Source organism: Notolepis coatsorum (genome assembly GCF_963971535.1).
Source record: "Notolepis coatsorum genome assembly, chromosome: 6".
Lineage (NCBI taxonomy): Eukaryota > Metazoa > Chordata > Actinopteri > Aulopiformes > Paralepididae > Notolepis > Notolepis coatsorum.
This window is the reverse complement of record NC_140170.1, coordinates 164349938-164422026: the sequence shown is the minus strand read 5'-3', so window position 1 is coordinate 164422026 and position 72089 is coordinate 164349938. Positions and strand designations below refer to the sequence as shown.

The following is a 72089-nucleotide window of genomic DNA, read 5'->3' as shown; positions in this document are numbered from 1 at the left end:
GTGGCAAAAGGTAGGGGTGGATATGTTTTACCTAAAGGGCACCACCTACCTGTTAGCAGTAGACTACTATTCAAGGTACATTGAAATAGAGAAAACCCCCATTACCACAACTAAAGGAGTGATCAAGGCGTTAAAGGCCATGTACTCCAGACACGGGGTCCCAGAGGTCCTGCGGAGTGAGAATGGTCCACAGTTTGCGTCAGCGGAGTTTGCTGCCTTTGCCACAGATTATGACTTTGCTCATGTGACAAGTAGCCCGTACTTTGCCCAGAGCAATGGAGAGGCAGAGAGAGCTGTCAAGACGGCTAAGTCACTGTTGAGTAAGAATGAAGACCCACACAGGGCACTGTTAGCGTACAGAGTCACACCATTGCACCATGGACCATCACCTGCTGAGCTCCTGATGGGCAGGAAGCTCCGCTCCCCACTGCCACAGGCGCCTGCCCACCTGAAACCACAATGGCCCAAAACGAAGGCCTTTCAGGAAAAGGACTACCAACTGAAACTGAGACAGACGCAGAACTTTAATGAGAGACACCGGGCCACACAGAGGCCGGAACTGAGACTGGGTCAATCGGTGTGGATCTCCACCTCAAAACGGCCAGCTACGGTGCTCAGGAAGGCTGACACGCCACGCTCCTATGTGGTCCGGGCAGGAGAAGAGGTGGTGAGGAGGAACAGGGCTCATCTGCAAGCTCTCCCTGAGCCACAAGAGACACCGACTCCACAGGAGGAGCAAACAACGGAGGAGGAAATAGCGCCAAGCGCCCTGACTAGAGAGAGAGAGAGTACAGAGACTAAAGTGAGAGACGTTCCGAGACGGCAGATAAAGCCGCCAGAATGGCTCAAGGACTACGTTCAGTAAAAAAAAAAAAAAAAAGGGGGGTGCTTCACCTTACAGCTAGAAGGCACTTACCTGTATTATCTGTGCAGGAATGTTATGTAGTGTTACATCAGTATTTCAACATACTTGAGGATGTTAGGTTTATTCCTGGGAGAAGGAGAGATGTAATGGATGTCTGTAGTAGATGTCTGAATATACTGGAGGATGTTTATACTTGAGGATGTTAGGTTTATTCCTGGGAGAAGGGGAGATGTAGTGGATGTCCCTTACGGGCATCCATAGCTGTTGCTGTAAGGCGTGGCGCAGGCGCAGTTGTGTTAGATTAATAAAGACGTTACTTGAAATGGCCACGCTGTCTGAGTCCTTATATGAAACACCACCTAAGCTTTACCACAGTAAGAACCCATACCTTCTGGCACATTTTATCCGGTTGAATCCAGCGTGACGCTATACACTTTTTGGCAGCCGTAAGACCTGCCAAAATGAGTCTCTTTACATGTACAGAGGTCGATAACTGAGAAACATCATTCAACAACAATACAGAAGGCAGTGTAGGTATGGTCAGAGACAAAAATTCTGATAATTGAGTGGTTAAATTTTTCCAGAAAGTCTTGACAGGAGGGCATTCCCAATACATATGCATATATGTACCAATAGCACCGTTTGAACACAAGGAGCATTGAGAGTCCGATCTGAGACCCATTAGGTGCAGTCGTCTAGGGGTCAGGTAAGTCCTATGAACAAAATTAAGATTAATCTGTTGGTGATCTGGGTTGCGTGATGATAGCCGAACATTTTCCCAGACTGAAACCCAATCAAAATCTACTTCCAGGTTTGGGATATCCTTCCTCCAAACCGAGTCTAGGGGAAGGACCTTATATGAGGACGTAAGTAAGTGGCAATAAAAGTCAGAGACGAAGCCTCTCGACGTCTCCTTGTCATAAAATAATTTGTGAAATCTGTGGTGCTCAAGTGGAATATCTAATGGGACTCCATGAGCCCTCAAAGCTGCTCTTATTTGTAGATAGAAGAGATAAGTGGAACTGGTGAGGTTAAATTAGTTGAATATATCTTGATAACTGCGGAGACCATGGTCATCGAAGATATCCCCCAATGTGTGTATGGCTTTCTTTTCCCATCCAGGATATCTGATAGGTTGTTGTCTGATTTCATGGAACTGATCGACTCATTTGAACTCACTCTGCTTACTACCACCGCCACCCACAAGCTAGGCCATAAGCTTGACCATGATTTCTCAGTGTCAAAAATGAATATTGATGAAAATGCATGTGTGGTATATTCTAAGCACATACCCAAGGATTATTACAGTACAATGAGGTTGCTATCTGGAAAGGGAGGAAGGATCATAATGATAGAATGGTCTCCTCATCTGACTTCAAATATAGCCAGTAGAGAAATAAGCTTGTGTAGCCAGACAACAGCGCTATAGTTTAAAACTCCTATGATTTATTTTGCCAAAGGGCTCAGAGTGAATTAGAAGGTTGTTGTTTACATATAAGGATTATTTCATAGTACATCAAAACATGTTGTACAAAGGATTAATAAGGTTTGCAAATCAAACCCAGTATGTACATAAAACAGTAATCATGTTTATCAAATGAAATAGAGAGTACCTTTTGCCATCACATAGTTAAACCTGGTCCAAACTAGGGACCTTCGCTTTAAACTAAACATCACCAACAGTGACTATCTGGTTTACTATCTGGTTTGCAAGAGCAGTACAGTCTGTGGGTGGGTGGTAGAGACGCAGACCCCCCCTGGTGTGGGTGTCTGGCCTGTCTCTGTAACCATGCGTTTTCTATTATATACCCTGATATCCACCAATAATAGCACATTCTAATAATACGTTTGGTCCAATTAGATTTCTTGATTCTATATAATAGTCTCCTCTGTTCCAATTGGTTCTGGATTCTAAAAACAGGAGGTTCTTCTGTGGGGGCCGTCTGCCCCAACCGATCTCCTGTCCATGTGTGTTCCTCCAGCATCAGAGGGGGGGCCCATGGCCCCCGTCAGGCTGTGGCCTTTTCTTCACAGAGGCATGTCCCAATAAACATTTACAAGATGTATCTCCTGTGTATATGAATTACACTTTTCCAGTATTATCACAGTTTTACTCTTTTGCTTTCATTTTAATACTAAACAGTTGATTAATAGATAACTTGATATGTATTTTACCAGACTAAGCTTTGGTAATTAAGCCTTATTTTCTATATATATGGTTTACACCAAGAGTGAAATGACACTATTATCTTCATAATTAGTTAACCTTCTAATGACATTCAAATATCCTTTCTCTTATTCTGTAATTGTATGGATTTAAACAGTTTTACACATTGGTATATCAGCTTCATTTAGCCTCTTGCTCCCCGGTGCAACCGTCACACCCTAGAAGGTGTTTCTTGTTCTATAGATTAGCAGTTGCTTGAGTGGGGGGTTTGGAATGGCTGTCTCCTAAATACAGTTCAACAACAGCGGGGGTTTGGTTGACTGTCTCTGAAATCTGCTAACAGTTGAGTAATCTGTTTGTGTGGGGGTTGGCCTGAAGGCTCTCCCCAGAATGTCACACAACACTGAAGCCTGATACTGTTTGTTCCAAACGGCACCCCAGATTTCTTGCATTTTGGTTGTCTATTCATACATACATGGATTTGTTATGAAATACACAGTCAAGGATACCACACATGCTCCTCTGATCACTATGCTGTAATGTTCACCTCCTCTCTCTCTCTCCCCCCAGCCAAATCCCCCTCCCCTAGGCGTCCCTCCCGCAGCATTAACCCCTTAACAACCAGTACGTTTTCCTCCGCCTTCCTAGCTGCCCCTAACATCTGTACTATTGAAGCCTCTCCCTCCCACCTTAACATAGATGAACTCACATCCCTGTTTAATTCCACCTGCCTCTCCATTCTGGACTCAGTAGCCCCCCTTAGACTAAAAAAACAAACAAAGTCTAAAGGCCAGCCGTGGCTAAATGACACCACCAGAGCCCAGAGGAGAAAGTACAGGAGAGCAGAGCGTAAGTGGAAAAATGATAGACTCTATGCTTAGAGACACTCGTATCAGATATCAGTTAGCAGTTAAAGCAGCGAGAGCTGCATACTTCTCAGACCTCATCCGTAACTCTCAAAACCCCAGGACCCTCTTTGCCACCATTAACTCTTTCATCAGCCCCCCCCTAGAACTAGTCTGGATGTGTCTCCAACCAAATGTGAGGAATTCTTAAAATTCTTCATAAACAAAGTTGAGTTAATCAGAAACAATATCACACCACCTACACATAGTTTAGATGTCTCGCCGCCCTGTTCATCCACCCTGGCCTGTTTTCAACCCATCACCCTCTCTACTCTCACAGATATAGTCTCAGCCATGAAACCAACCACCTCCCCCCTTGACATAATTCCCTCTGTTCTTCTCAAAGAAGTATTTCCTGTAACGTTCGGGAGACTATCCTCCTTAGGATAGTATCCCACTGTCTACCTGGGTCACTCCTGTTGTTATGGGTTCACCTTGTGTTGGAGCCAAAATGCCCTTCTGTTTATTTAGTTTTATTTTAACTCACGGTGCAGAGGTTTGGCATTATCAATCACCATGGCAACCACCACAGGGGGTGGTTACCCATATATACTGATCAGTGGGTGACGAGCCCCAGGTGCGCAAGGGGAATAGCCATACAGTTTTTGACCGTGTTCGAGATGTGCCGTATAGGTCGGCGGTCAGTGTTATTAGTAAAAAGAGTTTTTGTATATATATTTTGGTTGATAAGTCAATAAAAGGATTGGCATATCGAAAATGATAAGAGCTCTCTGGACATTGAATTCTTTAAGCACGCGTCTAACTCAAGCCAGTCCACTTGCCCCTCGCAGTAGGCTTATGTAAAGGAGTCTACATTAGTCAAAAACTAAGGCTCTTCGTTTGAAATGGACAATTGCCTTTGTTACTTATTGGAAGACGAGGATAATCGCGCTCGGCGCTCAAGATTCATTCAAACAGCTGATCAGCGAGACAGCGCGCTCTGCGCTCAAGATTCAACAGCTGATCAGCGGGACGTGTGATCAGCTGTTTTGGTTCACCGTTTCGCTTGGAATTGCGCGGAACGTGGACAATCTGGACCAAGCTGCCCAGCACCAGCACCGTCGGGGAGCGGACGGACCGGGAGGAGCAGCCCACCACCGTCAAGGAGCGGACGGCATCACCTGCCCCAGCACCATTTGGGCGAGGGAACGGACCAGGGAGCTGTCCACGGTACCACCGTCAAGGAGCGGACGGCATCACCTGCCCCAGCACCATTTGGGCGAGGGAACGGACCAGGGAGCTGTCCTGCGCGCAAGCAGTTTATTGAATAGCGCTCGGACAAAGAGCGCTGTTTGATGTTGAATAGCGCTCGGACAAGGAGCGCTGTTTGAAGACTTTTCGAAGTTCAAAGAATAAAGTCAAACGGCCCCGACAGCGCTGCGCAACGAACAGGTATGTAGCGCGCTACCGGTATATCTTATATGGCCATATAAAAAACAAATGTGTGCACACACAGGGTCAATTGAGAAAAATATAAAAAGGGAAAATTCCAATGCATTGGTGGTATATGGTTGTGCAACCCGTTCGTGTGTGTGTCTGTCAAGGTTTGGTTAGAACGTCATGTGATGATTAACTGTGGGTTTTGTTTATTGTGATTTAACCAAAGGTACCGTTTCATATTGAATCTGTTGGTCTTATATTGCTGAAATGAATTCTGATAAAGGTGTTCAGAATACAACAGAGACCAGCGTTATGGTTGAACAGCCCGCCACGGCTGAAACTCATTGTAAAGAACCTTCATTGGTTGAAAAGTCACAGCCCACACCCACAGTGGCTAAAACACAGTCCGAGGTGGACACAGGTCAAATCACACACAATGTTGATACCGATCAGCAGGTCACAAAACGCAAGAGTAAATTAACACCAAAAGCCCTATCGGATCAAATTGACACATTACATAAATTACATAAATCTAAATTTAACAAGGCTTCTAACTTGCAAAAAACGATTTTGGGGTTAATGCAAAGTGGATGCAAACAGGAGGTGCAATGCGCATTTATGCAATATCTCCACATATGCAAGGAAGCAGAAGCAAACCAGGAGGCTCTGTTGCCAATAGTACCTCCTGAGGAAAGGGGAAAACATGACATTTGGTTCAAAGCCAAAATGATCAATGTCAATGACTTTATTGATCACATGAATGCATGGACAAAAATGACCAAACCTGTGGAAAGTGTTATTGAGGATGAGGAGGACGTGCAAAATCGAATTAATCCAAATGACAGCATTTCTAATGTGGGAAGTAAAAAATCTGCTCACAAAGGTCACACAAGGTCTGGTACCAGCAAGTCCAGCAGGTCCAGCAGATCTTCTACCTCAGCAGCTCGCTTACAGGCCGAGGCAGATAGAGCTTCACTTGTGATTCACGCTGCAGCGTTAAAGGATAAACACGCTCTGGAGGAGCAGGAACAAATGCTAAAAAAGGATAAACACGCTCTGGAAGAGCAGGAACAGATCCTGAAACACGCTCAGGAAGCCAAGGAACAGATCCTGAAAAAGGATAAACACGCTCTGGAAGAGCAGGAACAGATCCTGAAAAAGAAAAAGGAAACGATGGAGCTTGATGCACAATTGGCAGCTACCAACGCAAGAATAGCAGTATTACAATCCCCCAGTCACCAAGCTCTTTCACTCACACAGTCCGATGGAATGGACTCCTACTACAGGAAAGGAACAAGGTTAAAGGAACCCTCAGTCACTCTCAATCCTCGGGCAAAAGAATATACATCACTACCACAGCAACCATCTATGCAACCACCAGAACTGCAGCAACCATCTGCACAGCAATCATATGTGCAACAACCATCACTATGGAAACCACAAGCTATGCAACAGCAACAAGCACCCATTCAACAACCACCACCCTGGCAAATACCACAAGCTATGCAACAGCAACAAGCACCCATTCAACAACCACCACCCTGGCAAATACCACAAGCTATGCAACAGCAACAAGCACTCATTCAACAACCACCACCCTGGCAAATGCAACAACCTATGCACTTGATGCAGCCAACACCCATTCAACAGCCCCCATTTAGGCAAAGACAACAATCTATGTTGTTACAGCCAACTCCCATTCAAACACAACCGCCATCTTTACAAAGACAACATGTGTCTTGGGATGGAGCACAGGACAATACAATCCACATGGAAGCTCCTGTGCAGCTAACGACCCCAACTGTAATTTCACCCCAAAGCAATGAAACCTCAGTTGTATGTAACCTATTAAAAAGGCAAAATGAGATAACAGCAATGCTAGTGGAGCAGCAAACCACTCACTTACTGCCACCAAGAGAGATTCCATATTTTGATGGGGATCCTCTGCAGTACAGAACCTTTGTCAGCGCCTTTGTTCATTGTGTGGAGAAGAACACGAGAAACAGAGGTGATTGTTTGTACTTCTTGGAGAAGTACACCAGGGGTCAGCCTAAAGAGCTTGTACGTAGCTGTCAACACATGGCTCCAGACAGAGGCTATGATATGGCTAAGTACCTACTTGAACAACACTTTGGAGATGAATATAAAATCACAGCAGCTTACATGGAGAAGATGCTCAACTGGCCGCTAGTGAAGGCTGAAGACATAAAATCTCTTCAAGCCTATGCTCTTTTCCTTCGGGAGTGCTGTAATGCTATGGAGAATGTCCAGTACATGAGGGAACTCGATATGCCAGCGAACATGAAAGTATTGATTTCAAAGCTTCCATACAAGCTCAGAGAGAATTGGAGAGTCTATGTATGTTCGATAATGGAAAAACACCATCGCAGACCACAATTCATGGATATTGTCACATTCATTGAGCGCCAGGTAAAGATTGTCTCAGACCCAGTCTTCGGAGACATTCAAAATACACCACCAAATACAGGAAGTAGACCTATGAACATGAACAGAATGAAATCACAAATTAAACCCAAATTCATAGGAGACAGTTTTGCAACCACAGTTACTATCGAAACCCCTGCAAAGCAAAGAAATGCATGTGCTCACAACACCAACACTTGTGTATGTTGCTCTAAAAATCACTCTCTGGATCAATGTCCTCAGATGGAGGAGAAGACACACAGGGACAAGATTACTTTTATAAGGCAAAAAGGAATCTGTTTTGGCTGCCTTCGCATTGGACATCTTAGCAGGAATTGCGAGAAGCGCTTGACTTGCAAGGTGTGCAGCCAAAACCATCCCAGTGTTCTTCATATTAATCAGAAGGAGAGAGCAAGCAACACAAACCAGCCAAAGAAACCTTCGGTGAGTAACGCACAGATCTCTTTGCAAACATGTGGACAAACAGGGGCCGGAAGCAGCAATGGGACTCTGTCAATCTTGCCTGTACAGGTGAAGTCCAGCAAGGGAGACAAAATCATCACAACATATGCATTTTTAGATCCAGGCAGCACTGACACATTTTGTTCAGAATCCCTAATGAGAAGGCTGAACCTTACAGGAAGGAAAACACAAATCAGCTTACATACCATGGGTCCAAAGGCATCTGTGTCCAGCTACATACTGACAGACTTGGAGATCTCCAGCCTCACTGGGAGGCAGTTCTATGACCTGCCCAAGGTCTACACCCAGAAGAGGATGCCTGTAACCACGAGTAACATCATTAGCCAAGAGGAGTTGGCTAAGTGGCCATACTTAGATGGGGTTGCCCTTCCTCTGATTCAAGCTGATGTGGAGTTATTGATAGGTACCAATGCCTCCAAATTGCTTGAACCTTGGGAAATTGTGAATAGTCATGGCAATGGGCCATATGCCATTAAGACCCTATTGGGGTGGGTCGTTAATGGTCCCCTATCAGGCTACAGTGAGCAGCGGAGTGAGAATGTCAACCCCGCTGCTATTGTTAATAGGATCTCTATAACAAATCTGGAGGAGTTGCTGAACAATCAGTACAACCATGATTTTAATGAAAGGTCATCAGAAGACAAAGAGGAAATGTCGAGGGATGATATGAAGTTCATGGAAATCATGACTGATTCATGCAAACTGCAAGATGGACATTACACCTTGGAGCTTCCCTTTAAAAGGAAAGAAGTGTCTCTGCCAAACAATCAGTTTGTTGCTAGGCAACGCATCCTTGGACTGAAAAGGAAGTTTGGGAGAGATGAGAAGTTCCACCGAGAATACACCAACTTTCTCGACGACGTAATCAGTAAAGGATATGCTGAACGTGTTCCTGAACATCAAGTGGAACGGTGTGATGGAAAAGTGTGGTACATTCCACACCATGGAGTGTACCATCCCAGGAAGGGCAATCTGCGTGTCGTATTTGACTGTGGAGCAGAGTATAGAGGAAAATCTCTCAATAAGGAGCTTCTACAAGGCCCTTACCTCACCAGCACCTTGTTAGGAGTCCTCACACGTTTCCGGCAAGAACCTGTAGCCTTAATGACTGATGTTAAAGCGATGTTCCATCAGGTCAATGTGGCACAGAAAGACAGAGATTTTCTTCGGTTCTTGTGGTGGCCTGACGGCGACGTATCCCAAGAACTGGTAGAATATAGGATGACTGTGCATCTCTTTGGGGCAGTGTCTTCTCCTAGCTGTGCTTGTCATGCCCTCCGAAAGACAGCAGAAGATAACCACAACAGTTTCCCTGCTGAGGTACTTGACACGGTCAACAGCAACTTCTACATGGATGACTGTCTTAAGAGCTTGCCATCAGAAGAGGAGGCTGTTAAAATGGTCAAGGATTTGACAGATGTTTGTCAAAAAGGAGGCTTCCATTTGACAAAATGGATTAGCAATAACCGTGGAGTGCTGCTATCCATCCCAGAGGAAGACCGATCCAAGAATTTGCTTGACTTGGATCTCGACAGAGACCAACTGCCAGTGGAGAGGGCCCTTGGACTTCATTGGTGTGTTGATACAGACACTTTTAAGTTCAAGTTGGCACTCAAAGAACAGCCTCATACTCGACGTGGGATTCTATCGATGGTCAGCTCAATCTATGATCCTTTAGGATTTCTTGCCCCACTCACACTTCCAGCCAAGCTCATACTGCAAGATATGTGTAGGAGGAACTATGGATGGGATGATCAAATTCACCCAATTCTCCAACAGCAGTGGACGAAATGGTTGAGAGACCTGGAAAGAGTGATGGCATTCAAAGTTGAAAGATGCCTCAAGCCGGCAGATTTTGGAGAAACCATTCGTGGTCAACTACATCACTTCTCTGATGCCAGCGAAAGTGGATATGGCACTGTGACCTATCTGAAGATATGGAACAACAGCAACAGGTGTCATGTCTCTTTTCTGTTAGGTAAAGCCAGAGTTTGCCCACTAAAGCAAGTCACCATTCCACGCTTGGAACTCACTGCAGCTGTTCTTGCTGTTCGTGTGGACACCATGCTCAGAGGCGAAATTCAGCTTTGCCTTGAGAAATCTTGTTTCTGGACTGACAGTACTTCAGTTTTAAAGTACATCAGAAATTAAGACAAGAGATTTCACACCTTTGTGGCAAATAGGATTTCTACCATCCGAAGAACATCTGAAGTCACGCAGTGGAGGTACATTCATACCACTCAGAACCCTGCTGACAAAGCCTCAAGGGGAGTTACGGTGGATGATTTGCTGACCAACAGAAGTTGGATTGAAGGCCCTGAGTTTCTTTGGAAACCAGAGGAAGAGTGGCCAGATAGTATCTTGGAGTACAACATTGCTGCTGATGACCCTGAGGTCAAAAAGGATCTCACCATCAACGCAGTAATTGTCAATGCACCAAGTGCCACACACCAACTGATCACCTACTTTTCTGACTGGAAAAGGTTGAAAAGGTCCGTTGCTTGGATCCTGAAATTACGAAAGACTCTATTGGAGATGAGTCGTAAAAGAAGCCAACTGAGTCATGAAGATGCAGACAAAGTGGAACAGGAAATGCAACAAAGTAGAGCTGCATTGGGAAACCAGAACTTAACACCAGATGATCTTTCTACAGCTGAGTCTGCCATCATTCGCTTCACTCAACAGCAAAGGTTCCCTGATGAACTTGCTGTGTTGACATCTGGAAAGGGTGAAGTAAAGAAAGACAGTCCCATCTATAAACTGGACCCCATTCTGGAGGATGGCTTGCTTAGAGTTGGAGGGAGGTTGAGTAGGGCAGCAATGTCTGAGGAATCTAAACATCCTGTTATCCTCTCGAAAGACCTCCATGTATCGACTCTCATACTAAAGCACATCCACGAACAGATGGGTCATGGTGGGAGAAACCATGTTCTCTCCAGATTGCGCCGAAAATATTGGATCACTAGTGCCAATGCAGCAACAAGAAAGGTCCTGTCTGACTGTGTCTTCTGCAAACGCCATAGAGGAAAGTTGGGTGAGCAGAAGATGTCAGACTTGCCTCTAGAGCGAATCGTTGCTGATCTTCCTCCATTTACCAATGTTGGAGTTGATTATTTCGGCCCGATTGAGGTCAAGAGGGGACGTTCCTTTGAAAAGCGCTATGGAGTCATTTTCACCTGTATGGCAAGTAGAGCAGTCCATTTGGAAGTCGCTTATTCATTGGATACGGACTCCTGTATAAATGCTCTACGCAGGTTTGTTTGTAGAAGAGGACCCATCTCTCATTTAAGATCGGACAATGGAACCAATTTTGTTGGTGCTAAAAGAGAGTTGAGGGAAGCTCTCGCTGCTTTAAACCACAGCAAAATACAATCAGCTTTTCTGGAAGAAGGAATTCAGTGGAGCTTCAACCCACCAACAGCTTCTCATCATGGAGGTGCATGGGAGCGCATCATACGGATGATTCGACGAATACTAACATCAGTTCTACACCAGCAAACCTTGAATGACGAAGTCGAAGCCATTCTTAATGATCGCCCCATAACTAAGTTGTCTGGAGATCCCAACGATCTGGAAGCTCTCACTCCCAATCACATTCTCACAATGAAAAGAATTCCAATCTTGCCACCTGGATTGTTTGAGAAGTCTGACCTCTACCTCAAAAGGAGATGGAGACAAGTCCAATACATCTCAGACCTTTTTTGGAAACGCTGGCTGAGAGAATACTTACCTTTGCTACAGGAGCGGCAGAGGTGGAGTAAGGAGAGACGAAGTCTTGTCCCTGGAGACATTGTATTGATCGCAGACGCTACAGCTCCACGTGGTTCCTGGAGACCTATCCTGACAGGAAAGGACTGGTGCGTTCTGCACGAGTGAAGACAAAAACGAGCACACTGGATAGACCAGTAACTAAACTTTGCTTGCTTCAAGAAGCTGCAATTTAAAGCTTCTAAATTGTATACATTTATTGGCTCCATTATGTAAATATTATTTTGAATTGTTCCTGGCCTCCTGCCATTCTCAATTAGGGGCCGGTGTGTTGGAGCCAAAATGCCCTTCTGTTTATTTAGTTTTATTTTAACTCACGGTGCAGAGGTTTGGCATTATCAATCACCATGGCAACCACCACAGGGGGTGGTTACCCATATATACTGATCAGTGGGTGACGAGCCCCAGGTGCGCAAGGGGAATAGCCATACAGTTTTTGACCGTGTTCGAGATGTGCCGTATAGGTCGGCGGTCAGTGTTATTAGTAAAAAGAGTTTTTGTATATATATTTTGGTTGATAAGTCAATAAAAGGATTGGCATATCAAAAATGATAAGAGCTCTCTGGACATTGAATTCTTTAAGCACGCGTCTAACTCAAGCCAGTCCACTTGCCCCTCGCAGTAGGCTTATGTAAAGGAGTCTACACCTTGTATGTCACTGATTGCTGTCATCACTAATTGTCTGTCACACCTGGGTGCTGTCATTGGTTGACAGACTGCTGTCACTTATTGACAGCGTGGAATGTTCAGTATGTTCCTATTTAATGTTTGCTCTATCCTTTGTCCTTTGCTAGAGCTTCACCTAAACCTACGGACAAGATAAAGCTGGAACAAGCACAGACATATTGTCTCTATTCCTGTACTTGCATTATATGCTTTTCCCTAATAATAAACAGTACTGCTGTTTGGAAGAGTAAACATATCTCCGTCTCGTTCTTCTTCTCGACAACTTGGAAGTCACTTACCCGTTCGTAACAATTTCCCACAACTGGCCCCAGCATCCTCTCTATCATAAACACCTCCCTAGCCACTGGTACTGTTCCAACCTGCTTCAAACATGCAGTGATCCAGCCCCTTCTGAAAAAACCCAACCTAGACTCCACCCAGCTCAATAACTACGGGCCAATCTCCAAGCTCCCATTCCTATCAAAGGTCCTTGAAAAGGCTATTCTCTCTCAGCTGTCTCCCTACCTGCACTTGAATAACATCCTGGACACATTTCAGTCAGGTTTCAGAGCCAACCACAGCACAGAATCTGCCCTGCTTAAGGTCACCAATGACCTGCTCCTCACTACCGACAACCGAGACTGTGCTGTCCTTATGCTCTTAGACCTCAGTGCAGCTTTCGATACAATAGACCATGTTATCCTCATCGACCGTCTCCACCAGGCAGTTGGTGTCAGTGGCACAGCCCTATCATGGTTCACCTCCTACCTCAGTGATAGAAGTTTCTCCATTAATATCGGAAACTGCTACTCCCCCTCTGCCTCTCTCTCTTGCGGGGTTCCACAGGGCTCCATCCTTGGCCCTATCCTATTCTCCCTATACATGCTGCCCCTTGGTCTGATCATTAAAAAACACAACATCTCTTTCCATTTTTATGCTGACGACACTCAGGTCTATCTCCCCATGAAACCCAACAATACAAACAATCTTGACAGTCTTCGTTCCTGCCTAGACGACATCAAATGCTGGATGGCACACAATTTTCTACAGCTCAATCAGTCAAAGTGTGAAATCCTCCTTTTCGGCCCTCCGAACCAAACCAGTGTCATTGCCAGCAGCCTGGGTAATCTGTCTCCCCTAGTCAAGCCCTTTGTAAAAAACCTGGGCGTGCTCTTTGACCCCGAGTTTTCCTTCAATAGGCAGGTAAACTCGGTGGTGAAGGGGTGCTTTTTCCAGCTCCAGTCCATAGCCAAGATCAAGGCCATTCTCTCCCCCTCAGACCTGGAAAGTGTAATTCATGCCTTCATATCCTCACGCTTAGACTACTGTAACTCCCTGTACCTGGGGCTAAATAAATCCACCATAGCCCGTCTACAACTCCCCCAAAACGCTGCCGCTAGACTGCTCACAGGTACCCGGAAGAGAGCCCACATCACCCCTGTACTTGCCTCCCTCCACTGGCTCCCGGTGCGCTTTAGAATAGACTTCAAGGTCCTTTTATTGGTTTATAAAGCCCTAAATGGTAAGGCCCCTGCTTACCTAGCAGACCTCCTCACCCCTTATACCAACGCTAGGGCCCTCAGATCGGCTGATAAGGGTCTCCTAACCACCCGTAGGTCTAACTTCAAGTCTAGGGGGGGACGTGCTTTTGCGGTCGCAGCCCCTGACCTCTGGAACAGCATCCCCATATCCATTAAATCTTCCCCCTCCATCGAGTCTTTTAAATCAAAACTCAAAACCCACCTATATCGCCTGGCCTTCCCTGACTCACTTTGACTCTTGCCGCACTTGTTGACGTGTTGTTCTGTTTTTCCTTTGTCTATCCGTTGATTTTATAAAATTTTGTTTCAGTTTATTTTATACTTTTCTTTGTACTTAGCTTAGCTATGTGAAGCACTTTGGTTGACAAGCGTCATGTTTAAACGTGCTATATAAATAAATTTGATTGCTTGATTGATTGAATAAGGATTGAATTGTTATTAAATAGGGGAGAATGCCTGTGCCATTTATGGTGGTTAGTACACTTTTTCTGTGTGTCACGCCATATCCGGATCACATGTGTAATAAGAGGGCCAAATCTCAAGTTGCATTGTTTAATTGATAAGTTGGTGTACACTATATCCTGCAGTCTATGTGGTGCCACTATGTTCTCCTCTAATGGTCTCAAGGATACCGATGCTTGAGAATCAAACCAGGTGATCAGTGGTCTTAAAGAGAACGCTTTAAAGTAATAGTACTTACTTACTTAGGCCCATCGCTCCCAATGGAGCATAGGCCATCTACGACTTTTCTCCATCCAAAACGGCTTTGGGCTGTCCTTTCTGCCTCCCCCCAGGTAGTTCCTCGTCTCTTGAGCTCCACCTCAGTGTCCCGCCTCCAGGTGTTCTTAGGCAGCCCTCTCTTCCGCTTCCCCTGGGGATTCCAAGTCAGGGCCTGTCGTGTAGTACTGGTAGCCGGTTTCCTCAAAGTGTGGCCTATCCATCCCCTCTTTCGTCTCAGGATCTGCTTCTCCACTGGTTCCTGTCTTCCTTTCAGCCATAGTTCCTCATTCTTGATTTTGTTTGGCCACCGGATTCCAAAGATGCGTTTCAGACAGCTGTTTATAAAGGTCTGTATCTTCTGCAATGTTCTTTTCGTCATTCTCCAAGTCTCTGAACCGTAGAGAAGGACGGACTTTACATTTGAATTGAAGAGCCGCACTTTGGTTGTCATGGCGATGTCCTTGGAGGACCAGATGTTCTTCAGAATGATGAAGGCTGCTCTGGCTTTGCCTACTCTGGCTGTGACATCGCCATCTGTGCCGCCCTTCTTATCCAAGATGCTGCCTAGGTAAGTGAAGGAGTTGACTTCCTGTATGGATTCATCACCTACCTATCACTGTGTTGTTGGTTTGATTGATTGATTGATTGAAAACTTTCTTAACAGATTGCAGAATGGGTACAGTACAGTACAGCTCAATACATACAATTGTTAAGGGGATGCAGACCAGAGAAAGACTTTCGTCTTGTTTACATCAGGGTCCCCCATTTTCAATTCATCATAACATATATGACATACACGACATACAGATAGACAGTACTGCTACATCTATACATTTATGACATACCAGATTTGCAAATATAGTACCGACTGTGAATAACACCATGCTAAAATTTACCAGACCTGAAAAATCTAAGCAAATGAATAAAGGGAAGATGATTAAACAGAAGGTTTTGTAGATACAGTACTGAATTCTGCCATCCGAACACATGCAATTTGAAATATGATTATAGAATATCAGGCCTATAAATTACCTTATTATGGCCAAGTCGCACATGATCTATGGATCGGGCCAAATCTCCCCTTTCCAATGGCAGAGTTCAATCTGGATTTAGTATCACCAGGCGTGATTCACAAGTTGTTACGTGCCCCCGTGGGGAGACGCAACACTAGGCCACAGACAGGATAGGTGAGGATGCAGTGACACAAAACACCATAGACAGATTGTAAAATAACAATATTTATTTTACACAAATGAGATCAGCAACACAGAGAGCAAAGAGGACCTACCAGTGAGCACCAAATAATATCAAAATGAAACAAAAGCCCCCCCCCCCTTTACAGGCGCGGACGCCCCAAAGTACAGGAGGTGGTGCTCACTCTAAGCTGGTGTCTTTAACAGTAGTTCTCCTACGTGATGCAGATGTAGACCCCAGGGTATCTTTCTGCCCTCAATGTCCCCGTGTGCGAAACAAAAGATTAATAACAGGAAACAATCACCATAGGCTGGGTGACAAACAAATATACAAAGGATTAGTACAGAAATGTACAACAACACAAAAAGATACAATACTATATAGACCAATGGCCCAAATAACTAGAGCTTTGACCAGCTCTCACACACAATGAGCTCACACAGAGCTTTGACTAGCTCTCACACACAATGAGCTCACACAGAGCTTTGATTAGCTCTCACACAAAATTAGCTCCAACTAAGCTTTTACCAGCTCTGACACAAATGTACCCTAAGAGCCTCAGCTCTATTACCAAAAGCCACAAAAGAGAGTGTGTAACAAAGAGTGTGTACAAAGACACCAAGAGCTCTACTTTACCACATCAATGAACCAGAGAGCTCTACCTACAAAAGCACCAACACACTAGAGCCATAGTTACCACCAACACAGACCAAACGAACCAGGGAGCTAACTAACACTGAAACACAAAGGGTATTATGAAGGGAGTGGATGTTGATTGTGGGACGAGTCTCAGCTGCCGCTGCACCGGGGTGAGTGGGTGATTGACCAGCTGCTGCTGCAACTGGGAACCTGAGAGTGGGATATGAAGACACAAGAGGGAGACAAGACAACAACAAACAAAACATGCCTATATACACAACAGATTACATACATTACTCCCATATATATATATACATAAGGACACAGTCCGTAACACTCCCCCCATAAAGAGTCAGCCCATGGCTGGCGACAACACAACACCCAAGTACCCCATCAGTTTTCCCAAAGAACACATCATAACACAAAACAAAACATCAACTCACTGCCACTGAGCGAGACCAACCCGTCCGACATAACAAAACATCCACCACTGCCACCAACCAAACAGACCATCACCTTCCGCCTCTTCATACCTCTCTTGGTAGCATTTGACATGATCAGGGGTGCTGTTGACACAAAATGTCCAGGGGTACAGCAGACCCAACACCAACATCAAAAGATTTAAGACCGTGGTCTGAGAAGGCACCTCACAAAAAAAACAGAGGGATGGTCCATGGTTAAAACGCACAATGGCAGACTGCTGCCCTTTTCCTCCTCACAAAGAAAAACACATAATACAATGTGAGAAAGATCACACAGCATAGCACAAAATGCAGCGTCACAATACGCTGAGCAGCAGAGAGACCCCCCTCAGAGACAGCACTAGCCTCCTGCAGCCACTTTACAAGCCTGCACACACAAGACAACAAACCCCTCACCTGAGGTTTGTTGTGAAGAGTCTCTCCCATCAGCTGCTTCAACAGCCTCAAAGGACCGCCTATTGACCGAATTTTATTCACCACCGAACTGACCACCTCTCCGCTTCCAGCTATCCCTGGAGCAGGAGCAGTAAATGAACATGTGCCCAACCCAGCGTCTTCACTCTGGGCAACCACCAGCTTACCACAAGTCCTGGGTAACCGTGGTGCCTCAGAGGCTAGTGTTCCCCGTCGAATTGTCACCCTGTCACTCGTCACAACTACAGGTTGTGGAGCACGGGTGATCGCACACACTGGCACATCTGGGAGAAACGGAGCAAACACATCAGGGCACAAAACATTAGGGTGATCCAAAACACATGGCATAACTCTGCCACCAGCGATGTCATTACCTAATAGGAAAGTGACACCTCCCACTGGTAATGATGGGCGCACGCCCACCTTGAACACCCCCTTTGCCAACCCGCAGGTTAAATGTATCTGATGGAGGGGCACCGACACAAAGCCCATGCCGATCCCCTGCACCAACACACTAGAGCCAGTCGATGACTCATCACAAAATGGTAACATGTCTGCTATGATGAATGACTGTGCTGCCCCAGTATCCCGCAGTATGCGTACTGGACGCTGGTCCAACTCACTGCCACTGAGCGAGACCAACCCGTCCGACATAAACGGATCGTAACTGGGACCTGGGATGTCACACACTGTCTGGACCAAACCAACCGCTTTAGGTCGTCCATCCGTCTGAGACTGCTCCTTGCGTCTCAGAACAACACAGTCACTTATTACATGGCCCACTTGATGACAGTAAAAACACTCCCGCTCCTCCTTGTAGCGGGGAGATACTGAGCGGGGCGGACTAGTCTGTCCAACATAGCCACTGCGGCGGATCTGCGGCGGACTAACATGTGACCTAGCTGGAGTGTGAACAGAGGGATAAAAGGTCTTACTCTCATGTCGGAGAGTACCAAACGTTTGCCTATGGGTCAGCACAAACTCGTCAGAGAGCACTGCAGCCTGAGCTAACGTACCCACTTTTTGCTCATTAAAATATGTAGCCAAACGGTCAGACAGACTACCTTTAAACTCCTCCAGCAACAGTAACTCAGACAGTGAATTAAAATCAGACGCGTCACTCGCCTTACACCACCGAATAAATAGAGACTCCTTCTCACGAGCGAACTCCACAAAAGTACTGCCAGGTAACTTTCTGTGAGCTCGGAATTTTTGCCTGTACGCCTCCGGCACTAACTCATATGCTCGAAGTACAGCCGTCTTAATTATGTCATAAGACAAACTGTCAGTCAGAGGGAGGGCAGACAGAATTTCCTGGGCTTTTCCTGTTAACTTACATTGCAGTAAGAGAGCCCAGACCTCTTTAGGCCACTTCAAAGATGTAGCCACTCGCTCAAAAGCATTAAAATATGAGTCTACCTCTGCCTCACGAAATTGAGGTACAAGAGAAATTAGTCTACTCACGTCGTAAGCCCCCACCGCCGTGGAAGAGGGTTGAGTAGCACTCCCAATCTTAGCAGCTTCAAGCTCCAGCTGCTTCATTTTAATCTCGGCGTCCACCCGGTGGCGGTCAGCGTCCAGCTGGCGGGTTGAGACCTCAGCCTCCAGCTCCATTTTTCTAATAGCTAACCTGTGACTATTCTCCTCCTTCTGCGCCTCGAACTGTAACCGTGCTAAACCCAATTTTAGACTGGCCTCCTCAGCACTCCCACTAGGGAAAGATGCTGCACGTCCGTGCACTGGAGACGTGACACCCGAAAGGGGAGGCTTATCCTCTACCCCGTCTTTAACCGGGTCTACCACCGGAGGTTCCTCGCCCTCCTCGTCTGTGACTAGAGGGGAAGAAACAAAAGACGCTCCCTCACCGACACCGAGCACCTTGTTCCACACCAATATGCGCACCACCTCTTCTCTCAGGTCAGCCTTTGCCAAACTTTTAGAAAGGGCGACCTGAAAATGCGAGGCGATGGCAAACAAGTCTTCCCTCCTACACTGATCCAAACGATCAACCGAGGGATCACCCAGGAACTCCTCCACCCCAAAAGACGACATCCCTACCCAGACCAGTGCACACACACACCAAAAACACACCTAACAAACTACCACCCAAAACCAAAATCCCGGACGAGCCCCCATTTATGTTACGTGCCCCCGTGGGGAGACGCAACACTAGGCCACAGACAGGATAGGTGAGGATGCAGTGACACAAAACACCATAGACAGATTGTAAAATAACAATATTTATTTTACACAAATGAGATCAGCAACACAGAGAGCAAAGAGGACCTACCAGTGAGCACCAAATAATATCAAAATGAAACAAAAGCCCCCCCCCCTTTACAGGCGCGGACGCCCCAAAGTACAGGAGGTGGTGCTCACTCTAAGCTGGTGTCTTTAACAGTAGTTCTCCTACGTGATGCAGATGTAGACCCCAGGGTATCTTTCTGCCCTCAATGTCCCTGTGTGCGAAACAAAAGATTAATAACAGGAAACAATCACCATAGGCTGGGTGACAAACAAATATACAAAGGATTAGTACAGAAATGTACAACAACACAAAAAGATACAATACTATATAGACCAATGGCCCAAATAACTAGAGCTTTGACCAGCTCTCACACACAATGAGCTCACACAGAGCTTTGACTAGCTCTCACACACAATGAGCTCACACAGAGCTTTGATTAGCTCTCACACAAAATTAGCTCCAACTAAGCTTTTACCAGCTCTGACACAAATGTACCCTAAGAGCCTCAGCTCTATTACCAAAAGCCACAAAAGAGAGTGTGTAACAAAGAGTGTGTACAAAGACACCAAGAGCTCTACTTTACCACATCAATGAACCAGAGAGCTCTACCTACAAAAGCACCAACACACTAGAGCCATAGTTACCACCAACACAGACCAAACGAACCAGGGAGCTAACTAACACTGAAACACAAAGGGTATTATGAAGTTATGGATGTTGATTGTGGGACGAGTCTCAGCTGCCGCTGCACCGGGGTGAGTGGGTGATTGACCAGCTGCTGCTGCAACTGGGAACCTGAGAGTGGGATATGAAGACACAAGAGGGAGACAAGACAACAACAAACAAAACATGCCTATATACACAACAGATTACATACATTACTCCCATATATATATATACATAAGGACACAGTCCGTAACACAAGTACAGTTACTTTTTTATAATATATATCGATATCGATTCTTTGGACAACAATATGATATTTGCCGATATCACAAAGTCTGCCATGATCCGATACGATGCAGGTGCCTGCAATCGATATGAGACGATATCATAAGCCCATTTAACACAATCAGTAACATTTAGATCAACTCAAAAAAGGTAACGAAAATATAATTTGAAAAAAATAAATGTAGCTCTTCCAGACATTTAAATGAAAAACAATCTATTGTTTTTAATACAAATAGACCTTGATACAGTTACCTTTTTATAATGTAAATTTCTCCAAAGATTTTCATCAGATTGCAACGCCATTTTTTGCTAGACGTTCACAGAAAGGTAGAGAAACTAACTCTGATGTTATGGCAATAACGTTCAGGTTTGTGGGAGATAATCCCGAAAATTAAGAGAAATAAAAAAGTTTATCCAGAAGTCAGATGATTGACAGGGGCTGGCGTGAGCTGGGTAGTGTAGTTTTTCTAAATTCGAAAGCCCATCAAAAGCTCTGGGTCTCTTCCTTCAAAAGACTACACTCACTTTTGGCTGTGCCACTTCCTCCCGTCAATATGCGCCGGTTTCCGACTCAATGCCCTGAGATTTCTATAATCATATATTTCACTAATAACAGTTACAATCATTGGTAAACAAACGTAATGCTGAAAATATACACTTTGACTGTTGTTTTGACAGGGTTAAGGTCTTTACTCTTGGCTACATTTGAAAAGAAAACACAACATTAATTCATACATTCTGTAGAGATGGATTTATGGCCTGATGTCATTTGCGGTCCAGTACCGGACCGCTCTGGCTTAAGAGGTTAACCCTGTGAGGCCTAAATAAAAAAGACATTACCAACTTCAGAGGCCAGAGGGTGGGATCTATAAACACATGAAGGGTGCCGTGACTTAAAAAAAATTCAAAAAATGATATTTAACCCTAACTAACCTTACTGTCATACACTTGTCCTAATAAACTAACCTACACTGTAGCACCCAACACTTTGATGAACATTGTTACTCAGCTGACGACTTGTCGTACAGAACTTGTAAGTCGCTTTGGATAAAAGCGTCAGCTAAATGACTAAATGTAAATGTAAATGTAAGTAATAAGAATAAGACATAACAGGTATATGTACATAAAGTTTACAAAAAGCATGGTAAGACATGCTAAGGTCCTGCGATAGTGCAATACACTGTTAGCTACGGATGAGGGTCTTATGTACACTACTATACAATGCTATACTATACAATCTACAGTTATACTATGTGTCCTTATGCTAGCTTGCTATATCCATCTGTTTACTATACAAGAACCACTCCCGTTCTTGTTTTTAAAGTGACCTTTCATTGTGTAAAGTGACCGTTGAGTGTGAGCGTGTGCAGCATGTGTGTGTGTGTGTTCATGCTAAAGTGACTGCTAGTGTGTGAGCGTATACAGTGTGTGTGTTGTGTGTGTGCTCATGTGTGCTTGTGTGTGGAGAGTTCAGTGTTCAAGACTCTGATGGCCTGGGGGAAGAAGCTGAGCCGAAGTCTCTCTGTCCTAGTTGCTGGTGTTCGCAGGCGTTTGCCTGACCGCAGCAGCTTGAACAGGCTGTTGTTGGGGTGGTGAGGGTCTTTCATTATTCTGCAGGCTCTGAATTTGCACCTCTTGTTGTATAAGACTGCAGGGGTGGTAGTGCAATACCCGTAGTACGCTCAGCTGAGCGCACCACTCTCTGTAGGGCCTTCTTGTCCTGTGCCTTGCTGTTTCCATACCAGGCAGTGATGTTTCCAGTCAAGATGCTCTCTACAGCTCCGGAGTAGAAGGACTGGAGTATCTTCCCTGATACTCTGAACTTCCTTAACTGTCTCAGGTGGTAGAGGCGCTGCTTTGCCTTCTTTACGACTGAGTCTATGTGTGTTGTCCATGTCAGGTCCTCTGAGATGTGGACCCCCAGGTACTTGAAGCTGCTCACCCTGTCCACGGTAGCCCTGTTTATCCTCAGTGGTGTGTGTGTGTCCTGCTGTGTTCTCCTAAAGTCCACAATCAGCTCCTTGGTTTTACCAATGTTCAGGAGCAGGCTGTTGTCCTGGCACCAGCATTCCAGTACCTCAACCTCCTCCCAGTAGGCCTTCTCATCGTTGTCAGAGATCAGCCCCACCACCACTGTGTCGTCCGCAAACTTCACTATGGAGTTGGAGCTGAAGTTGGCCACACAATCATGTGTGTATAGTGAATACAGCAGGGGGCTCAGGACACAGCCCTGGGGGGACCCGATACTCAGGGTGATGGTGTTGGAGGTCTGACCCCCCACCCTGACCGCCTGGGGCCTTTCACTCAGAAAGTCCAGTATCCAGGCACTCAGAGCGGAGCTCAGACCCAGCTCGATCAGCTTGTCCACCAGTCTCACATAGCCCCCCTTCTGGCAGTCTAGGTGAGAGAGGGTGCTGTGTAGTACTTGGGAGACCGCATCATCAGTGGACCTGTTTGGCCTGTATGCAAATTGCATAGGGTCCATATCGCTGGGGAGGGAGGCACAAATGTAATCCTTAACCATGCAGCCTCTCAAAACATTTCATGACCACAGAGGTGAGTGCCACCGGTCTGTAGTCATTAAGACCTGTTAGGGAGGATTTATTTGGTACCGGTATTATAGTGGACACCTTGAAACAGGCAGGGACCACGGATTCAGCCAGGGATAGATTAAATATGGTGGTGAACACTGGGGCTAGCTGGTTAGCACAGGACTTAAGTATACGTCCTGTTATCCCATCTGGGCCAGCTGCCTTTCTGGTGTTCACCCGCATAAATGCTCTTCTCACACTGTGTTCCGTCGATGTAGAAGTACAGTATAGTATATTTTACTGTAGAAGTACAGTATAGTATCTTTTTACAGTAAAAATACAGTATATTATCTTTTTACAGGAGAAGTACAATATAGTATCTTTTTACAGTAGAAGTACAGTATAGTATCTTTTTACAGTAGAAGTACAGTATAGTATATTTTGACAGTAGAAGTACAGTATAGTATATTTTATAGTAGAAGTACAGTATAGTATCTTTTCATCTTAGAAGTACAGTATACAAGTCATCAGATAGGGCACAACTCTATCAGCTGAGTAACAATGTTCATCAAAGTGTTGAGTGCTACAGTGTAGGTTAGTTTATTAGGACTTTATAAGGACTTTATAAGTGCATGACAGTAAGGTTAGTTAGGGTTCGATTATTTGTTTTAGATAATGGTTGAAGAAGTGCGTCTTTAGTCGACGGTGAAAGATTGGACGGGTTAAGTTAAGCACAATAGAATAATATAATTATGAAATAAAATATAGGCCAGGGCTGTACGACTGTATATAAGAGGTTGAATACAATTATATGGGATATAAACTAAATTAAATATAGCACAATATAGTACAATTATAATTAAAAATAAAATAGGAATAGGAATAGGCCAGGGCTGTGCAACTGGGCAGATGTGGTCAATTATACAATTATAATTAATAAAACAGTAGAAGTATAGTATATTTTCATAGTAGAAGTACAGTATAGTATAGTATATTTTACAGTAGAAGTACAGTATAGTATATTTTACAGTAGAAGTACAGTATAGTATATTTTTTACAGTAGAAGTACAGTATAGTATCTTTTTACAGTATAAGTACAGTATAGTATATTTTACAGTAGAAGTACAGTATAGTATATTTTCATAGTAGAAGTACGGTATAGTATATTTTCATAGTAGAAGTACAGTATAGTATATTTTTACAGTAGAAGTACAGTATATTATCTTTTCATAGTATAAGTACAGTATATTATCTTTTTACAGTAGAAGTATACTATATTGTCATAGTAGAAGTATAGTATAGTATCTTTTACAGTAGAAGTACAGTATAGGGTCTTAGCACAGTAGAAGTATATACGTTTTTCATAGTAGAAGTACAGTATAGGGTATTTTCATACTATTAGTACAGTATGGTATCTTTTTACAGTAGAAGTACAGTATAGGGTCTTAGCACAGTAGAAGTATAGTATATTTTCATAGTAGAAGTACAGTATAGTATATTTTTACAGTAGAAATACAGTATAGTATCTTTTTACAGTAGAAGTACAGTATAGGGTCTTAGCACAGTCAAAGTAAATTATTTACATCAAATAAATGAGTATAGCTCAATATGACAACACCTCCTGACCTTTAACCCTCAATGAAGATGAGAAAAACTCGACACAAAACCCTCCGAAAGTTCAGCTGATGCTTTTTCATTCTTTTCTTTTTCTCTGCTTCATTGAAGCGTCTAAGATGACGGACACCCTACTAAGCTAACCTGAACCAAGCTAACCTGAACCAAGCTAAACTTACCTGAAATAGGCGCTGCAGCCACACAGGATGGCCTTGTGGGCGTTAAACTCAGTGCTGTTGACTTTAATAACCACATCACAGAACCTTCCCTCCAGACGCAGTTCATTAAGGATTGTACAGGACATTGTTTCCTTTTCCATGTGGTGATTTTTAAATGGTATCTACAGAATATATTCAAGCTTACAGACAAGTAGCCAGACAAATTACATATATATAATATACTATATACAAATTAAATAATAATAAAGACTGAAAAATCTAATAATTAAAATAATAAAATACCTAAATTAGATTGTAAACAATAATAAAAAAAATTATAACAGTAAAATAAGTCGTTAATAAATAACAAATAAAATGATAAAAAAATTATAAATAATAAAATATTTAAGTACAAATTATAGAAATAAAGAACAATAAGACAATAAAATAAAGATAATAATTCATTTAAAAGCTAGTTTAAAAAGGTAAGTTTTGACTTGGTTTTTACAAAAAGTGCCAACCGAGTCTGCTGTCCTAATGACCTGCAGGAGAGTGTTATATTTCGTTACTGGCTACGCGTCTTGCTTGCCTATTGAACATCTAGTTTATACCTATTGTATACATTGAAAGTATTTCTCATGCACCTTACATCTATCCAGCCACGCCCACTTCTGGCTACGTATATATAACCCTGTGGCGTGGCTGTGCTCCTCCCTCCCTCGTTCTTTCATTCAAAAGTGTTTTGCTCAGATGCATCATTGCAGTGTGAGAGTTAGAGGTAGTTTTTTGACAGCGAATTTAGTTTAGAGATGGCAATGTCACCAACCATGATGAATGAGCGAACATCTTTGGTTGAAACGAACGTGGAGTCATTTCACTCAAATGTGTTTAATGTGTGCCTGAAACAAAATGACAAGTGGGCCACGTTACCCTTTCTGATAAAGAAATGTAAGCAGGCAGCAATTGTTTGTCTTGTAAAATGGAGCCATGGTGGCTCTCATGTGACATGTTTTTAAACAACGTAGCTCAGAGCCCACAAATGATGGTTGGTTTTCGTGTTGGGTTTTCAAGAGATAAAAAGGCATATGCATCGCGTATGATTTTCACTTATAATCAACACGGGGCTAAACACTGCTCCTCGAGGTTCCAGTTTCACCTTTCCTTGTATGTTTTGCTTTCATGAGGTTGTCTGGGGGGTGAAAATATAAACCCTTATCTTTGGGTATATTATATCAATTTTGTGAAGTCCTGACAAGGGTGCGTGTAATAAGGGAGAGCCTTGCCAGGTGCGCTCATTATTAAAAAGAATCCCTGTACGCGTCGACATGATGACATATGTACGTGGGGTCCCGCCCTGTCAGGATAATGTTCCCCCATACCCGCTGACTCGAAAGAGTGGGGTTATGTGTGGGTCCCGCCTAAATGTCATCACAGGGTCCCAGTTCTGAATTAATCCGAGAGGAGGTTATACTGGTAATTGTCAAGCTGCTTAGCTAAGAATCCCAGCTCATGCTGTCAAATGGATCTGGCTCTGTGGGGTGAACTAACGTTGTCCCCCTCTCAAAGAGGTGGATATAACGACAGGTGTTTTTTCCGAGGTTCTGTATGGAAATCCCGTGTCAAGGGCCCCTACAGGGGATCGGGTCTCTCCTATCCCCAGGCCCATACTTAACATATCTCCCAATCAGCCGATTGTAAAAGAAAAACCGTTCAGAATACCATCCTCACAGCGCCTGTTAAACAACAGCTACCGGCTAAAGAGGATGACGTCAGCCTGCTCAGTGGCCCTGTCCTCCGCGTTTATGATATGCAGTGTTGGGCAAGTTACTTTTAAAAAGTAACTAGTTACAGTTACTAGTTACTTCTTCCAAAAAGTAACTAAATTACTTACTCAGTTACAAATTATAAAAGTAACTAGTTACTTCAGAAAGTAACTATTGCGTTACTTTCAAGTAATTTTTTTTACATAAACAACATACACAAATCTAAACTATTTTAATGTTGCTGTGGGACAAAGTGAGACTAGCCTCCAATCAAATGCCATGTATGTAGATATTATTATAATTACTATGTTTATATAGTGGATCATACAAATACAATAGATGTTTTGGAACTTTTTATATCATGTATTGCCCCTCAACAGGCCACAACTGGGCAACATTAAATTATGCTTGTTAAGCACTATACCAAAAATAAATAACAAATATATACTGATTGATTGAACATTTTAATTAACAGATTGCAGAATGGGTACAGTACAGTACAGCTCAATACACACAATTGTTAAGGGGATGCAGACCAGAGAAAGACTTTCGTCTTGTTTACATCAGGGTCCCCCATTTTCAATTCATGACATTTATGACATACACAACATACAGATATAAGAATCTAATCTAATCATCTAAACATGACATTTAAGACATGCATGACATACAGATATATATATATATCTCTGACTCTGAGCACCTGAACAGACTGTGCTATTAAACCAGGAAGTGCAGCACTATGTCAGCAGAGTAGAGCCAACCCTACTGCAGTGCAACACACAACTAACACAAGACTAGAGTGAACAAAAACGCTCATGGACCCGCGGTCTGTCATTGAATGCTCGCGTGTGTTGTTCGTTGGATTCGTTTTGGATTATTTGGCCACCAAAACAACTATCAAAACGTACACGGACCGCGGTCTCACACCGACTGGCTTGTGTTGTCGCGCTGTGTTTCAGAATCTGGATGAACCCGCCAACCTCTACCTTTGATTGGCTTACCATGGCATTTTACTCAAGCTCAGCCAATCGCGCGCTGAGGTTGGCTGAGAAGGACTAACCTCGTTCCCAGCTTTATAGAATGCCTCTCGTCGCAGAGATCTTTCTGATGAAAAAAAAGCTTCAATCATAGACAGTAACGCGCTGCATTTTTAAGATTGGATGAGTAATCCGTTAGATTACTCATTACTGAAAAAACTAACGCCGTTAGTAACGCCGTTCTTTATAACGCCGTTACTCCCATCACTTATGATATGAGGCCTCGGCCACTGTACCTGGGGGCAGGGCCACCTTTGCTGACGCCCTTTGCTGACCCCCCCCCCCCTACCCCACCCCCCTCACCCCCCTCTAATGGGACTAGGTGTCGGGCCAATACAGTAGGGAGTAGTTGGCCTGCTCTGCCTCCCTACAATTAACGTATTGGGAATGGGAAGTCTGTGCCTGGTCCCGGGCGATGCTGTCTTGGGGACCGGCACATCCTGGTCTGGCCGAACAGCATAACAGCGTTTATGTGGTCAGACAGGAGGGAGTACGTCTCCACCAGGCGGCAGTCGAGCTCTGCTCTTGCTAAGGAATCTGCCAGCTTGAGGGCCCTCTACATTTCCAGGTGGAAATGACAGGGCAGATCGAGAGCCCTGTTTCTCGTGCGGTCCATGGGGCTGGAACCTCCTCTGCATCTCGTCGCTAGGTAATGGGCGGGATGCACGGTGAGGTAGAAGCGGGTTTTTTCGCACGGTCAACTCACTTTGTGCGTTTTTTGGGGTACTGCGCCCTATTTACGCATAGTCAGTGTTCTATCCCTCCGCTCCTCGTTAGGATGAGTGTGAGGGCCAGGACCCTCCCCATTTTTTCTGATGGTCGTAAAGGGGACCTCAGTGGGTACATTTATCGGGTCTACGCGTCTTGCTCCACCCATTAGTCCAATGGGCAAGCAAGACGCGAAGCCAGTAACGAAATATAACAAAGGTTATCCTATAACCCTAGTTATATGATTACTGGCAAGCGTCTTGCTTTGTGGCCCTGAGGACCCCTGGCTGTTTTTCGAATGAAATTCAGACTCGGAAGGAGGAGCACAGCCATGCCACGGGGTTATATATACGTAGCCATAAGTGGGCGTGGCTGGATAGATGTAAGGTGCATGAGAAATACTTTCAATGTATACAATAGGTATAAACGAGCTGTTCAATAGGCAAGCAAGACGCTTGCCAGTAATCATATAACTAGGGTTATAGGATAACCTTCGTTCCAGAGTCTGCTGTCGTAATGACCTGCAGAAGAATGTTCCAGAGTCTGCTGTCGTAATGACCTGCAGAAGAATGTTCCAGAGTCTGCTGTCGTAATGACCTGCAGGAGAGTGTTCCAGAGTCTGCTGTCGTAATGACCTGCAGGAGAGTGTTCCAGAGTCTGCTGTCGTAATGACCTGCAGGAGAGTGTTCCAGAGTCTGCTGTCGTAATGACCTGCAGGAGAGTGTTCCAGAGTCTGCTGTCCTAATGACCTGCAGGAGAGTGTTCCAGAGTTTTGGGGCGTAGCAGCTGAAAGCACTGATCACAGCATGTCACATCACCACTTGTAACTCTGCTGTGGACACTGAGCACCCAGCTCTAGCAGAGACAGGGATAAACAGAGGGAGGCTGCTGATGCCAGTGGGTGGTGGTGATGGTGATGATGATGATGACGAAGAATAAGAAACTATGAAAATCACTTTCTTATTCTTCTTCGTCATCATCATATTATTATTATTAGGCTATTATTATTGTTGTTGTTTTTGTTGGACAAAAGTATTAAATAGTTTAGGTCACAGAGCTGCGTTCTGTCTTTTCTAATACCATACTGGTAATAGTTATTTATTCAATCAGTGCATGAAATCTCTTTTGCTGGAGGGGAAACCCTTGCGAGCACAGGGGAGAACATGCAAACTCCACACAGAAAGGCCGGGGAGATACCCCACCTGGGTACCTGGCAACCCAGCAACCTGGTCCCCAAGCATCTAACCCAGGACCTTCTTGCTGCTAGGCAGTGTTAACCACTGCACCATCGTGGCGCTGTGATACTAACTATTCACTTCAGACAGATTTCAAGTTTCCAAATATATACTGCGTGAGGGTGAATATAATAGTGAGGGTGAATATATAGTGAGGGTGAATATATGGTGAGGGTGAATATATAGTGACTAGTGAGGGTGAATATAATAGTGAGGCTGAATATATAGTGAGGGTGAATATATGGTGAGGGTGAATATATGGTGAGGGTGAATGTATAGTGAGGGTGAATATATGGTGAGGGTGAATATATAATGAGGGTGAATATATAGTGAGGGTGAATATATGGTGAGGGTGAATATATGGTGAGGGTGAATATATAGTGAGGGTGAATATATAGTGAGGGTGAATCTATAGTGAGGGTGAATATATGGTGAGGGTGAATATATGGTGAGGGTGAATATATAGTGAGGTTGTTACCTGCTTCTCTGGCAGGTAACCATCTAATCAGACCAGAGCACTAATCTAATCTAACTGTGTGAACCCAGGACAGCCAACACATTAGACGCACATGATGTCATCAACCATGTGTGTGTGTGTGTGTGTGTGTGTGTGTGTGTGTGTGTCTGTGTGTCTGTGTGCTTGTGTGTGCTTACGATGTCTTTATAGCAACCAAGCACTCTCACACGTAGCCTTTACACACACATGCAGGCATGCATACATACACGCACATGGACACATGGACACACACACACACACCCACTGAGGGTAGATTTCTGTGGTCTAATCTTTATGGAAGGTACGGTCGTTCAGTTAAGTTCAGTTCAGAGTTTTTTATTTGCCACATGGAATCATACAATCAGAGTTTCTTCATTACACAGTGCAGTTCGGGGAGTTGGGAGATGTTCATACAGTATCCAAATATTGATGCATATTGTATAGGGTTTACAATAGATCACCTTTTTGGTCTATTTGAGATAGGGTTGATATAGGTCAATTACAAAAACAGCTGGCAGTGTCCGTGTTGCCTAGTAACATGTAGAGTTCAGATTCTGCACTTGGGGAGATGTTGAGCCAAATCAGATCTCAGAACAGTCCTCCCAGGATAAAGGGAGGGAGATGTTGAGCCAAATCAGATCTCAGAACAGTTCTCCCAGGATAAAGGGAGGGAGATGTTGAGCCAAATCAGATCTCAGAACAGTCCTCCCAGGATAAATGGAGGGAGATGTTGAGCCAAATCAGATCTCAGAACAGTCCTCCAAGGATAAAGGGAGGGAAAGTTTCACCAATCACCACATCACCTCCATGAGTGAGGAGCACTGGTTTTACAAACCATCACTCTGATCACATTCATACTGTATACATCACCGCCATGAGCGGGGATTACAAATCAAGCTGTGGCACAGACAAGAGAGACACCGACACAGAGACAGTGATGCTTAGAGAAGAGATACAGAGATAGAGACAGAGAGATAGAGACAGAGAGATATAGACATAGATGCTTAGAGAAGAGACAGATAGATAGAGACAGTGATGCTTAGAGAAGAGACAGATAGATAGAGACAGAGATGCTTAGAGAAGAGAGAGAGCGATAGAGACAGAGAGATAGAGACAGAGAGATAGAGACATAGATGCTTAGAGAAGAGAGAGAGACAGAGATGCTTAGAGAAGAGACAGTGAGATAGAGACAGAGATGCTTAGAGAAAAGACAGAGAGATAGACAGAGCGATAGAGACAGAGATTTATTTGGATCCCCATTAGCCACAGCAGTGCTGGGGCTATTCTTCCTGGGGTCCATAACACATAAAATACAGTTACAGACTTATACACTCACAACATTTACATGTGATACAGACAATTAAAACCCTAATCAAATTCATAATACAATACAACAATATATACGCCTTATGAATTCATAATACAATACAATAATACCTACTCATAATTAATTCATAATACAATACAGCATAATATACTATTTAGCTTTTACATACATTATCTGTGTTCATATCAGCCAATTATACAATATTTTAATAATATATTCCTATCAGACACATGCCTTTTCATCCATATATACCTATCTCTTTATCAGACATGTAACTGAGGGGTACAATTCCCTGACTGTATTGATAAGTATGGTATCATTAAACCACTACCGATTATGTACTTTAACTACTGGCCACACAGTACATGATATAGATATATAGATACCATGAAACGAAGTCCACACAAATGTATAAATCGAATATTTTATATAGCAAAGGGTATATACAACGTTCACTTAATGACATTTATGATTTGAATGCACTTGTAAGGCAAATGAGTATTCGTAGGCAAATCAACATTGAATGTCCAATCTCTGGTTACGCAGGGAGCAAGTATGCAACCTGGTTCTTTAGGGAACTATAGCGATGGTACTTAAATGATTATAGCTGGATATACTAAAAGGGGGTCCCGCTGGTTGTAAGTCAGTAGAGGGGGGGGGGGTTAGGAGAGCCGCCGGCGATATCCCATCTGGCCAACGATTTCTTGGGAGAATTCAGAGTGCTGAACACGGTGCCCACAGAACCTCGGTCCACAGATGAATACAGCTGGGCCCTCTTGTAGACGGTAGCTGCCGGTCCACAACGAAGAGACGTGAGGCGACCTCACTCGGGGTAGAGCGCCGTCTCACCTGGACTCCTCTCGGGGGGTAGTTCCAACACTCACCAGTGTTGGCTGTTATCCATGGCATAAATCAAAGCACCCAAAGCAAGTAGATAATCCAAGCCGTGTAGGGCTCGCCGTCGTCCGGGTAAGGTAATCCAATGTGCAGGTCCACTCGTCCTGGCCCAGAACTCCTCGGATGAAAGCACCACACGTGGTCTGCCCAGCCTGGTTAAGACTCTAGATAACGTGAGGAACGATGGGGGTACTGCTCACTTTATAACTCTAACCGAACGATGCACCATACATAATAGACTATTATTAACTTAATAGAAATACGTCCCACTCGACGGTATAGTGCCAAACTATGACAATTCAATTATTAATCCACACGATGTCTCAATGCCATTCTGAGGCCAAGTTGACCATACTGCACCACACGTGTATCGTGGGTGAGGCTTAACGTCTTGCCACTAGGTTGGAGGGTAAAGAACTAAGGGCTAAGGGACTAAAAGAAAGTTCTACTTTACTTGCGCCATATATATATGCGCTCTGAACAAATAGTACCATTCGTATTTCGCCAGACGTATTCCTACGCGGAACCGGGCTAGTAACGACATGTTCGTCGGCACGATTGAACTTGAACCAAGGGGCTTGGCTGCTGGCGCCAGGTTCTTGTCCAATGAGAGAATGAAACTATTATGGGCTGTTAGTAGACTAAAGGGATATTCAGTGTATATGTACAAGGAATATACAAGGGATATCAAACGATATACAAATACTATTAAATATATATCCATAAATAAATATATATATTCGGTTTAATCTGATCCTTCACAACAAGACACATACATTTTCATTTACGTACACACTATCTATTAAGTTTAGATGCATAGAGAAAAGACAGAGAGATAGAGACAGAGATGCTTAGAGAAAGAGAGAGAGCGATAGAGACAGAGAGATAGAGACAGAGATGCTTAGAGAATGTCATGGTTTGATGTATTGAACCCAATATGCAGATAATGAGACTCGGCAGACAGATCTTGTTAAAACCCAGTTTGGGTATATTTAATAAATATAGAATGGTCAGGTATTCAGGCAGGGGTTGATACATGGGAGGGCACTCGTACAGTCCAGGGGCGTGTGCAGGACAGGAGAGTCAAACAGGCAGGGGTCGATACACGGGTACGGGATAATCAGCCAGGCAGGGGTCAAAGCGGGTACAGGGTAGTTAGCCAGGCAGGAATCGAAACAGGTGCAGGTCCTCATACGTTCCGGAAAAAGGCAAGGAGAGTCGTCAGGCAGGCCGGGGTCAGAGCACGTCTCGTCAGGAGCCAGAGAACAGGGTGAAGAGCCAGGTAGGACTGCGGGGAAGCATGAGAACAAGGGTTAGACACGGTCGAAGCACAATGGACTAGAGAACAATACGAGAGAGCAGAATAATACAACTAACTGGGAAATACGAAGTTACGATCTGGCAGCCTCATGACATCTGGGGCGGGGTTATATCCCTGACGTAATTGGCCCACAGACGTCAATCAGCTGCTCCGCTGACAGCAGCACACCTGTACTCTGCACCTGACTTAATGAGAGACAGAGATAAAGAGAGATAGAGAGAGAGGGAGGAAGGGAGTAGCCAGGTAGCAACTGTGACAGTACCCCCCTCAACGGGCGCCACCTGGCGCACCTCCGGGAAGACCAGGATGCTCATCATGGAAGCTGGTCATGATGGACGGGTCCAGGATCAGCCAACATGGAACCCAGCTGTGCTCCTCGGGACTGTACCCCTCCCAATCCACCAGGTGCTGCAAACCTTGACCCCGACGGTGCATGTCCAGGAGCCGCCGGACCGTGTAGGCGGGATGGTCATCGATAATCTGGGGGTGCGGCGGGACGAGGGCAGGAGGGGACAGAGGGCAGGACGAAACAGGCTTGATCCTGTTTCATGATAGGTCGGATGGACCCGTAGAGAGCGGGGCAGCCAGAGACACACAGAGGAGCGGTTAAAGATCCGGTTGATGCAGAAAGGTGAATTCTGGTGCCAACTTGCGGCATTCCACCTTAAGAGGAAGGTTGCGGGTAGACAGCCACACCTCCTGGCCCGGACGATAGGGTGGGGCTGGAACTCGATGACGATTAGACTGTCGCTGGTACCGGGAAGCAGAGCGGAGTAGCACAGACCAAGCCTTCCTCCACGTCCGTTGGTAGCGGCGAACAAACTCCCTGGCCGCGATGGAACACCGATCTCCACCGCGTGGTCAGGAAACAGTGGGGGTTGATACCCGAGAGCACACTGTTTTTTTATTGATGAAAAAGCATTATATGGTTTTTACCTATACATTCGGATCAGCAGTTCAGCACCTGCACTGTTGGTGGGTGAGCCTAGTAAAGGATGTCGCATTGCGTTCATGTTCAATGAATGGACCAATGCAATAGTCTACCAAAGCCCCCCCTCTCTCTATATATATCTCACACACACACACACACACACACACACACACACACACACACACACACACACACACACACACACACACACACACACACACACACACACACACACACACACACACACACACACACACACACACACACACACACACACTTCAGAAACAAACATAGTATCAATGAGAGCATCAATCATACACCTGAGTGATGTCTAGTAAAAAAAAAAAAAAAAAAAACTGGGCCCCCCCCCCCCAGTGCTGGGCCCTTGGAATCATCCAAAGCTACCCCCCCCCCCCCCCCCCCCCCCCAGCTACGCCCCCTGGGTGCGGCTACGAGGCAAAAATTGCGCATGAACCGCCGTTAAAAATCTGCTTCACAGAGGAGGGTTGGGGCCACTGGGTGACCGCAGAGACCTTAGCGGGGTCCATCTGCACCTGACCCTCGGAGATGAACACAGAGGGTACATGGAATTCGCATTTTTCCGCTTTAACAAAAAGCTTGTTTTCCAACAGCCGTTGAAGGACCAGGCGAACATGATGCTGGTGAGAATCTAGGGCCCTCATTTATCAATAATGCATAGAAAGTAGGGCTGTCCCCGACTAAGGATTTGGATAGTCGACGTTGATTTGCCGAAATTAGCCGATAGTTGACTATTAGTCGACTATGAAAAAAATCTTTTTTTGATTTTTTTTTGATTTTTTTTTAATTTATTATAATTTTTTTGTATCATTCCATTTGGGCTGTGGGGTGCTTAATGTCTGAAGGAGTCAACGGAAGGCTTCTTCTCCTCTGCAAAAGCATGCAATTGGTCCACTGATGGATACATCTTGATATTTGTCTAGTCTAGTGTGTTCATTAGATGGGTGAAATCCTCTTTCAGTGCCTCTGTGCCTGTTTTCTTAGGCAGTTAGCTTCTGGTATGCGTGCCATTAGCGTTAGCCACGCTTCTAGGCCTATTTTCTTTTGGAAAGAATGATAAAAAAAATATATGAAAAAAAATAAATAAAAAATAAATCTAATTTTTTTATTTTTTTTGCATTCGACTAAGAGGTTGGCAGTCGACTACGGCTACTTTCGATCGATTAGTCTACTATTCAACTAATAGGGGTCAGCCCTAGTAGAAAGTGTTCTATTTTTGTTTCTACGCACGAAATTTTGAAAGTCTACGGACAGAAAAATCGGGATTTATCAACCGTGCGTGCACAGGTCGTACCAACTCGTACCCATACTCTGTGTTGATAAATACCAATTGTTATTACCGTCTATGCTCATGCACGATTCTAAGTATTTGCATACAGAACCACCCCTAATTAACCATATATGGTAATGGGACACCCCCATGGAATGTGGAATAATGGATTAAGCGAACTACAGTATTAGAAACTTCATTGAGAGCGAGATTGATCACGGAGGTCATCTAACCAACAAATTAAAGGTGGAAAGCATTTCTTTGCTAACAATCTTATTTGGAAATATGACACAAAATATATTTTATTTTAAACAATATTTAATCGCGTTTGGAGGTGGGTGTTCTGCGTCTGCCCTCGTGCCAAACAAGCAGGGCAACTGCGCTCTAAATGGCTCTTGTGCACGAGTGAGCCCATTATAATTGCGCTCCTGTTGGGTCGGGTTGGTCAGTCATTAACTATGGCTTCAGTGGATAACCCTGATCACCTGCATTTAAGTGATATTTGAATTACAGATACCCTAGTAATAACATTACAATTTAATTAAATACAATGCGTGCGTTCCTCCCCGTCACCAGCAACGACATGTATCAGCCAAATGCGCATCGCATGTATATTGACTGAGTGGAATCCCTTTCTATTCACATAACTGAATTTGTGAAGGAGCTTTGACAGCTACATGGGTGGTACAGTCTATTGCTCATCCCCAATATCACGATGGACCGTGCCGGTGGCCAAAGACCCGAGGGTGGAGAGGACTTGAATGTGCACAGGGTGGAATTTGTGCGTTTTGTTCCACGCTCCAATTTGGGTCCCAAATTGTGGTACAAATCAAGGAGAATGTGTCTCGGGTAGCGGACTCTACTTAATATTATGTTCTCTCTGCAAATAAACTGCCCTATCTCTGAAAACAGCTGTCAGCGCACCCCGTGAGAAGTATTCCGATAAAGCTATAGATAAACCATGCTGCATTCATTCGGAAAGACCTATTCCAAATGCTATTTATAGGGTTTGACAATAATTACACTACTGTCGCTATTTTACACTTAACTATAATTAATTACGGGTCATACCAAAGACGTCGGTGTTGAAACGAATCCATGAAAGCTTATTAGTCTGTTGCATTTTTCCTATTCTACCGCTTGGTGCCATTGTACTCACGGTCGGAGCTGTGTGTAGATGTACGCACAATCTCAAGCACACTTTCATATTGATAAATCCCACACTTTGCTTAGAAATGATTGTACGCACGGTTTACGCACCTATCTGTGCATACGCAGCATTGATAAATGAGGGCCCAGGTCTTTGGAAAAAAATCTAAATATCGTCCAGGTAAACAAAAACGAACTGTCCGTTCATGTCCCTGAGTATGTCGTTCACCAGACTTTGGAATACTGCTGGAGCGTTGGTGAGGCCAAACGGCATCACAAGATACTGCTGGAGCGTTGGTGAGGCCAAACGGCATCACAAGATACTGCTGGAGCGTTGGTGAGGCCAAACGGCATCACAAGATACTGCTGGAGCGTTGGTGAGGCCAAATGGCATCACGAGATACTGCTGGAGCATTGGTTAATACTGCTGGAGCGTTGGTGAGGCCAAACGGCATCACGAGATACTACTGGAGCATTGGTTAATACTGCTGGAGCGTTGGTGAGGCCAAACGGCATCACGAGATACTACTGGAGCATTGGTTAATACTGCTGGAGCGTTGGTGAGGCCAAACGGCATCACAAGATACTGCTGGAGCATTGGTTAATACTGCTGGAGCGTTGGTGAGGCCAAACGGCATCACAAGATACTGCTGGAGCGTTGGTTAGGCCAAACGGCATCACAAGATACTCGAAGTGGCCGATAGGTGTATTAAAAGCAGTCTTCCACTCGTCATCCTCCCGAATGCGAACGAGGTGGTAAGCACTGCGCAGAACCAATGTGGAAAAGATGGTGGCACTGTGCAGAGGACTGAAGGCAGAGCTGATGAGGGGCAGCGGGTATTTATTGTTCACCATAATGTTATTAATCACTCATGCGCGATACCTGTACCATTACACTGATAGAATTACAAGTTATTGCTGAAATTGTAAGGCAACACGTGCAGCTAATTAAATCCACATTCATCGCACACACAATTAATGCACACACATCCACATGCACACGCTTAAAGAAACACTCCCTTAACACTGACTTTAAACACTTTCAACACTACACCATATTTTATCTATTTATTACAAACATATTTGCACTTCATCCAAACCTCCATTTTGCATTTATTTTTTTAAAGTTTGCATTTTTGTACCTCATTGTCTGCATTTTTACTTCATTGTACTTTAGGTTGTACTTTAGTTTGTATAGTGTATATTTGTATAGTATTGGGACTTTATTCCTCTTTTACTTTTTTTTACCGTATGAAGCACATTCTCAGGGGCTCATACAGAACCAAGCATTTCACTGTAATGTACATGTACTTTATACGTGACAAATAAAACAAAACTTGAACTTGAAACTTGAAACATATTTATTTTTCCATATATCACTTTCCTCCCCATGAAATCAAAGTCCATTCACATTTTGGTCCATTTTCAAATTTAGAAATTGACCCTTTTGTTACGTAAGAGTAGATGTGAGACAAACTGATTAATTTAGATGAGATGAAATTCTTGATATGATATCAGATTTGCCACATTTCTGTCAAAATATTCCAGTCTCAAAAGATAGTTTTGACACAACCTTGGCAGACATCCATCATTATACTCCCCATGATTTCACTTTCCCATAACCTGGGCTGGTTGGTATTGACGGATGCTCATGCCACATGCTTGCAGTATCTTTACTCAAGTACTGTACTGTACAATGTCGAGGCACCTGTACTTTACTTGAGTGTTTTTATTTTAGGGAAGTTTGAACTTTTTACTCCACTACATTCATCTGAACCCATCGGTTTTGCATAGAAAACATGGCAAGATTGATATACTTTCAAATTTGAAGCCTGACAACTTCAATAGGATGTAATCAGAGCAGCATAAATGGACCACATACCACTTTAACATAACCTCAGAGCAGCATAACTGGACCACATGCCACTTTAACATAACCTTTAATCAGAGCAGCATAACTGGACCACACACCATGCACTTTAACATAACCTTTAGAGGTCAATGGTTTGAGGATTGAACCATTGACAGCGTGCTACACAGTGGTGGTGAAGGAGGCAATTTCCACCCTACATTGTAGTGCTTTGAGTCTAGAGAAAAAGTGCTATATAAATGTAATGATCATTCATTCATTCAAGCGCTGGAATACACAAACATCATGTAGAATGTGAACTTTTACTTTAGATACGTAGGCATTTTGAATGGAGGACTGTTTTGTTTGGGTATTTCTACTTTTACTTAAGTAAAGGAACTGTGTACTTCTTCCACCACTGCATGCTTGCTAGTGGTACAGTAGTAAGCACATTTGTATAGCCATTTCAAAGAATCCCCTTATTGCACATAGTCCAAGCGGCCTATCTTTAGGAAAATAAGTGATGCAACACACCCTTATTTGAAGTACTGTAACTACCATGATTATGAAGTTGGGCTACTGAAACGATAGTTAAAGCAATAACTTAACCTTTAAAGCTGACATTATATTAGTAGCAGAGTGCATGGAGGGGCACTCCTCCATGCCCACTCCATGCCCAAGATAGTTTAATTTCATTGAGAGAGAAAAAAGCATCAGTACTCTGCTCTCTCTCTTACCGGCCTTCTATACAAAATTGTTTCAATACATGTGTTTCAAACCAAAAAGACTGATTCTGCAAGTTGGCTATCATATCCATGGAAATGCTTTATGAAACTAGTTGCCTTTGTCCCTCCACACACGCGAACATAATGGACTTTGGAACTGATACAGTACTGTCTGTGAATCCCACCCACAACAACTTGGGTATAAAATACCTTTGCTGGGTATGAGCAGACAGTCTCGTCTGAGTACTCGCCAACTAAGGAGAGAGCTTTAAATATAACCAAACATGGGGAAGCTCTGCCTTTTTCTGCTTTTAAGCATGCTTGCCTTGACTTGTAAGTATCTTTAGAACTGTTTCTTTAGTAGAAGAAACTAAACATTTAAGCTGTATTGTAAGTTATTTGATTTTTTCTATGCTTTTATGTTTGTTTTTTAGTTTTTTATATGCCTAATTGAATCATATTGAGTAAAGTATGTAGACATACAATTCAGAATGAGATTAATGGTGAAATGGTGTTTAATGTTGTGTGTTCTTGCTATTTTGCATAATAGAATCATTCTAATTCTTAAGTCTAAGACTTAAATGAAAGCACTTTATTCCAATTAAAGTTTGTGTGATGCTGATTTACTCATGTAAATTGCATGTTTTCCATACAGATGCCCAAGATGAACCATCATGCCTGTGTAAGTTCCAGTTCTTGTGAAATATTCATTATTCATTCATTCATTAGTTATACATGAATCTTATATGTTGGTTTCACAGCAATTATCTAAGTCATTCAGACTCCCCAAATTATGGGGTGACTTCATGATAAGTCTTTGCACCCACACAATTTTATATATATTGTTATATATATGTACACAATATAATACAGACTTCTTTTTAGTTTAGAGGGGATTTTCCCCCAACATGTTTGTATAACTCGTAATGTAGTTATTGCACTTTGAACATATTGACCATAATGAATCATAGTTCTCACTGTATTGACAGTGTGCAATACTTTAAAAAAAATTATAAAATCACTATCTTCTCCAACAGTGGATGGAAGGTACAAAGCCTTCAACAAGTATGAATACCAGTACGAAGCCGAGTCCATAAATGCCATCACCGGAGCCTCAAGTCTCCACAATGGACCCAAGGGCTCTTGCAAGGTAGATGATGTGATACGCCGCTGACCATTGGGTCTCAGATCATTTCACCTGTATTCTCCCCATGTGATGTGCATGGAATGCCATATCCATCAGGGGAAAAAGGCTCAAAACAAATCTCCTCACAGGTCGAGATTGAAGTGCCTCAGACCTGCAGCTACATCGTACGCACCACTGGCTGTAGCCTGAGTGAGGTGGTGGACATGGACGCAGAGGGCCACCCTGTGTTCGGTCCTGCACCCAGCTCGGATGCCTTTGCTGCTGAAATGGAGAAGTAAGTTGCTGAATTGTTGTAATCAATCTGACACAAGATTATTTGATTTAAAAGCGGTCTCAGGAATGCAACTTTATAATCACAAATAAACCCTTTTAGGATAGAACAAATCACCATAATTATAATAATAATAATATTAAAATTATTATAATAATGTTATGTATCTTGATTTTATTCTGTTTTTATTGCTAACCCTTTTTTCACACAGGATTTTAGCATGTACCTTCTGGCAGGGGGACTGCCAATGGAAATTAGCCTTTTGGCTGAAATTTGGTGCATTTACATTTGTAAAATGTTTTATTAATGTACACTGTCCCCCTTGAACAAATAAAGTAAACCTAACCTACTAATAATAATAATAATAATAATAATAATAATAATAATAATAATAATAATAATAATAATAATAATAATAATAATAATAATAATAATAATAATAATAATAATAATAATAATAATAATAATAATAATAATAATAATAATAATAATAATAATAATAAATTCAATTTGTAATGCACTTTATATTTGTGACAATCTCAAAGTGCTACAGGAGATAAAGATAAAAAATAAAATGAATAAAAACAAATTAAAATGAATAAAACAACCAATGAAATGGAAGAAACATACAGATCAAAATAAAAAAATATATAGAAAAATAAAAGAATAATTCAGGCAAATGCCTTTTTAAAAATAAATGTTTTTAGGCCCCTTTTAAAAACCTCAACCTCAACGGATAATTATGTCTCCCATTGCTTTCTTTAGATATCCTCTGAAGGTTGTGGTTGATGGTGTGTATGACATCAAGCTGTACCCTGAGGAGGATGAGACCATGACCATCCTGAACATCAAGAGAGGTATCATCTCCGCCCTGGCTGTGCCTCTGCTGGAGGAAGAGAAGAACAAGAACATGGTACTGTACTCAAAGCAGCCCAAAAAAAACACTCAAATACTGTAACTTTAAAATGTGAAGATTTTCAGAGTGAAGCATGTGAAGGCAACTCCCAAGTTACAGCTGTTTGCTCATATAATAAGGTCATATAATCCGACATGTGAGTTCATGTAGTATTATGTATTCTGTTTGCACACCTTACAGCCCACCATCCATGGCATGTGCAAGACCCAGTACTCTGTAAACGCAAGAGAGGACATCGCTACTGACATCACGCTCAACAGGGATCTGTCCAAATGCGACGGGTTTGTCCCCATCAAACAACACGCCAGCCCCCTGGCACTCATCTCCGGCTTGGTAAGACATCCAAACTAAAGGGATTCTTAGGTTTATTTTCTAATGTATTCCAAGCTAACATCCTAAAACAAAAACAAACAAATATATATATTTTTAAGGTGGTTCTGCAATAATAATTCTAAAAGGATTGTGTACAATACCATGCATATTTGTCCACCTGCAGCACTACCCTCTTGCCCAGCTGGTCAGGAGCTCTCAGACCTGCAACTACATGTTTGACAATGACAACAAGCACATGACCTCTGGTACCTGCACTGAGAACCACATCCTGGTACCCTTCTCTCACAAGTAAGGCAAATACTTATACTGCTCTCTGCAAATCATCCATGTTCCATTAAATACCTTTAAGGACATATACAAGTGTGATGTACAATACTGTATGTCTCAAACATATCATGTCTGGCCACAGGGGAGAAAATGGAGTGACCAACGTCGGCAAACAGTCTCTGACTCTGCTGGCGGTTGCTGCCTACGACGGGACAGACTTTGAAATCGGTATGAATCACATTTTCTATTTGGGTGGCTGTGTCCCATTCATACTTGCATACAACTGTAAACAATGACTCTCTGTCAAAGGGTTTAATAAACTATTTTAAACCCTTGTATCATTGAAATTGTGTCTTGTTTTTTCAGTTGAGGCCAACCTCAAGGGTCTGCACATGGAGGCTGCTGAGGACAAGAACGTTATCCAGGATAAGGATGCTGGTCTGGCCCTCCTGAGGGAATTGGCCACTCTGCCTGCAACTCAGGGTGAGTTGAGGGCCCACCTCTTCCACAAGCTTGTCACCATGGTCCGTGGAATGAAGATTGAGACCCTGAGCCCTGCCCTTCCCGAGGCTCTTGAGATCTCCTCCTCCCTGACCTACCAAGTCCTGGCCCAATGCGGCACTCCTGAGTGCAGCAGTGTCATCATGCAGATCCTCAGGACCTATGACACCTCCGCGGTTCAGGTCGATGCCACCGTGTTCGGTTTGGGACTGGTGTCCAACCCCTCCGCCCTTCTGATCCACGACATGCTAGAGATGGCTCAGTACAAGCCAAGCAAGACCATCCTGTATGCCCTGAGCAATGTTGTCAAGAGGTGAGTGAACAAGACCAATTAGCATTCTTTTACAAAGGAATGTAAAGTGTCAAATACTGTAAGTACTGCACAAAATACTAGATTCCTAATTTTCATTTGTATCATATTCCTTACTAGATTCTACAAGGCTGAGGGCAAACTAGTCCCTGAGATCCATGATGTTGCTCAGTTCATGGGCTCCCAGCTGGGTGACTGCACTGGTGACAATGACCATACCTTCATGACCCTGAGGGTGAGTGACTGCCTGTCTTCATTGGTTTATTTTCTTTTTTGAAAAAACGAATTTAAAGATCAAAAACATAATTTTCTCTCTGGTTTTAGGTTATTGGAAACATGGCTGCAGCCATGGGAGCTGCCAGCCCTGCCCTGAGGACCGCTGTCATCGAGTGTGTGAACCAGGCTGCCGCTTCCCCAGCTGTCCAGCAGGCTGCCATCCAGGCCTTCAGGCTGACCCCTGTCCCCGAGGAGGCAAGTCAAACTAAAGATTGTAATCCTTTAATCATTGAGATTGAGAATTATTTTCTTTGTTCCATTTATTCTTAATATGACACATGTGATTTCCTATCACAGGGCAGAGAGGTGCTCATGCAGGTCCTTCTGGACAGTGCTAGCCCCCTGCAGAAGCGTGTTGCTGCCTACCTGGTGCTGATGAAGGACCCCCAGCCAAGTGAACTGGCCCAGCTGGCTGCTGCCCTGCCCATTGAGGATGACCAACAGGCCAAGAGCTTTGTCATCTCCCATCTGACCAACATCTTGTCCTCAACTGAGCCTGAGACCGCAGCGTAAGTGAGACAACTCAGTATGACAAATGGCAGGCCAATATTTGATCACAAAAAAAAAAGACAAATGGCAGGCCTTTGCTTCTACAAAGCTTCTTAATTAGGCGTCATGCTCACCGCCAGTACTTTAATCACTTAATTTGTTGTCTTTCTAACAGGCTGAGAGAGAAGATTCTTGAGGCCCTGCAGGGTAATGAGGTTGGAAGTGTCATGGATCCCAGCAAATTCTCCCGCAACTACAAGCTTGGATCTATTGAAAGCAACATAATATTTGAGGGTGCCAGTCACCTGCCCAAAGAGGTCATGCTGGAAATGACGCTGAAGGCCTTCGGTGTTGACGCCGACATGCTGGAGGTAAATTAAAAACATTGCTTTCTTTCAAGATGCAATACTGATGACGTAAAGGACTAATTGTTTCCAAAATGACACTAAAACATATTCTTCAATTTCAAGATTGGCATGGAAGGCACAGGACTTGAGCCAACCATTGAAGCCCTGTTCGGAGAGAACGGATTCTTCCCAGACACCACCCTGAAGACCATGTACTTTGTCTCTGACCATATGCCTATTGAGATCAACGCAGTCCTGAAGAACCTGCTGCCTGCTCTGAGGGCTGACAGGAAGAAGAGAGAGGTACTTAAAATGCATGTTGTATCTGTATCAAGAGTCATCTGTCAAATGCCAGAATGTTACCATATAACCATAATGTAATTAATGTCCTTAGACCACCCAGAGCATCATGAGGGAAATCGGACGCAACCTCAATAAACTGGTGAGTGAGCTGAAGGCCCAGGAGACCCCCGAGGCTATGGTTTACCTGAGACTCCTGGGAAATGAACTGGGATACCTCAAGACCAAAGACATGGAGGCGATGGCCTACTCTACTTTCTTCATGATTGACAGCATGCTCAAGATGCTCCCTATCGATGTAAGTTCAATGAATTAAATTGTATTATTTCACTTTATTAAATCATTTCCCATACATATGTTGTTCACTGTTAGTCAGCTGAAAGTGTCTCACACTTACCTTTTCAATGAATACATATTAGTAAGGGAAATATATGGAAATCTGCAAACTAAATCCTTACCAATCAATTTCTTCACTAATGTGTTTGTAAAGGTGTGTAGTAAGATGTATTAAAAAGTTGAAGTTCAAATCCTGTATGTTTTTTTGTAACAACTGCTCAAAGTCGAGGTACCGAATACCGATTTTCGAAAAATCTAAAATGTTCTGTTTGGCCTTGGGTAACTTGTGAGGGGGTCAAACTAGGGGTTTTTCATGATTCTGAGTTGATTTCAATAATTTATTTTTCATTAAAATCATTCCTTGGTTGAAAAAAGGCCACGCCCACTCTTATATTTAAATTCGAAAGTAGCTTTATTTGTAGTTACAAGTAGTTACAAGTGCTGATCACTTCAGGAGTCAATCTCTGAGTCTTCTCCAGACTCACCACCATCATGACCACAATTCTTGCAAATTCCTTTACAGACTCCACATGCTGAGATGCACTTAACGCCATTCCTCTTGCAGCTGCACCGCCGGTTACTGCAATCTCCGTTACAGTTGCAGCTTGTGAACTGCAGTAGCTCCTCAGGAGCCATGGGGTCTAGTGTTGGGACTGGCTCATAGCCATGTACACCTAATGTCCATCCATAGTCACTGGGGTTCAGAGACATACTCTGCTGACCAGAGTGTATCGCCCAGAGTGAGGAGTAGCTGGTCTTGTGTCACAGAAGAGGCGAGCTCAGTAATGGGAAGAAATGTGATGGTGTTTATCCCTGTCCTTGTTCTGTTGGTGAATGGAAGAATCTTCACTTCAGCTCCTCTCAGGATCTTAGCTCTGTCAAGTGCCTTCAACTTCACTCACAGCTGCTGTCGTCTGGGGATCTGGCAAAGATGGTGCCGGAGAGGTGACTTTGATCCAACCCACTGAATGGAAAGGAATGTTTCCCTGAATAGAGACAATTCTTAAATCTATATTGTCTGACAAACTGAGTGAATACATTGGTTGTTTCCCCAACCTCCATGACCACCCGATTGTGATGGCTAGTTTCACTTCCACTGGCTATCGTAAATGATAGATCCTCAAGGTCAACCGCAACCTCATCATCGATCTGCTCATCAGTTTCTTCCACAATGGTATAAAGAGTATCAGAAGTATCTTGGATGCCATCTCCATTCCTGTCATTAAGGAAGCAGTATTTGTAGTTTTGTGTCTCGGAATACGACTCTGTGTATCCCAGCTGGTGTAACTTGTTGAGCATCCATTTTGACCCAAATCTATGATCAAGTTGTATGGCAAGCCCCATCTATGGCAAAACTCCTGATCGAGGCCGACAGGCCTTTATGAAGTTCTGCCCCCAAATGGCTACTCTTCGTCGGTCTTCACTATTGGCCTCAGGAACATCTGACTCTGGATGTGTTAGGGCAAGGGTTGGCGGAGCCCAATAGCAGAACACAGGTGGAGAGAGAATGGAGCGTTTTAGGTTGGCTTTAATGTTTACCCCCAAGCAGACAGGTTTACAACATCAGAATGTGCAACAGGTACAAGAATGTGCAATGGACGAGAGCAGGTGCACTCCTTGTGCAGCACAGGGTGTCCAGGTGGGAGGTGTACCAGAGCGGTGGTCCTGGGCACAGAGAGAACAAGATTAGGACAAGTTATTTCAACAAGGATAGAGTAGCAAGGCTAGGGTTTGTTGTCGTACCTAGGAAGTTAGGTTAACACTGTGACGAGGGTAGAGCAGGATCCGTGGGCTGAAGTAGTAGTTCGCTGACGAGGGAATCCATCACAGCTGTGTCAATTAGTGTCCCACTGGCAGCGTGGGAATCCTGGGGTCGGATGCTGCCCATACAAGGGTGTGAGAGGATGAGGGGTGAGGAAGGCTCTCGCCGTGACTATGACAGGATGTCAGTCATACTGTGTGCTGTGGGATATGACTTTGGGTCTAGATCGACCATGGCGATGTCGTTGCATACAAACTTTAGTGCAGTCTTTATGATCTGAGTCTTCTCATCTCCATGCTCAAGATTAGCATGATGCTCTCACAGAATGTTGTCTGTGTCATCTTTGAGGCAGAGCACATCTGCCCTTCTCTCCTGTGATGTGAAATACAAGGTGTCATGGAATTTATCTTGGAGTTTCTTCTTTAGCCAATACTTTGAATAGAGGCTCTTATCTGGTGACAGATCAAACTGCTGTAGCTTTTTGTGGACTTGGTCAAGAGTCATCACCCCATGCTCGCGTTCTGAGTCTAACCAATCACAGAATTCAACAAAAACAGCCTCTCGTTCCTCATCAATTTCTTCCTTTGTCCTCTATCTTCAGTCTTGGAGTAATGGCCACCTGTCTCAAAAAGAGTTTTGCAGCGCAAATGGTACAGGGTTTCTTCTGCCACAAGGTCATTGATCCCTTCCAGACGTCCAACAACTTCAGTGCCCCAGTCATCCCCGCGACTCTGTGCTGTCTTCCGCAAGCTTGCCTTCAGTCTATCGGCAGTCAAATTATCTGGCACTCTGTATCTCTTTCTAGCTTCCTCTGGAAGTTTTGTAGATCTATGCAGGTTGGTTGCAAAGAATGCATACATTCTTGTACAGAAGCTGAATGGACCATGAACTTGTAGAACTGCATGCAGAAGCTGCACTGAAGTCAGAGCAAGTGCATCTTCTCTTCTTTGCTGACTCTTTCTCTGCCTTTAATGTTTGGCCTGAGTTCTTGGTGACTTCAACAAATCTGTTGTATAAATCATCTTTACACTTTTTGTGGTACCTGAGTCTTCCTATGTTCTGAGCCTCCTTCAAACGCTCCAAAATCTTAGCATTTTCAACTACTTGTGCTTGTTCCAAAAAAGTAGGGTAGCCTTTAGGAGTTGGCTGTATCAGCCTCTGAGCTGGTGTCTCTGGGCTTTCACAGATGAAACAATTTAGCAAAGGTGGAGTCGAGTCCATCCATACTGCAGCTAGACTAATATGTCCTACAAAGTAGAATAAACATTGTATTATTCAGTCATAATATCATTATTTTGTGACATTAAAGACAATATCATGTACAGTAGATGATTAACATTGTAATAGATATTATTGCAAAGGAAAATAGAAGATCTGCTTCACAGTAACGTTAAACACAAAAGATCCTGTCAGACAATACACCACTGTAACCTAATGGGCCAGAAAGCTAGCATTCAAGAAAATAAAATGATCATAAGATTCAGTTTGAGGTGTGTAATACATCATGGTAGTTGGATACAATCATGGAGTAATACATCATGGATTTCACGTTAGCTAGATAACCATGTTGTTGCGCCTAATGTTACATAGCTAACAAGTAAGAAAAGTTGACAACTAATCATGGAGTAATACATCATGGATTTAACGTTAGCTAGCTAACCATATTATTGCGCCTACTGTTACACAGCTAACAAGTAAGCAAAGTTGACAACTTGTACAGTATGTTACATTTCATTACCAAAGTAGTGACATGAAATATTTCAAGTAAAAAATGTAGATAATACTTACATATCAGGCGTAAAAAGCAGTCTGTCCATGATCAAATGAAGGTTGCAAATGGCTTCAGCATGTTAACTCTAAACTTCCTCACTCTGAATGCCAACCAACTATAATAATAATAATAATAATAATAATAATAATAATAATAATAATAATAATAATAATAATAATAATAATAATAATAATAATAATAATAATAATAATAATAATAATAATAATAATAATAATAATAATAATAATAATAATAATAATAATAATAATAATAATAATAATAATAATATATTATTATAAGTCCTAAAAGGGCAAATAGTAAAGTAATCAAACAATTTTTATGCTAGCAGTGGAAAGGCATTGTGGGGGGGTGGGGGGCCGAGCGGGAGAGGTGGGCATAGCCATTTTTCCACAAAGGAATGATTTTAGTGAAAAATAAATGATTGCAATCAACTCAGAATCATGAAAACCCCATAGTTTGACCCCTCACAAGTTACCCAAGGCCAAACTGAACATTTTAGATTGTTCGAAAATCGGTATTCGGTACCTCAACTTTGAGTAGTTGTTACGAAAAAACATACAGGATTTGAACTTCAACTTTTTAATACATCTTACTACACACCTTTACAAACACATTAGTGAAGAAATTGGTTGGTAAGGATTTAGTTTGCAGATCGGTCAAATATCTGATAAAATGCCCTTACTATATTGTATATTTGTGAATTATCTTTTTCATCACTGCGTGGATTCAACATTTTAACGTCTACTTTAACAATATTTGAAACAGCTGGTGAAAGGAGCGATGACCAACACTGACAACGAAATCTTCGCTCACTACATCTTCATGGACAATGAATTCTACTTGCCCACTGCCACTGGTGTGCCTCTGAAGTTTGCCCTGCATGGTGCCATCACCCCTGGTATCAAGGGTGGACTTAACATCGCACGTGACCTGGTAAACTATTCTTTTTATTTTCATATAACCAGTTCATCAACCTTTGTCTAGCAGAACCATCACATACAGTATATCTGTCAGTTGTATGACTCATCCTTCGACTGATCTTCTCCACACAGAGCGAGGTTAGCTTCATGCCCTCTGTTGGCATTCATTTTGTGACCCATATCGGCTCCCACATCCCCGAATACATCAACTCTGGACTGGAGATGCACACCAACCTGTTCCACGAGAGCGGACTGAGTGCCAAGATCTCCATCGGAAGTGGCGAGGTCAAGCTGACCGTCCCTGCTCCCACCAACCCCATCAAGCTCATCAGCATCACGTAAGCAATGGACAGATCTTCCATACAAATATTTGCTGAAATACAAACCCATGTAGAATGAGATTACAATAATGTTTACTTTCTTCTGTCCCGATTATAGGAACTCCTTCAAGGCAGTGACTGGTGCAGAGGTGAAGACTATTCCCCCTGTTGTGGAGGATAAGGTTGATGTTCACGAGTGCACTGCCTTCTTCGCTGGAATGAAGTATTGCACTGCCCTGCAGTACACTGATGCCTACAATCATGAAACTCCCTACTTCCCCTTCACCGGAGACAGCAAGTAAGTGCAAGACAATACATACTGTATACTAACCTTTCTACTGTCTTTTACAAGTATGCACTCTTGCTACTAAGGAATCTACCTTGCCTATAATATTACCTGCTATGGTAAGTTTGTAGCTCTCTAGTTCGACACTGTTTGACAAACAATGTTACTTACCCTTCCTGCTGACTTGTTGTACAGAACTCATAAGATGTTTTGGATAAAAAGCGTCAGCTAAATGTACAATATGTAACGATAACATTTAATTCAACAAGTTATGTTCTTAAAATGAATTAATCATAAGGTAACAAACAACTAAGTAATTATTTTAATATTGACAACCTCAATAGGCTTGCTGTGGAGCTCCATCCTACTGGTGAGGTTACCGAGTATACTGCCACCATCGCCTACGCACTCCTTATGGAGGGAGAGGATGCCAACGAGGAGGTTGACGCTCTGAAGTTGGTTGTGAAGGCTGAAGGTAATTATTATATCCCCGAATGACTGTGTCTGTGATAGTATGGATCTTCCGCCCCCCCCCCCCCCCCGACTGCCGCCATGGAAGATCCTTCGCGTGAGCGTGAAAACTTAAATAGCTTTAATCAGAATCTTTTCACATTTTCTGTGAACATTCGTGCCTAGTAGAGGCCGATTCCTATTGATTCTGGTGGCCCTATGACCTTTCCTCTGACAACACCTGCAGGTAAATTTTACTATTCAAATGAGTGTAACTCCTGAACCTGATCCAAAATGATATCCAGGGACGTGGCTCCTCATGGACAACAAATTTGCCATGAGGACCTATGACGTCCGCCATATTGGATTTTTCCGCCATTTTGAAAAAAGTCATAGAAAGGACTGTGACTGTAAAGCTATATTTGTGGTAGAACATTTTCCCCCAGATGAGTTCATAAATAGTTAACCTCTTACAGTAGCTACCCTGGGCATAGTCACAATCAGGTTTTTCCCCCCTCTTTCATTCTTTCATTACTGATAATAGCAAAAAGGCAAAAATACTTTAATTAACGTAATTGATGGTGATTGGTGGTTAACCTAAGTGTTCATGAATTTATACTAGGGGTTCATGCATTGCTCAAAACTCACTGCATGTGATGCACCCAACTTAAAGCATCTGAATCAACAACAGGTTCTGGTGAGGCCACAGCAGCCATGAAGTACAACAGGAGGAAGAATGTCCTCACCGCTGACATTGAGATCCCTGATGTCGATCTGGAGGCTGGAATCAGGCTCCATGTTGCCGATGGCACCAAGGACGAAGGCATTCACTCCATCACCCTTGAAATCATCAACAAGAACATCCCTGAGCTCACCCTGGTCGGCCGTGCCAAGTAAGTTGAATATAGAAAACTATATTCACGTAATTGTTTTGTTTTATGCCTGTTGACTCACAGATTCCCTCTTCGCAGGCTGGATGCTTTGAATGCTGCTATGCTGCAGGCCAAGCTCACCGTCCCCATGATCGCAAGTGAAGTCACTCTCACGGCTAATCTGAAGCGTGGTGAGGAAGTGGAATTTGAGCTTGAGAGTGACATCAAGCTCCCAGAGACCACCTCAGTGCAGAAGATTGATTTGAAATATGGTAAGATATACAGTAAATATTATACTGTTCAGGGTAGGCTGGTGGACTAGATGTTACAACCCTCTCTAATGTTGCATCATTGAACAGCAAATTCCCTTTTATTAGGGCAGTAATTGTCTTAAGGGTATTTATAGTGCACCCGTCAGTCGAGACATTTTCACTAGTTCGGCTTACACCAAAGACGTTTGTGTTTGTGACTTATTTGCACGTTTTGGCTGTGATGCTGAATGGAACTTTTTTTTCTTCTTTTAGATGACACCAAGATCGAGGCTGAGATCAAGTCTGAAATTAACTCTCAGATCCAGAATCTTCTTCCCAATGCTGAGGCAGTTGAGAAGATTATCAACGAGGTTCTTGACCTGCAGGTTGGACAGACCGAAATTAAGCTCCGTAACTTCCTCACCATGTCTGTGGAGGTAATATTATACACATTTGTCTAAATATATTCATACATATTATATACATTGATTATCTTGGCCTACATAACTTAGATTTTTATTTTATTTTATATTTATACAAGCTTTTTCTTTTCTATAATAGGGTGCCAACACCTATTTGGAGAAATATGTTGCTCACATCCCATACATTCAGAACGTGAGAATTCCTGCCATGCCTGATATTACTCTGCCAGAGAAACTTTTCTTCAATACGTAAGTTATGAATTGGAAAAGTGGGAACAATTGCGGAAGATTTCTTTCTACCTGATATCCAATTACTATGAGTGTTATTTCTTATTGTTGTATCATTATATTTTGACAGCGAGGCCAAGGCTGCTTACTACTTCAACAATGAGCGCCTCCTTATCGCCATCCCTCTGCCCCTTGGAGGAAAGTCAACAGCGGAACTGAACTTCCCAGCTGCCCTGACCACCCCATCCCTGTCTCTGCCCCAGCTTGCCCTGGAGATCGCCTCCATTGAAATTCCCCTGCCAGAGCTTTTTATCCCTAAGACCATCTCTTTGCCTGTGCCCCTCTTTGGAAAGACTGAGGTTTCAGCCAAAGCAAGCACCAACCTGTACGAATTGGAGGCCTCTGTATCTGCTGGCAAGGATGCTGCTGATACACCAAGCTACTCAGCCAAGTTTGAGGTGGAGGGAAGCTCCCCAGTGGACCTCCTGTCCCTCAAGATTGAAGGTACAATTGCACTTCCATGTTGTTGAAATCATTAAAGATAATATGCTATGTATATGCTTTTTTCCCCTTCTTTTTTAATATTAATTGTTTCAAATTCATCAATACAACATTGTCCCTCTTTCAAATAGGATCTGGACTGCTTGTTGGCTCTCCTTCCGAGGATTCTCTTACGGCCCACATCAAAACAGCTGTGATCCACAAGCTCCTTGAAGCCAGTATCAGCATCGTGGAAGTTGGAACCATCACAGACAAGATCAGTTTGAAGTCCAGCAGCAAGATTGAAGCAAGAAGTCCTCTTGGCCTGGATATCAATCTGGAGCACACTGGACTGGTTGGCTTCAATACTGAAGAAATCTCTGCTGAGAGCAACCTTGAAGGATCAATCAAAGCTGGACCCATCTATGGCAATGCTATTTCCACACAGGCTATTTCCATCTTCCCATCCAGGCCAGAGGCAAAGGTTGATTCTTCTCTGAAGATTGACACCACCATTCTTCGGGCTCAGAACACCATTGCAGCAACACTTGTTAATGGTGAGCTGATAGTTGTGTCAAACACCAATGCTTTTGAAGATGTCCTGACAAATGCTGCTGAGCTCTCCTTCAAGGAAAACATGCTGACCCTGAAAAGTGACAGCAATGCCCTTGCCCTCGGCATGAAGATCCACAACCAGGCTGAGGCCTCCGCTGGCGCTGGCGCAGTCAACATCAAGATGGAGACCAGTGCTGACCATACTGAAAACCGTGTCTACTCTCTGCTTACTGCCACCCTTGATGTCAATGGCCTGGCTTTGAACTCTGATGCCAATGTGAAGATCCTTGAGAATGAAGCTACTCACAAGGCTACTCTGACCATGAACAAGGATGGTTTGGCCACCAGTGGAACAACCACCCTCCAGAGCCCCCTGATCTTAGAAAACACCTTCAGCGCTGGACTTGATGCCTCTCAGGCTACTCTGACCATTAACAACAAGGCTGCTCTGAGTGACATCAAGGTTGATAATGGCAACACTCTGACCATCACTCTCTCTAGCCTTGACTTCAACTCTAAGGCTGAAGCTGTTGTCAGTGAGTATGCCTCTTACACTCATGACATCACCATTGACCTGAAGCCCTACACTGCTTCTGCAAATGTGAATAACAACCTGAAGGTTCTGGCAGCCGACTTCATCAATGAGGCTCAGCTGAAGGCAGAGCTCTACAAGGTGGACCTGACTGGAACCCTGAAAGCTCTCTATGGTGAAGAGGAGATCAAACACACTTATGAGATCAACTATGCTGAATTGAGTGCCGATGCCAAGTGCAGCACCAGTGGAAAACTCCTTGGAACTCACCTGAGCCAAAACACTGAACTTGAAGTTGTTGGTCTTGCTGCTAGGATCACCAATGATGTCCGCTTCAACTCCCAGCCTCTGCGCATTGACCACACCATCCGTGCCAGTATCATTCCCTTCGACTTCAACCTCGATGCCATCTTCAATGCTGATGGTGATGTAACGATGTATGGAAAGCAGACTGCTCAGCTCTATGGCAAGCTGCTCCTCAAGGTACAGCCACTGGCTATCGCAGCCTCTCAGGAGCACAGAGCCTCAGTGAGCCAGCAGCTGGACAATGGCATCTCCCTGGAGACCACTATTGACCACAAGTTGGATGCACTGCTGACTCCTCATGAACAGAGGGCCACACTGATGTTGAAATCTAAGGTGAACAACAATGCCCTGAGCCAGGAGGTGAATGCCTACAACAATGCAGAGAGGCTTGGACTGGAGGTGTCCAGCACCCTCCTCACTAGCTTCCTCAACACAGAGTCCAGTGAAAACCAGGAGTTTGCCGTTGCTAGCTTCCTGAAGTACGATAAGAGCACAGAGAGCCACATTATTCAGCTACCTTTCCTGGAGGCCTTCCCAGCTATTCTGGAAGATGTCAAGATCATTGTTGTGAGCATGGTAGAGGCACTGCAGAATTACATCAACAATGAGGACATTAAAGCTAAGATGGAGGCTCTCCCTCAGCTTTTGAGTGACTTTGTTACCGAACTGAACCTTGAGGGCAAAGCAGTTCAGCTCAAAGAGGGCCTAATTGCTTTCACCCAGGAATATGTCATTACCATTGATGACCTGGAGGCCTCTCTGCTGAACCTGAAGGCTGCTGTTGAGAAATTGCTGACTGGAATTGCATCCCGTGTGGAGATCATTGTTTCTGCTACCAAGGAAATTATTGCAAGTGGTACCCTGGCTGATAATGTGATCCAGAGAGTCAACCAGGAGTTGAATGCCTTCCTTGAAGAGTATGATATCAAAGCTATAATTGCTGCTGTGATTGATGCCATTGAGGAGATAATCAAGCAAATTGACCTCCAGAAACTAAGGGAGAGTAGCCTGTCCTTCTTGTCTGATATTGATACCCAGTTTGGTGTCAAGGCTAGTCTGGAGACAGCCGTGAGCACACTGAAGAATGTCATTGAGAGCTTTGATATTACAAAGTTGGCTGAAGACCTGAAGGCCTTCATTTCATCCCTCAACCTGGATGCCCATATTGAGGGGCTGATTGCACAAATTCCCACAAACATCATTGGCACAGCAATTGAAACTCTCAAAGAACTGCTCCAGCGTTTTGACATCCTTGGAAACATCAACGCAGTCCATGCCAAGCTGAGGGAGCTCATTGTCAAGTTAGAGCTTGACCACAAGGTTGAGGTAATCTTGGAGAAGGCTTTGGAGCTCATCAAGCAATTCAAAATTGATGACACCATCCAGGTTGTAGCCGACAGCCTGAAGGCCATTGACATTCCTGCCAAGGTTATCGAAGTCCTGGAAGAATCCCTCAACTACCTCAAGGCCACTGAAATGAATGCTGTGATTGAACAACTGAATTTGTATATTGACACCATTGTACAGAAGCTTAAGTCATTTGACTACAATGCCTTTGCTGATGAGGTAAATGAGTTTATTTCGATGTATACTGCTCAGGTAAATGCATTGATCAAGGCACTTGAAATCCCCCAGAAACTTGAGGCCACAAGAGAGTTTGTCAATTTTGTTCTATCCTCTGTCATGGGCTCTTTGGAGCACCTGAGGGAAATCAAGGTTACAGACTTGATCAAATCTGTGAAGGACGTCATTGACCAAGTCCTGCTTAATGACCTGACAGCAATCTCTGAGAGCCTGAAGCAGAAGATCACTGAGATTGATGTCAATGCTGAGATTACCGCTGTGCTGCATATGGTGAGTGAATACTACACCAAGAGTCTGGCCATCGTCACCGATATACTCATCAATGTGATTGAGGTCATTAATAAGCTGGTTGCAGAACAAAAGATTGTCAGTGAGGTTAAGCAGATTGTTGAGGGAATTACCACTGGACTGAAGACAGCTGAGCTGGAAATCCCATCCTTCACCTTTCCTCTAACTGACCTGGTTGTGCCCTCCATAAAGCTCAGCCTGGACAAGCTTCACGAGTTTGAAATCCCAACACAGCTGGACCTCCCTGAGTTCACTATCCTTGGTTTCCACACTGTGCCAGCCACTATCATCTCATTTGATGACATTAAGCAGAAAATCATTGCACTCATTGATTTCATTGTCAACATTGAGATCCATATGATTGATGTGGATGCTTTCTTTGGAGATCTGACCATGAACTACCTTCCTGCCCTGCCTGAGATTGCCATCCCTGAGATAACTCTTCCAGAGATCTCCTTCCCTGCTTTCCCTCATGTGCCTGCAGAGAAGCTTGTTGCGACACTCCAGATCCCTGACTTCAAGCTACCCACAATCCCCACTGAGCTCACAATTGTAGGATTTGGTAAACTCTATGGTGAGTTCAAAATCACCTCTCCTATCTACACTCTCACGAACACTGCAGAGCTGAAGAGCTCTGTTGATGAGGAGAATACTCGTCAGCTGGCAGCTTTCTTGACCTCCCAGGCTACATCTCCTAGCTTTGAGTTCCTGAGCTACAACCTGGAATCCACTGCTCGCATCGCTGCTCCTGAGACACACCGTGTGATTGTTGCAGAGACCCTGAAGTACACCCACATTCTTCTTACAGTTGAACACCAGGCATCTGTGACTCTCCATGGCCTCTCAGCCCAGGCTTCAGCTAAGACCACTGTGAAAGCTACCACTACAGCTTACACTGCTAATCTTGTCAACGACGTATTCTTTGCCACTGAAGGAGGCCTGTCTGGAACAATTGACACCGCTTATGACCATGTGCTTATCATCCCCCTCATTGGCTTGACCAGTGAGACTGCTGTGACCTCAAAGGCTGTTGCTCGCCAGGAGGGTACCACCATCACTCTTACTGTTGGAAATGAGGGTACTTCCAATTTCAACTCTAATGAAGGCACCCATAAGAGTGACCTGCTGTTCACAATCCAACCCACAACTGCCAAGCTGACCTTCACTAGTGATACAGACACTGCCCTTCTGAAGATGAAACAAACCGTGAATGCTGATTCTGTCATCCCCAGCTATTTCAAGTTTGATGCCCGCTCTGAGGCAGAGGGCCCAGTTGTCAAGAACAACCTCCTGCTGGTATCCGGAAATCTCAACCTTTATGATATGAAGCTTGAGCTAAAGGCAAACCATGACACACAGCTGGTTGGTCTAGTCAGTGGAGTCCTTTCCAATACAATCAAAGTTGTTGTCCGTCCCGTTGAGTTTGTCATTGACTTCCAGAACAAGGGAAGTACCGTTGTCAGCTTCAATGAGGCTCTGACCGCCAAGATTGATCTGCAGAATGATTACGCAGCCACCATAACGTCTGCAGCCCAACAGATCAACACTCTGGCTCTGGCTCGTCTTGGCCACTACAAAATCTTCTACAAACTCACTATTGACAACAATGAGAATGAGGCTGGCATCTTTGCTGCTGTAGATGGTGAGGCTAATCTTGACTTCCTAAAAAGCACCATCAGCATCCCTGAATTTGATATACCTTTTATTAAGTTGCGCACCCCAGCCATCAGTGATCTGAGCCTGTTTGAGCATGCTGGACTGAAGAACATCCTGGTAACCACTGAGCAGACTCTTGATGTTGATGCCAAGATTGTTTACCAGAAGAGCCATTTTGCACCCCTTGCTGATGTGATGGGTCTGGTCCAGATTCCCTCTCTTGGTAATCTGATCACAGAGCTGTCTCTAAAGTCTGCCATGATCAATCTGAATGTCAACACTGGGCTGTACAATGAAGATGATATTGTGTTCCGTCTGGGTGCAACCACAGTCTCTGTGTTTGAGAGCCTGCAGGCCAAGCTTGATGGCACAACTAGCCTGACAACCAAGAGAGGAATCAAATTGGCCAACTCCCTGTCCCTGGATAATCCTCACATTGAGGGTACCCATGACAGCACCTTCAGTCTGAACACTGACAATTTGGAGGCTGCCATCTCTGTGGCTACTGTTGCAAAGATTGCCCTGCCCATCCTCAACCTGGAAGCCAACCAGAATCTTGTAGTTGGAGAAACTGACAACAAAGTAAACGCTGCCTCCACCTTGAAGCTTAAGGGTGATTTCAACCTGCCCCTTATTAATACTGGTGGAAAGGCAGAGGCAGATCACAGCCTGAAGGCAGAGGTAACTGTTGAGTATATTTCCATGGACACAACCACAAAGGCTAACATCGATGGCAAAGTGCTTGAGGACTTTGCAGTTTTGGGAGCCATGGAAAATGAGGCTAACCTGTACATCAATGCTGATGGCCTGCACTCCACCTCCAAGGTGATTGCTAATGCCAAACTCAACCATGAGGAGACCAAGGTCGTGGAAATTGATGTGGATGAGAACCTGGCTGTTGAGGCATCCCTGAGCCGTGTGTATGCAGTGCTGAAGATTGCCAGCAACAACGAGGCAAACATCTTTACCTTGACCACCAATGGAAAGCATGTTGCCCAAGTTACCATTGACCTTGCACCAACTTCTTCCTTGACTGCTGATGTTGAGATTGACATCTCTCAGCCAAGCAGCCTGGGTGACCTCACCATCTTCGAGAAGACAGTTGTTGAGCTGACTGCCCCCAAGCAGAGGATCTCTGCCACTGCAAAGATTGTCAGCCCAGTGTACACCACAAGCCTGGCAGCTGAGGTCGAGGGTGATGCCCCTGTCTTCAAGGTCGCCTTCAAGTCATCTGCCACTTCCGTCATTGTCCTCTTGGATTATGATCTGGACTGTGAGTTGAAATACATTCTTCTCTTGTAAAAAAAAAATACATACCATTGCCTTTTACTTAAATACATCTCTTTTGTTTTATTTTGAATTATTTACCAAAGTGATCTTTGTGTTTCAACAGCTGCCATCACTGCAAGCTTGGAAAATGGTGGCTTAAGCCTGACTGGCAAGGCTGTCTTGACCCATGCTGACTTGACCATGGATATGCAACATGTTCTCAATGTTGATGGCCTGCGCTCCACCTCCGAGGAGGCTGTTGAGGCTGTTGAGGCTGCTGAGGCTGTTGAGGGCTGTTGGCTGGAGACCAAGGTCAAGGTCAAGGATGTGACAGAGGTAACTCAAGTTCAAGTTCAAACTGTTGAGTATATTTCCATGGACACAACCACAAAGGCTAACATCGATGGCAAAGTGCTTGAGGACTTTGCAGTTTTGGGAGCCATGAAAAATGAGGCTAACCTGTACATCAATGCTGATGGCCTGCGCTCCACCTCCAAGGTGATTGCTAATGCCAAACTCAACCATGAGGAGACCAAGGTCGTGGAAATTGATGTGGATGAGAGCCTGGCTGTTGAGGGATCCCTGAGGTAACTGTTTTATTCAGTGTTCATTTCATGCTATACATTTAGGGATTTGACAATTTGACCTCATAGAATTCCTTACTCGGATCATACATTGACAATCTTTTTTCTGTAATTTGCCTATTTCAGGAAGAAACGCCAAGAAGAAGGAAGGTAAACATTCCAATGACCTGAACATTTAATCCATTACAATAACCTAAAATTACCTTCAATGTCTTTTACCACAGAAAAGTGACAAAAGAAATGTGTCTTTCAGTGACTCCCGCCTCACAATGAATGTGGACCTCACCAGCCCCACCTTCACTGATGTGAACTTCCGCTACACTGCCCGCAGAGATGGAGTCAGTGCTTCCATCTCCACCCCATCAACTGGTTTCCTGGGTCTTCAGCTCCATGGCAGTGTGCCATCCCAGATTAACGCCAGACTTTATGGCCGTTATGCTGTGAGTATCTTATATTGCTATTCTGCCTGTGCAAATAAATGTTAAAATGATCAATCATTTTGAAATTATACACATTATACGAGAGAAAGACAATGAAAGACGGACAATGACAATGAAAGACTCAGAAGAAGCTTCTATCCCCAGGCCATCAGGCTGCTAAACGAACAATGAATGAACACTACACAACAACAACCACCAAACGCACATAGCACACACATCCACACGCACACACTCACTTTAAACAAACACACTGTAGCACCCACTCCACACACTTATAGCACACACCCACTTTAAACAAACACACTGTAGCACCCACTCCCCACACTTTATATTTATGGATGAAGGATTGCACTACAAACTCGTACACCTTACTGTAAATTGTACCTAAAATTGTACCTCATCCCATTTCTGCTTTGCACTAGATAGTACTGTACATTAGTACACTGCATAGTATTGTGTATTGTATATTATATGGTAACTCAGAACATTGTACATATGTCTATACCGAACACTGTGACCTCATTTTCTTCTTCTAAATTCATGCTATATTATGTTATTATGTTATTTGATACTATCTTGTCTAGCACAGTCTCTGGAGCGCAACAGTAAGAAGCATTTTGTATGAAAGTATTCTGTACTTCTGTATGACAACTATTAAAGAACTTGAACTTGAACTTGAACTTGAAGTTCACTGATCTCTCCTTTCTTTTCTTCTCCAGTCGGCTCCTGAAGAGGACGTTGACATCCTTGTTGTTAGAGCCGCTGCCAGGGAGGGTGCTAAGATCGATCTGAAGGTTGCCTTCAACTTGGAAGCCCCTGAAATCATGATCAATGGACTCAAGGAAAGACTCCCCGCCATCACCTCCTCACTGACCAACTTTGGTGAGAAGTACGAGTTCTTCACATTCGTAGCTGGGTTCAAGACTGCCATCATCAACCTCCTCGAGGAGGCATACACCGCTGCCAACAACCATGCTGCTGAACTGAGCCAGCTGTCCATCCTGTTCAGGAACGTCGTCGTCCAGTATCAGAAGACCGTCCAGGTCATGCTGGATGCTGCCATCAAATTCATGAGGGAGACCCAGTTCAAGCTGCCCGGCTCTGAAGAGATGACTACTATCCCCGAGGTCTTCAAGAATCTGACCAACAGCTTTGCTTCTCTGCTTGAAAAGGCTTTCAAAATGATGCTTCTTAATGCTGAGAATATCTTCAATGCCATTGTTGATGTGGTCAGCACTATTGAGGTCACTATGCCCATTGGTCATGTCATGTCTGGAGCCCAGATGATAGATGAGCTTCGTAACGCAGTGAAGAGCACCCTTAGCCAAATTGTGGATCTTATTAGGCGCCTGAGGACCCTGGACATGATCCTGGAGAAGCTTGGTGAGACCCTGAAGGCCATTGTTGACAGAACTCAGGAGTTTGTTGACAATAGCCTGAAGTCTGACATCCTTGATGTCGTTGCTATCTACATCAATGCTGCTTATTCCAACCTCGTCGGCCTGGCCAAGAACGTTGTGGACCAAGTCAACAGTGTTGTGGACATGGAACATGTGAACGGCACCCTGCAGTACATCGCGGAGGTTATCGAACAAGTGGTGAATACCATCAGAAACGGCGTCTCTGGTTTTATGCAGCAGGCTCCTGCTGATTTCCAAGCTTACATAAAGATTGAGGATGGAAGGCTTGAGATCGACCTTCCCTTCTATCTCAGTCAGTAAGCCTAAAGGACTGAAACTGGAATCTAAGAAACACTACCATCTCAGAACAACGTGGGACATTCAGCTTTATTTAAAAAGAAACGTTCTATTAATATGCAACAACCTGTGTAAAATATCATCATCATCAGTGCTGAAATTGTTCCTCTTCTCTACCTTTCTGTATCGTATAAGATGCAATAAGTGTGTGAAATAAAGACCATTTACTATATTGCATTGTGTATGACTGATCTGTTTTTGTCCAAATGTTTATCATTAAATGGGATTTTAATTTAAATTTGAATTTAGAAATGAATTTGAATTTGAAATCTATACTTGAAAATGTATGATGCACCCAAGCTATATCATACAGGGTTGGTATCATATTACAAATACTTTCGATAAAATTGGTAATTACTTGTTGTATTATATATAAGTATGTTTGAAGAGGAAAAATTTTTAATAGTGAGATCACAGAAAACTAACAGCTTGAGACAATGGTTGAAACATGTTGTCAATGATGATAATAAGGGTATGCAAATTACATTGTGTAAATATTGTAATAATCAAGCATGATAGTACTGAAATGTTGGAAATGTTTCCGATGCAAAGCTGGCTGGCTATATCACTAGCTCACTAGTGCCCCTGGTGGCAGCTCACGGGCATCACATGTTGCATAAGATGAGTTAGCTTCACATCTATGAGACTGTGTAAATGGTAAATGGTGCATTTATATAGCGTTTTTATCCAAAGTGGTTTACAATTTGTTCCTCACATTTTTACCCATTCACTCGCACATTCACACACCGATGGCGGAGGCAACCATGCAAGGTGCCAACCTGCCCATTGGGAGAAGTTTGCTCAAGGACACTTCGACACGCTCTCCCGTGTCAAGTGTCCCAAGTCGAAGAAACCAGGGGTATTGATGGTAGATGTATTGCCCAAGTTGTGATGTAATCGCCTTAACAAACTGCTTATTGGGTAAAAGCAGGGAGCACTGCGAACAAATCCCCCATAAGGGATGTAGTTTACAGAGTACAACACTAGAGTAGTTGCATACAATACAGAGTAGAACCAACGCAGGTGGAGGCTGGGGTGGCTATGGGTGAAAACCTTACTTGCAAACACCACAATGGTGGAACGAACTTCCCAGCACAGTTAGGACAGCCGAAACCCGTCCAATATTTTGCTGTCGACTAAAGACACACTTCTTCAACCATTATCTGAAATGAAAAAAAAATAAAAAATTAAAGTCTAACCCTAACTAACCTTACTGTCATGCGCTTGTCCTAATACTAACCTACACACTGTAGCACTCAACACTTTGATGAACATTGTTACTTAGCTGATAGAGTTGTGTCCTTCCTAATGACTTGACGGTAACATTTTAGACCACTGTTACTCGCAATTCAAGTGTGGATACAAGGCTCATTCTGCGAGTGGCTTCGGCAAGTCTGATCATGCGGCCATCTTTCTTTCTCCGGAGTATAAACAAAGACTCAAATGCGTGCCGGTAGTCTCGCGAGAGGTGAAGAAATGGTCTGTCAAATCAGAGGGCGCACTCCAAGCTGCACTGGAATGTACAGACTGGGGGGTGTTCCACGATAACACAGATAACATTAATGACTACACGGAGACAGTGCTGGACTTTGTACGTACTTTGGTGGAAGAAACAATCCCCACTACCACAATTAGAGTTTACCCAAACCAAAAGCCCTGGGTAGACAAATCCGTCCGTGAAGTGCGCACCACAGCATACAACGCCGGGCTTGTGGCAGGCAACATGAATGACCACAAGGTGGCGAGATACAACGTAAGGAGGACAGTAATAGAAGCAAAGAGGCGCTACAGGAATAAAATTGAACTTCAGTTTGAACAGGCTGACTCTAGAGCCTCAAAATGATGACAGACTACAAAGGCACCTCCCTCAAACTGAACAGTGACATCTCCTTAGCAAATGATCTCAATACCTTCTATGCGAGGTTTGAGGCTGGGAATAACAACACCAGCCTACAAACCACTGCAATGGAGGGGGGGGGGTCTGCTGATGGAGACTCAGTGTTCAGGGTAACAGAACATGAGGTGAGGAGGACCTTTAAGAAAGTGAATATCAGGAAGGCAGCAGGACCGGACGGCATCCCCGGCCGCGTCCTAAAAGTCTGTGCCGACCAACTGGCCCCGGTATTCACTGACATATTTAACCTGTCCTTTGAACAGGCTGTCATCCTCACCTGTCTGAAGAAGTCCACTATCATCCCTGTACCTAAAAAATCCAAGCCTGCTTGCCTCAACGACTACCGCCCTGTAGCTCTCACCTCCATAGCCATGAAGTGCTTTGAGAAGCTAGTAAAGGGCTACATCTGCTCCTCCCTCCCCATCAACCTGGACCCCCTGCAATTTGCATACCGCCCCAACAGGTCCACAGAGGACGCCATAGCCCATGTGCTGCACACAGCAGCATCACACCTGGACAAGAGGCAGGGGAACTATGTGAGAATGCTATTCATCGACTACAGCTCAGCATTCAATACCATAGTCCCCTCCAAACTCATAGCCAAGCTCAGGGACCTGAGCTTGAACTATGACCTCTGCCAGTGGGTCTTGGACTTCCTGACGGGTAGACCCCAGGTGGTGAGAGCAGGCAACTGCACCTCCTCATCCATCACCCTCAACATAGGGGCCCCCCAGGGCTGTGTTCTGAGTCCCCTCCTCTACTCCCTGTACACACATGACTGTGTGGCTCAGCGGAACAACAACACAATCATCAAATTTGCTGACGACACAGTAGTGGTGGGCCTGATCTCTGCAAACGACGAGAGGGCCTACCTGGAAGAGGTCAAGGTCCTGGCGGGATGGTGGATCCGAGGACTTGACATGGACCACACACATTGACAGTGTTGTGAAGAAGGCACGGCAACGCCTCTACTTCCTCAGGCGTCTAAGGAAGTTCCAAGTCAGTCAGAAGATCCTTAAGAACTTCTACTCATGTACAATAGAGAGCATCCTGACTGGCAATATCACCTCCTGGTTTGGGAATAGCACCGCACAAGACCGTAGCAGACTACAGAGAGTGGCCCATTCAGCCGAGCGCACAATTGGAGGGGGGGTTCCCACTCTCCAGAACATTTACAACAAGCGGTGCAGGGGTAAGGCTAAGAGAATTATCAAGGACTCCAGCCACCCAAACAACTGCCTCTTTGAACTGCTGCGGTCAGGCAAGCGATACCGGAGTCTCATGGCAAGCACAGAAAGACTCAGAAGAAGCTTCTATCCCCAGGCCATCAGGTTGCTCAATGAACAATAACACTATGCAACAACCATCAAATGCACTCACAGCACACACATCCGCACACACTCACATTAAACAATCAGCCCACTGCAGCACCCACTCTACACACTTTAGAACACCTAGACACACTTTATATTTATTGGCAAAGAATTTGCACTACAACCCATACCTCAGGACACCTTACTGTAAATTGTACCTAAATTGTACCTCATCCCATTTCTACTCTGCACTATATAGTATATTGTATATTAGTATATTGCATAGTATATTGTATGGTAACTCAGTTACTGCTATCCTGCATTGAACATTGTACATATGTACATACTGAACACTTGTGTCTACGTACGTGACTTCTATTTTTTACTTTGACTTGCTATACTTATTTTATTTCATACTTATCTTTTGTCTAGCACAGTCTCTGGAGCGTAACAGAAAGAAGCATTTTATATATATAAAAGTATTCTGTACTTCTGTATGACAACTATTAAAGAAACTTGAAACTTGAACTGGTGGCCCACCCCATGGGCGTTAGACCCCTCCGCCAATGCTTTGATCTACTCCGTCATCTCCCCCCGGAGATGAACGTGAGTCGTCGAGTCTAACCTAGTACACTGGCGCTCGGAAGAGATAAAATCTCCTTCCCAGTCGCTCGCATAAAAAACGCTGTTTATATGAATGAGCAACCAAGGCGCGCCAGCCCATGACGTGGTTCCACACCGAAAACACCCAGGGCCAGCGCTATGTACACGTCGAGACCAAAAAAACACATCAATGGTAATTCTAATAAGAAAACCAGACAACGTTCCCTCCATGCCGTCTGGGACGAGCGGCAGGAAGCCGGCCAAACAAGACACAGATATGGGTCCCATATGACGCGTCCGAGGGAAAAAACCCTGTCAACACCGCTCTGTATACAAGAGGGAAGACAGGGAATCCCCCAGAGAGACCTTCCACGTGAGTAACAATTGAAAAGATATATGTAAACATTGAGCCACGTGAGCAAAAGCCCAATACATAGGCGTCCCCTACCCTCTGGAACTCTCTCCCCCCCGAAATCCGCAACGCCCCAACCCTGGACACCTTCAAATCCGCTCTAAAAACACACCTCTTCACCAAGGCTTTCCCCATCAGTTAGTTTTAGATTAAATTAGGTCCATTATCCCCTACTTTCCCTCATCCCCTCTTCCCCCTCCCCCCCTACTTTCCTTGCCCTATTTTTTGTCCTGATTGTAAAGCGACCTTGGGTTCTATGAAAGGCGCTATATAAATTTGATTTATTATTATTATTATTATATTTAAATAGAGAGCAGAGCAGAAAACGAACAGTTTCCAACGCATCGCATCACCCAACCTTGACAATGACAGTGGTCCGTAGTATGGAGCCTGAAATAACTCACGGAAGTCTCATGGCCAATAGAAACTCGCCCAGTGACGTATTCTGTGGCCGGGAAAATCCCGTGACCCACCTATCCAAATATGGCGTGGGACCAGGGAACTCCCCTCCCCCCTTTCCCCTCCCTGACCCCACAGCGTGACAGGAAGACCGACGAACAGGAGGTCCAACCCCCTGGCCAATCAGTAAAAGGGGGGAGGGGTTTATCAGTTCACCCCCTATGACCCCACCCCCCGGATACGATGAAAATAACAAGCAGCGCATGACACCAGTTGTCTAGCATGCTACATGAAAAAGCGTATATCCTCTAGGATAAGCTTAACAGTTGCACACAAGGCTTTAGGCTCATGTGCGAACTCGCCACCCACATTTTTATACCTTTACCAAGTAAAGAAAAAAACAACAGGCGTTAAAGAGAGGGTCCAAAGATATGTGATTACTTCTGTAAGCTAAGACTCAACCTAGTTGTGGACTCACAACTAGAGCGGACGCGAGGCCCGACAAATGTACCCCTTGAGGGATCTTTTACTGGAAATGGGATTTTGGCGAGGAAGAGTGTATTGGTGACCATGCCTACTGTCTTATAGGCTACGCCTCCATAGAGGCGGGACCCGGCAGGTGTGGGTGTACTTCTTTTTATTCGTGATGGAGTACAATAGGTACATGAGATGAGGTATATCTCGATAGGCTTACAGTAAGAGCGGGACGCTCAGCCAGTACTCATATAACTAGGTTATATACATAACCTATCGTTATTCACTGTTGTAACTGAGGGGTACAATTCCCTGACTGTATTGATAAGTATGGTATCATTGAACCACTACTGATTATGTACTTTAACTACTGGCCACACAGTACATGATGTAGATATGATGAACACTTTCCCACCTGATGAAACGAAGTCCACACAAATGTATAAATCGAATATTTTATATAGCAAAGGGTATATACAACGTTCACTTAATGACATTTATGATTTGAATGCACTTGTAAGGCAAATGAGTATTCGTAGGCAAATCAACATTGAATGTCCAATCTCTGGTTACGCAGGGAGCAAGTATACAACCTGGTTCTTTAGGGAACTATAGCGATGGTACTTAAATGATTATAGCTGGATACACTAAAGGGGGGGTCCCGCTGGTCGTAAGTCAGTAGGGGGGGGGGGGTTAGGAGAGCCGCTGGCGATATCCCATCTGGCCAACGATTTCTTGGGAGAATTCAGAGTGCTGAACACGGTGCCCACAGAACCTCGGTCCACAGATGAATACAGCTGGGCCCTCTTGTAGACGGTAGCTGCCGGTCCACAACGAAGAGACGTGAGGCGACCTCACTCGGGGTAGAGCGCCGTCTCACCTGGACTCCTCTCGGGGGGTAGTTCCAACACTCAGCAGTGTTGGCTGTTATCCATGGCATAATCAAAGCACCCAAAGCATGTAGATAATCCAAGCCGTGTAGGGCTCGCCGTCGTCCGGGTAAAGTAATCCAATGTACAGGTCCACTCGTCCTGGCCCAGAACTCCTCGGATGAAAGCACCACACGTGGTCTGCCCAGCCTGGTTAAGACTCTAGATAACGCCAGGAACGATGGGGGTACTGCTCACTTTATAACTCTAACCGAACGATGCACCATACATAATAGACTATTATTAACTTAATAGAAATACGTCCCACTCGACGGTATAGTGCCAAACTATGACAATTCAACTATTAATCCACACGATGTCTCAATGCCTATTCTGAGGCCAAGTAGGCCATACTGCACCACACGTGTATCGTGGGTGAGGCTTCACGTCTGTTACTAGGTTGGAGGGTAAAGGACTAATGGACTAAAAGAAAGTTCTACTTTACTTGCGCCATATATATATGCGCTGTGAACAAATAGTACCATTCGTATTTCGCCAGACGTATTCCTACGCGGAACCGGGCTTGTAACGACATGTTCGTCGGCACGATTGAACTTGAACCAAGGGGCTTGGCTGCTGGCGCCAGGTTCTTGTCCAATGGTAGAATGAAACTATTATGGGCTGTTAGTAGACTAAAGGGATATTCAGTGTATATGTACAAGGAATATACAAGGGATATCAAACGATATACAAATACTATTAAATATATATCCATAAATAAATATATATATTCGGTTTAATCTGATCCTTCACAACAACTGTCAAAGATGCAAAGGAAAATCATAATTTATATACTCCTTTGTTTCATCACAATTTACTCAAGCCTAGTAACAGACACAATATTTCTGACACTGGGAATACATTCCCTGAGATCCATAGATGTCCCCCTAGATACCAAGAACATGCAAATGGACCTTGTAGAAGTGGAGCAATCTTCCATTTACTATGTATTTTTAGGCAGATTTTCAGAAAATAGGGCTAGGGATTAAAATGTTAATGTGCACTGTCCCTGGGTAATACAAAAAATTTAATTAAAATTAAACTTAATATTGGAACAACAGACTGACCACACCCCCCATCTTCCTTCATTAAGACTGTAGACTTGAAGATTACAACCTGCTGTTAATATGCTAATTCTGCTGACACAGGGATTGACTGAGGATCTGATGGCCGGCACGATAGAAGGAAGATGCATACTAATGTCATTGGTTTTAAAAGCGGACTGGACATAATAGCCTACTGGGCATTGTGTGTTTAAATCAGGTCGATTTGGATTCATTGTGCTCTAACTCGAGCCACATGTAATGAGGTTGAAGCCTTGCAATGGTAGCCCCTTGGTGTGAAACTCACTCACTAAAAGTTAAACACCCTCCACCTCGCCACCTGAATTGGATCCTTTTCAGGCGGTGGAATGGATAAGACCATGGTGTTGAACCCTTACACTGCCACATGACAGAGGGTTAACATACGTGGCCACATGGTGCTGGTGAGCAAAGGGTTGGCGGCTTCGAGGTTGTGGAAGGTCAGGTGCAGAGCATACGGTTCCTGCTAGTACTAAGTGACCAACTTTAAAAGGGGATACCCGTAGCTTCTGCTAGTTAGACACAAAATTAATGCTAGTCAACAGGGCCTGTAGCACCTGATAATGTAATAATTTGATCGAAAATGTAATATAAAACCCAATAATGTAATAACTTAACCAATGATGTAATAAAATGCTCAGACTGATATTGTAATCAAATGTTTACTGATAATGTAATACTTTATTCAGGTTGACATTTCTTCAAAACTGATGATGTAAGGTATCATGAAGGTCGCCTGTTAAAGGGGCACCTCACCAAAACAAAATGCTGATGTCGAAGGACAGGTGCAGAGCATGAAGTCCCTGCTATGTACCAAGTGACCACCGTTACCCCCGGCTCTCCAGCAGCTGTATGGAGTGAGTATGTGGTGCTGGCATGTGGAGGGTTCGCGGTTCAACACACAGCATAACTAGGAATTTATTTCTTCATTTCTTTGTCCATGTTATGTAAAGCATTGTACAATATTTTACTTGGTTTAAAGCAAAGTGAGCAGTCTACGCTCCTTCATTAGTTTCTAAAAAGGAACCTTTTCAGTCACGGTGGGTCTGATTACAAGGCGTCAATGTCATCCATCTACAATACAAGGCCCCATATACCAGTCGAACACTTTGCATGTCACGGCATAACAAATGAGACCTAATAGCTTGGACAATGAACATGGCTGATTACAGAATGCAGGATTCCAGTATGTTTCCTCCGGACGCTACTCGTACGAGGGAAACGTCATGAGTCATTCTATATTCTAATTGGCCCTCACGACCATCACTCATCTCAGGAACGCACACCCCACCTCATTTTCCAAGCGGTAATGTTCCCCGCTGCCCTAATGGGCCTGTTGGAAATCACTCCCCTTATGTGTTCAGTGATTACAGATGTTAAACACACTGCAGTACGTCTATGTGGGCAATCAAGAAACTATGCATAGAAAGAGATTGCCAGTGGCTACATAATTACGTACAGGACAAATAATGAATGCTCGTGGTCGGGTTATTCTGTGGAGCAAGTTTTCAGCAATCTCACAAAAGGTAATAGCGCAAGGCTTTTGCAAATGAGCTTTGAGCAAGCAATCTTTTTCTTCTGGGTACATACTCGTATGCTCATTGTGGTGCTCTGTCTTCCTAATGTTGTTCGTTATAGCTAAGGGCTCTTTTTTATGATTGTGAGGCCAGCCGCAGTACCTCAATCTACCAACAGAGGGGGGCCAAGTCATGCAGCTCAGATGTTACAGTAAAAGGGACATTTCAACCATAATATTAACCTTAGAAGATTAAAACAATTTACAAAAAAATATATATAGATTTTCAGAACAATATCCCAATGTAAGGCTTTAGATGTTGTATTATTTAATTTTCATGATTTTAGATAGATTTCATCTATCTAGGCTCGGATTGGTTTTGCCAAGTTTTGGAGATATGATTGATTGATTGATTGAAAAGTTTATTAACAGATTGCAGAATGGGTACAGTACAGTACAGCTCAATACATACAATTGTTAAGGGGATGCAGACCAGAGAAAGACTTTCGTCTTGTTTACATCAGGGTCCCCCATTTTCAATTCATCATAAGTGGTATCAGCTGATATCAGCTGTAGAGATGCCTGCTGTCACTCCAATACAATGGAGCTAAGTGGCATTAGGTTTACGGTGCTCAAAGTGACAAGAAAAACCATTTGACAAACTCAACAGCCATGTCTCTTTCCAGAAATCATGACATGGTTATTTAAGATAATCCACAGACCTTGTTGTAAACAGAGCAAATCCATATGCACCAGAGTACAGTCTTGTGTGTGTTTGAGATTATTTGCTTAGTAAATCAGGTTTGTTTCTGTCCTATAGTCTGTTTTTTATTTAGTCATCTATTTATGGGCATTAGGGAGGCGAGATCTCTAAATATTTTCAAAAGTAAGCTAAAAACATACCTCTTCTTCACCTCAGTCTTTTAATACACTCTTGCTGCTTGTACTCATTGCATCCAGACTGTAATTGTTGTACTGTAGATTATTTGTAGAACCATTTTATTGCATTATTGCACTATTTTACTCTGTATATTCTATTTTACTCTGTGTATTCTATGCTAATTTATGTCTATTTTATTGCACTGCTCTTATTCTGTCTATTTTTATACTCGTTCTTTAAACAAGTCAAGAAGAAACATCACAATAAGTCAAGAACAAAACAAAAACACCATGAAGTCCAATTTTTTTTTAAATAAATGCAAAATAAATGCAACACTCCCAGACATACCCCACGCGAAGGTAAGGAAAAACTCACTAAAACCTAGCAATAGGAAAAAATGCACCACAGGCAATGTGGGGGAGAGAAACATTAGAAGGGCC

The 72089-nt window shown here is 43.8% G+C and overlaps 1 protein-coding gene across 1 annotated transcript; it reads left to right on the top strand.

Moving 5' to 3' along the window:
* Nucleotides 1-40184: 40184 nt before the first annotated feature.
* LOC311229725 (apolipoprotein B-100-like) lies at nt 40185-62111 on the top strand (the record flags this gene model as incomplete). The annotated part of the gene is made up of 27 exons (XM_084315803.1): nt 40185-40233; nt 40938-41050; nt 41176-41321; nt 42084-42231; nt 42415-42567; nt 42731-42855; nt 42977-43062; nt 43201-43648; nt 43766-43880; nt 43970-44116; nt 44219-44430; nt 44586-44781; nt 44881-45060; nt 45152-45355; nt 49713-49880; nt 50000-50205; nt 50306-50485; nt 50818-50948; nt 51615-51816; nt 51895-52067; nt 52320-52483; nt 52608-52717; nt 52827-53200; nt 53329-59370; nt 59491-59953; nt 60204-60390; nt 61110-62111. The coding sequence occupies 27 exons, from the start codon at nt 40185-40187 to the stop codon at nt 62109-62111; spliced, it is 11724 nt and encodes a 3907-aa protein (XP_084171929.1).
* Nucleotides 62112-72089: the final 9978 nt, after the last annotated feature.